Below are 70828 nucleotides of genomic sequence, written 5' to 3' on the forward strand. Positions count from 1 at the left end.
ATCATGGAAGGGCTTGAAGCGGAGTAATGACATAACCTGGTTTGCATTTCAATAAAAGTTCTCTGCCTGGGGTAGAGAATAGATTGTCAGAAGGCAGGCATGGATCCTGGGGCGTCAGGAGGTTAGAGCAGTCATGCAGGTCAGCAATGAGGTTGGCCTTGGCTGAGGAGGGGGTGAAGTTGGAGAGGGAGATGAGGGGACCGCTGGGTGACTGGCTGTGAAAGGTGGGACAGACAGAGAGATCGAAGATGACTCCTTGGTTGCTGGCAGACAGTAGGATCATTTACTGAGAGACATGGAGGAGAAGCAGCGGGTTTGGGGAGGAAGATCATCACTGCTCTTCTGGATTTTTGGAATTTGACAAATCTCTGAGAAAGTCCCCAGGGAAATGCCGTGTAGGGGACTGGACTGGTGCTGAAGTGCAGCCGGGAGTAATGTGTTGGGAACCGCCCTGCCTGGTTTCAGAAGCTGTAACCCCCACCAAGGCTAAGGCTGAGGGAGCGACAGTAAGCCACTAGGAGACAAAGCTTACCTCCCTGGCAGGAGCACCGCTTCTGCTCTTTTTACTTCACCCTGCCTGGCCCCCAGTGCTTGGTCAGTTAGCCAATGACGGGTAAGATTCCCCAAGGGGGGAACGACCTAAGACAGGCACGATCACATGGGAGGCCCCAAGGAAGGACTTGGGGGGCTACAGCAAAAGGGGGTGATGGACCCTCCTCCCTCTGCTTTGACATAGCCTGAGTCCTCATCTACGAGAAAATCTCCTAATCTCTTGGCTGCCTTACTTCCCTTGCTCCACCTAGGCCTGAAACAATGACAGAGGGTGGTACAGCCCTGTGCTGGAAAGGGCGGGTTCCCAGGGTGATCAGGCCTAACAAAGAATATGTGAAATCCTGTGAAACCTGCTTTGTTTAGAGTGCTCTCAATTGAATGATAAGGGTCCAAGGAAGAAGTAAGTTTGTTCCTGAAAGTTTTACAGCTCTTTGACCCTGACTCAAAATAGGCCCTCAGAGTTCCTTGTTATCTATTGTTCGATCCTTACTTCCTGGCAATGAGTAATGAGCTTTACCTGAATTCCTGTGGAAACGAACCCAATCAAAGCCTGCTTGGGCAGGAGAATGAGGCGCTCTCCCCTGGGGAGGGTGGCCGAGGTGCTATCCCCTAGAGAGAGTGGCCGTTTTGTCCCTATTTCTCCATAGGACCTGGTTGTCTCTGTGTATGTTTTTCTCGTGTTTCGACGAGCCATCCACAACATTCTGCAGTCACTGCTGATCGGTGGCCATGTCAGGAATGTTCAAAGACACACACTTAGAAGTCGCCAGCGTAACGCTAGCACTCGCAGCCATGAGCACGCCTAGAACCTCCAAGGAAATGAGCAGAGACCGAGTCAGGGGTGGGGGTGAGGGTGAGGGACCGAACTGGCGGGAGGGGGAGGCTGCATCACAAGAAGCCAGATTGCCCTGTGGGATGTGGCAGACGAATCTGAGAAGCGGCGGCGTCCAGAGACGTGGGAAAAGACCCAGCAGGGGCGATGCCGAGGGAAGGGCGTGGCTGCCTGCAGGTCAAGTTCAAGTGTCTATGATCTTCCCCTTGGGAAAAATTCCATGATAGAATTGGAAAATATTTATCTAAAACAAAAAAACAGCTCTTTGGATAGCCAAAGGTTATATTTTGAAATGCAGTGTGAATCCTAGTTACACATAATAAACTTTTTTTTTAAATGACTTATGCAGCACCATAATAAAGAATTGAAAAAAAAAACACAAAATTCATTATCCAACAAGTCTGTTATCACAATGCCAGACGTTCGAGTGTTTTCAGATATCTTACTGTTTGGCACCCATGTCGTGGACCGAATGTGCAGATGTTCTGCAGTCTTTATTTGTTCCTTGAAACATTCCGATACTTAGTATCCTATGCAAAACAGCCTAAAGCTCTGGCAGCTCACCCATCCACCTTCTGCCTTTGTAACACAGACCCAGCCTCAGCACCCCGACCTGTCTGGTTTATGCACCCCTGGCCTCTTCCATCGGTCAGCACACCGCCTGCCAGTGTGCCCAGGCTCACAGATAAAATGTCACACCCGTGCTCCCGCCATGCAGCCAAATGCAGCTACATTTTGAGTCAGTAGCATAAGCCCTGCGACATCCTCCGATCTCGGGCTGAGCTTGTTTCCTAGGTGACCAAGCTGTGCGGCTTCGTTACTGTTGCAAAGCGCACAGCCAGACTCCCATCCCTACATATCCCGATTTCTATTCAATTCCATCCCCAGGAGAAAACTCAGGGGTGATGTGGCGTGGCACATTTAGACTCGTCCTTCTGTCGAGCATTAATAGGATCATGGCATCATCATCACGTCGGGGGAGACCTGTGGGGCTCCTGGAATCAATCCACCACCCTGCAGCAGGAAAACACTTAACCTAACCCCGAGCAACTGAGGCATCGCTGTGTTTGAAAGGCAGCTGCTGTCCCCTTCGGAAGAGAAGATTCTACAGCCTCCAACAACAAAAAGAAGGCCTCTCAGTGCTTAGCAACCTCTACCCTGGGACAGCCCCGGGGTGGTGGGGACAACCAGCACACGGCCACGCTGCTAGTCAAAGGCAGACTGGGAAGAACATGATCTAATTCCCTGGAGGTTGCGCAGATACAGTGCGCTGAACTCCGGAAACGGCTCTGGAAAAGTGAGAGTGTTACAGCCCAGCCAGCGCACGGTACACTGTTTCCCGCACTAAATTACTGGTGCCCGGGAGAGCGCAGGGGTCACCCGGGCCCGTCCCTGAGGGGCTGTGAGGGTTTAGCAGAGTCACTCCCTGGCCCCTTTTCCACGCCTCTTCCAGTAAGTAAATTTCCCAGTGGAGCGAGACAATTATTTGACCTTTCTCTGCTCTGTTACTTATACTGTTCTTTGCCCGAAAAGAACGCGTTCATTAAACCGTAAGTTGTTTTTTTTTTTAAGGAATAAACATCGTTTGAGGCTTTTGCTAGTTTCCTCCAAGGGGTTAGAAAAGGCATCCAATCGTTCACAGCCCGTGTGCTCAGCCACCCTTTCGGGAACATCCGGAGAGGACCCACTGCGTGCTGGGCTCGGTGTGAACTCAGGCACAGACGCACCTGTTGCCGTGACACCACGTGTGAAGCTGTATGTTAGTCGGTTACCACGGCAAACAGCATCCGCTGGTCTTCACGATGCTTATCCTTCAGAGGTGGAAGGAGGGAGTGATCACAGAACCACACGAATATAAAATGACCGCTTTGAGAAGGTCCTCCGGAGGCATGAAGAAGGGGTACACCTCGTCAAGGAGGCAGTGACGACTGAGGGGCAATGTGAGGACCAAGGAGCAGGCAACCAGGGCACGATGAGCCAGGAAGTGTGTTCCGGTGGGAGAAGCCGGCAGGAGCCCAGGCCCATGCCTGGGGAGAGAGCACAGCTGGCGCCGGAGGGACCGGAGAAGGCTGGCTCGATCGGAGCATGGACGGTGCAGAGAGACAGGCCAGGACTGCGGCCTGCGGTGCCGCACGGCTTGGTGTGATGCTGGTCTCCATCCTGAGAGCCACAGAAGCTACTGCAATCGCATTGGTGGCCGCAGGGACGACTAGAGCAGACTTGCCCCTCAGGGAGGGCACTCCAGCTGCGGTGGGGTGACTGGAGACCAGGGCAGGAGTGGGCGTGGGCAGCCATTCCAAAGACTTGTGCGTCCAGCTGCTAGCCAGGAGGAGAGGAAAGAAGGATCGAGCCGATGACAGTGCAGTGGGAGGCAAGAGGAGGATTCCAGGGCCTCCCTAGCGAGCAGAAATGACAGGGCCAGGACAAGTGGCTCAGGCAGAGAGAGCTTTGGAGGACGCTATCTGACCTCTGGCTCCATGCTGAGACAAAGGATGGTCTCCCTCATGGAGAGAATCGCCGCAGAGTGAGAACGGCGACCCTGCATTCAGCGGGCATAACTGCCACCGGAAGTGCCCTCGAGACGTCCCAGCAGAGCTGCCAAGAAGAGCAAGACCGACAGGCCGGGGCGCCCAGAAGGTGCCAGCGCTGGATGCTCTCCGGGAGCCACTGAGCACCGCAGAACGGTGGGCCAAGGGAGAGGGTGCAAAGGGGAGAAAGGGGGGAGCGTAGGAACAGACCTGGAGGACTCGAGTCGGTAAAGGTCACGGAGGAAGCTGCACACGGGAGACAGAGGCCAGAGTGGTGGGGAGAGAGCACGGAGCATCCGACCAGACAACCGAGGGAAGACACCGCTCCCAGAAGAAGGGGCGAGCCGGCGGTGCGCGAGGACGCTGCCGCCCACCTAGGACGGGAAGGAACCGGAGATGAGCACACACACGCGCAGCGCCGTCGGGACATCTGCCGGGGGGAGGGCGGGGAGCTGGTGCGGGGGAATGTGGGCCCACAAAGTTCCTTTCTCCTGTCCAACGTGAGAGAGATGAGCGTGTTTAACTGTTGACGGGAGAGACCCCAGGAGAGGGCCAAGAGAGAGCAGGGCAAGTAGGCTGCAGGGGCCAGGAGCCTCGCGCTTCCTGGTGAAGGTGCTCATTGTGCGCAGTGACCAGCTCAGGTTCCCAGACTATGCAGTAAAAACACAGCCACCTGTCCAGTGTCCAGGGCCAGCGGCATCGTGGCCAGGTCAGGGGACCCCAGGGACACTGCCGAGTGTTCCTTTTGTTGCCCCCCTGAGGACAGCCAGGACATACGGTCGGGACAGGGCCTGCTGGGTGACCCACAGAGCGTGGTAGTCTGAGCCAGAGGCTTTGCTCACCGGCCCCAGCCAGCCCCCTGACAGTGCTTCTCAGGCAGTGGCCCACGGGACAGTAACCCCACCGCACAGAAAAAGGGCTCTCGGACACAGTTCTGGATTAAAAAATAATAAAAAAAAAAAGCAGCCAGCAAACAGGGTGAGTACCCCCATAGTTATTACATGAAGGGTGCAGGAATTACTGGACAAAGAAGAACCCCCTCCACCTGACTCGGGGTCTGAGAAAAGGATCACATTGTTTCCAAACGGTCAGGTCACTGCCCTTTCGATCTGTGTGTCCCAAGTCCCTGGTGGTGTCCCCGGCACAGAGCAGCTGACGGATGAGCAGTGGACGGACAGGATGTGCCCCGAGAGTGGGGGGAGGGTGGGGCGGGCACTGAGGCCGGGGAGACAGTGGGGGTGGGGGCTGGCGTGGCCCCTCTTGTGAGTGGACGGTGCACGGGAAAGCCGGCACAGCCGTGCTCAAGGGCGAACGCCCTGGACGCAGCAGGTCTGTCCGGAGACCTTCAGGGACGGTCTGACCCTGAGATGCATAAACAGAAGTCTTTCTGAGGTTAAGAAAGGGTGGGGAGACAGGAGCAGGGGCGGAAAGGACTGGAGTGTGTAACCGTACATTTGCCTCTTGGAGTTTTGGAATTGCAGTCGGAGTGGCTGCAAAACGAAGGCAAGAACTGGGTGAGGATGGCTGGGAGCAAATGCCCAGGTCCTTGCTGGTCGTGAGGGGAGAGGAACAAGGTGCCTGTTACGTGGACAGGAGCAGGGGGAGGGGCGCGCTGGGGGGAGTGGGGGCGGGGAGTGGGAAGAGGAAAGGGACGCTGAACGGCGTAGACCTCGAAGGAGGAGGGCTTCTGCCAACCCGCTTCTGCCTGTCCGGTGAACTCCACTCACGCTTCGTGTCTCAACCTCTGTTTTCCACTCGGTTCCGTCCGTTCCCGCCCATCCCTCCTCTTTCGCCCCGCCCCACCGCGCCCACCCTACTCAGGCTCTGTCGCCGCCGCGCCTACACTGGCTCTGACCGCGTCTCCCATGTGTTTCTCAACTGCGTGGCAGACACACCTGCCGTAACATTAAGGCCAGTGTACTGAGGTCTGGGCTTCCCTTGCGGGGATCTCCCACTAATGACGGCCAGCGTCCGAGGGCAGGCAGGGTCTCCGTGTAACTTGGCCCAGATCCAGCAGGACACCCAGGTCAATGTCATTCTGAGGAGGGGAGGGGGGCATGGCATTCTCGCGCGCAGAGGGTCGAGAGCACCAGGACAGGAGGTGCAGACCCCAGGGTGCTCACGCCGAGAGGTGCAGGTCCGGAAGCTGACTGCAGAGCAAGATGACGGCACGCAGCGCTTCTCTCGTGCTGGCCGCTGTCTCGGCGCTCTCTGTAACAACTCCCTTGTCCTCACCAAGCCCTTAGAGTGCCAGTGATGCAAACCGGGGACTTCCTCTCCGAGAGGCCAGGGTCCCCAGCTAGTGACAGAAGAAGGGCTAGAACTCAGGCAGGCCCGCCGGCATCCAAATTCAGTCTCACCCATGATGCATGCCATCCTTCCTCCTCCACGAGAGCCTTCTCCCAAGGCAGTGTGGGGGGCTCAGTCGTGTGCCTCAAATTCACATGTCGAATCCCTGACCCCCAGTACCTCGGAGTGTAACTCCCGTGGAAGGTCAGTTCTTGCAGGAGGTAATTAAGATAAAAGGAGGCATTCAGGTGGGCCCCAATCCAGGATGGTTGGTGTCCTCATAAAAAGGGGAAATGTGGAAACACACAGAGACACGGGGATGCGTGCACACTGTGCACACCGCGCAGAGAGGAGGGGAGCGGCCTCAGGAGCAACCACACCTGTCGGCACCTCGATCTTGGACTTCCAGCCTAGAAGCTGCGAGGAAACGAAAGTCTAGGGTGTGCACCCCCCCGGCCTGTGACGTTTGTTACAGCAGCGCGAGCAGACTCGTACAGACAGTGAGCTGTGGAAGGCTGGTCGCTAGGCAGGAAAGGGTGAGCACGAGCAGGGGACCGACCCAGGGCCCAGCCTTTCCAAGTCGAGAGGAAGAACACGACGATAGGTAGGCGACCCGACCGCGATTCCCAGGCGGCACGGGTGTCCTCCAGCGGCCTAGAGGGCAGTGTGTCCCGGGTGTGGGGTTTCACCATACTCTTAAATTTCCACAGCGCTTTTCCAGAGGTCCTTCCCACCGCGTCTCATCTTTCCCCCACCCGCCGGCAGCTGCAGAGGCAGCTGACCCTGGGCACGTCTGCGCTGGGTCTCCGGAGCCCAGCCGTAAACCGCGGGCTGAGAGTTCCTGGACGCGCTCCAGGGCCGGACCACTATCTCGGGGCTCCCCCGCCGGAGCCCAGTCATTTATATTTTAATGAGATTATTTTCCAACTCAACAGTTTATCTTTAGTTTCATGTTCCCCCTGCCATCTGGTCCCCTTCTGCTTGCATGTAAGGCTAGTGGCTTTCTTTGTGTAAGTAGGTTTGTCAATAGTTGATCATTCTTCTTGTCCTGATCATAATATTTATTTTTCACATCAGACAAACTCTTCTGGAGACTTGGAAGAAAGAGGTTTTTGTGTTTTTTTTTTTTTTTTTTGTCACGTCTCCCTTTAACCTGGATCCCCACCCCCACCCCCCCGGGAAACATGTTTTTTTTTTTAAGCATTAAATAAAAATAAATGAACAAAACCTCCCAAGCTAACATATCTTCGAGTTCTAATTACTGCTGGATACCCTAAACGAGACTTCATTTAAAGAGCTGTTTCCCAGCAGGCCAGCCTTGCAGCAAATGGTCATGAAGGCTTAAACTCAGGCAGCGGAAGTGACCTTCCTCCCCTGTAACTTTAAACTCAACCTCAGGAAAATCCCATACCGAGGATATTTTTATTTTTCTTTGTTTCTCAGTCTCTAACCCTTGAAGTTCTTATCTTAAAGCGGCTTATCTTTGGTTGATCAAGATCCTGGGGTTCCCTCCCAGTTGCTTTGGCTTTCTTAATTACTAATCTTTTTCATCATCAAAATTGATGCTCTGTGTTCACCATCGGATTATCTTGAGATCCCCCCCGCCCCACCTCCAGGAAAGGGCTTTGATATTCTGAGCTCCCCCTAGTGGCCGATGGCACTGTGCACCTGTGGGGGGCGGGGCAGGGGGGACGGGACTGCTGGGACTTGAGGAGCCCTCTGGGGACGGTCAGTCTTGGTGGGAAGGCCAGGCCTGCCCAAGGGCCTGAAACACGACAAACTGACCTCACGGCCTCTGACCTGTCCCCCAGCGTGTCCCTGGCACCCAGCCACGGCCTGGCACGCTGAGCGCTCCATAAACGAGTGAATGAAGGGCCTTGTGTTCTAACACCAACACGTGCGATGACCTCAACAAAGACTGAAAAAAGCATTGTGGCCGAAATAGAAATGGTGTTGTTCAGACCTGTGCGAGAAAAAGTGATTAAAAAAATCACTGACGTTTGATATCCCTATGCTTCCGAGTTCCTGGAGAGCTTGAAGTGCTGGTGAGATTCTTATCACCGACCCCGTTTTAAGGATGATGGGGACCTCGAGGGTTTGGGATTTTGGTTTTTCGTTTTTGTTCTTTGTTTTCTGAGGATTTAAAGAGACCACGTATGTAAAGCTCCCACCCCAACAGGACAGGTGGTCAGAGCTTTGAACACAGCCCTTGGTCCACCGCTTCCCTCTAGGACACGATGGAGTCGGGTTAGAAGTCAGTGCCTGGACTCTCACCTTCCCGCACGGCTCCGTGTCCCTCCCACACGGTCCCCAGACTCTGAGGGAGCACCTTCAGGACCGTGGGCAGGGCACCCTGGGCAGAGAGTGGCGCTCCGCTGCCCGCATCTGCCAGGGGTGAGGGGAGGGGGCCTTGCACCCCCCATGGCTAACGTCACAGATGCTCAACAGCTGGCGGTAGCACCCGGGAACCGTGCCAGGTGTCGACAAGGGACCCTGCGGTGGTCACTGCAACATCCCAGTGCTGGTTCCCGGCCGGCAGCTGTGTTTCTGGAAGAAGTAACGCCAGCAGGGAGGCTCCTGAGGCCCCGTGACGGGTCCACGGTACGCCTGCTCCCGGGGACGCTGGTCACCCTTCGCTGATTTTCTTCTGGGTAATGAATGCATGGCCCGGTCGCCCTTGGACACGGCGCCAGTGATAAATATCACCTGTGTCCCTGTGGTCCAGGGGGCCTGGATCAACGCATCACTCTGAGACGTGGCCCAGGCTTTCTGGCTGCTCTGACCTTTGTCGGGATGTTTATAAGAAACTGAAACAGTTTAAGCGGACTCCCATTTTCCACAGTCCTCCTTCTAAGGGCCATGTGGATTTTGCTCTTTTTTTCTCTGACCTTTTTCTTAAATCCGTCTTCCTAGGGGGGGCACAGTCCCATCCCCATCAGCCCTCCAGGCAGACGAGACGAACAAACAGCATGGCATTGAGGACCAGCTGGCTCCTCCACGGGGCCTGTCATTGGTGTGGTCAGGGTTGACCTGCTGTCGGGTTAAACAGCTACCAAGTGAATTGATTCATGTTAAATCCTCATTAGCTCACAAAGTTTCTTTTGCCTGATTTGCGAGTTTTCTTTTAGAAATCAGTACATTGCAGTTGGTGGGGGGGGAGGGGGGGAATATCCCTTGACGAACTGGAACATCCTTACAGCTGATGAGTACAAATGAAGTAGAATGTACCCATTTCTCTTTTGTGTAAAAGGAATTCTATGCTTGGTAGGGAAATTCAGTTCAGGTGTTTGGGGTTGGCATATTTACATGTGTGTGGTTGGTTTGTTTTCTTGATGATGAGGCTGCATTTCTATTCTTTTGCTAACTGGTTTCTCTTTTGTGTAATGTAAGAGTCAGAAGGGAGTGATGTTTAGGTAGGTGAGTGGGAGGGAAGAAATACAGGGAAAGGAGAGGGAGAGAGGAAGGAAGATGCATTCCTCTTCACCGTATCACTTGTCACCCAGAGAGACGCAGCTCTGAAAGTCGAGGCTGGGACTTCATGGCAGTTGCCTGGGCCCAGTGCGTGGCCCTGTCAGGACTGATGCTAAGTATTTTACGCACGTAAACTCATTATATTCACGGCAGGCTGCAGGGCATGTAGAAATAGCCCGTCTTACAGATAAGTAACTGAAGTCTCAAGGAGTTAAATAACTTGCCTTGAACCAGAAGAAAGCAGAAGTGAGTGCCTTCCAGTGGCTTGGACAGGGCTGTCAGAATTAAACCCAAATTCATCTGATCCGTCCTGCCCTCAAGCTGCCCTCCCCCCGCTGCACCCACGGGCTGTGCGTCCCTCCACCAGGGACCACTCACTGCCCCGAGGCCTTGACGGTGGTCCTGGACAAACAGCCACTACCCCCTCACTGCTTCTTCAACTCCTGACTGAAGGTATCACCAATGGTCTTTAAATTATCTTTAAAGACATTTTGTTAAAAGCAAAAAGCAGAAGAATGCATGGCATGGATTATAAACTGGCAAGCTGGATGGTGGGAAGCCACTCGGATCCCGGCGAAGAAAGCTGGTAACGAATTCGGTGCTGGCAGTCCTGCGGAAACTACTGAGAAACACTTCGGTGTGCGAACGCCCCAGAGGTGAGAGAGATCCCGCCTTGCTTTCACAGGGCAGCCAGCTGTTTCTCCGCGCCGCTGGCCTGGCAGGGCTCGGGAACAGCGCGGCCTGGGAACCTCCAGGCTCGGGAACCTCGGGGCAATCCTCAGGACTCGGACTGACAGGCTGTGGGCCCCCGGGGAGAGGGGCGTTCCCATGCGCGCGCGCACACGCATACACTCACACGCACCGCACGCGGTTACAAAGCACAGACACAGGAACTCGGGACATACACAGACGTGTGCACCTACAGACACTTCTCCCGCCCACCAACACGGGCGCACGCGACCTCACACACCTCTCCCGCCGATGCACGCGCACTACACAGGCGCGCAACACGCGAGCTCACACTGCTCACCTGTCTACGCACGCACGCTCCCACGCCGCGCACACACCTTCTCGTGCACACCCACACCCTCTTGCACAGGCACCCACCGCGTGCACACGCTCACGCCCTGTGCACACACTCTCTTGCGCACGCACACATGCTGGCGCGCCCGCGCCCACACGCCGAGCGGCGAGGGGCGGGGCGGGGTGGGAGCGTCCGTCCGTGCCAGGCCACGCGTGGCCAGGAGAGGGCGCGGCGCAGGGACCGCGGGCGGCGCGGGAGTTGTTTGCCGGAGCGGAGACCCGGAGACGCTGGCGGGGACGCCTGCCAGCTCCCGCTGCCCGCGGCTGGGCGGCCCGGAGGGAGCGCGTCCCAGGTCCCACCGGCGCCGGCGGTCCGCGCGCGCCATGGACCGCAAGGCGGGCGGCGGCGGCGAGGAGGAGGAGGATGACTGCGTGGACTCGGGCGCCGAGACCGGAGGGTGAGCCGGACTGGGTGTGGGTGGGAGGCGCTCTCCGAGTTGCGCGGTGGTTCCTCTCCGGCCCGGACGGTCCTGGACCCGGCGGCGGAGCCGGAGCCCGAGCCGCAGCGGCTGAATGGGGCTGCCGGGGCGGCCGGACCCCCTGGCCCCCGGAGGAAGCCGGAGGGGCTGCGGGGAGCCCGCCCCCTCCCCGGCAGGCTGTGAGAGCAGAGTCGCGTGGTCCACGGCGGCCCCGGGCCGGACGGGCCCACTCCGGGGCGGGGGAGCGGAAAGACCGGAGGTCCAGAGACCGCCCCCCACCCCCCCAACATACACTCAGCCCCCCACCGGGGCCCGCGGGCCCTCCGTTATTACGAAGATGAGGTGGCGCCCCGGGCAAACGCAGCGCGCCCCGAGGTCATTGTTAGAGAGACGAGAGATGGTCGTGCACCTGTTTCGACCTCCCCCGAGGACTTTCTGCCCGTGGCTCCGGAGCCCCCTGGAGACCGGAGCGGGGGTCCGGGACGAGGGAAAGAGGGTAGGACCCCCGGCACCAAAAAGTCTTCCAGAAGTCGGCGAAGTTGGCATTTTTCACTTTAAGGTTTTACTGAGTTTGCTGAGACTCCCCTCCTCCCCGCCGAACGCCCTCTCCTCTCTGTGCACCTGCCCCACCCGGGACCGTTCGCCGTGGGTCCAGGGGGGACGAAGGCATGTTTAAAGAAATGCCCTTTTCACGTCAACGACCCGGTCCCGCCAGACCTTCGGAGACTAGCCAGCCCTCTCCCAGCCAAACCGGCGGCCCGGTTGTCTTGTGGGAGGTGAAAGTCAGTGTGAGAGCGTCCACCCAGCCACTATCTCTCGAGAACTTCCCGGTGCCGAGCCAGCGCCGCGTCCAGGATGTGTCCAGGATGCGGGTACTGACCCGGGAGGAAAGGGTGGGCGTCTTTTCCTATCCGGAGTAACCCCGGGGGCGGCCGGAGCTGCCGGGTCAGAAAGCCTTGATCCTGGAAGGGTGGGGAGGTTGCCACCCATCTCAGGGGCTGGCGGTCAGGACGAGAGCGGGAAGGGAGCCCAGCCTCGGAATGGACCCAGGGTTCCGACCCTGACCCCACGCAGGGCTCCCTGCTCAGCCCCTCCTCCCGCCCCCCCCCCCGCCCTTCCTGGCGGTGCCACTGCGGGAGCTCGCCCAAATCTGGACACTGCGCCCAGAGCATTTACCCCACAGTGGCCTCTCCGTGGCACCCAAACGTGTGAGCGTCTGTGGTTCCCCGCAGAACCCAGTGGCATTCCAAAGGGGTGCCTGAGCCCAAAAATGCTGAACCCCCTGGCTTTCCCCCCACACTTTGCGTATGTGGCATTTATCAACTTTAATCGAAGGTCCTTGGCTTCCCCACCCCCCACCCCCCTACCCCCGCCTTTAGGTCGATGGACCACAAATAAAAGAAAGCAACACAACTAACCAGCTCATTTTCAGCCAAGTCACATAAAGCACTGACTAGTCTGGTTGTTTGGGTTTTCTTCTAATTTGCAAAGCTCACCTAAAACAAATATGTTTTCCCAAGGCCTCTCTCTCGGGGAGAAATGGGTGGAAAGGAATCTGTGACCCCCCCCCCCCAATGCACTTGCCATCACCCCAGGGTCCCGAAAGAGCAGCACCCAGCTGCCAGGACTCCCGGGAGGGGCTTGCTGAACACGCTGGTCCAGGAGCTTCTGTCCTCTGCCTGCCGCGAAAGTGTGCAGTTATGACCCGACAGAATCGTTTAGAGAATTCTTACAGCCTCCGTGGCAGCCTTAAATGAAAGATGCAGGTACAGTGGCCTGCCTTTAAATGAAATAGTTTCTGTGGGTGCTTCCTGGTCAGGCATCTGCCACGTATCCCCAGATCCCTTGAAGTTGAGTTCAGCTACCGAAAAGCCCCTCCCAGGTTCCCTGCTTTTCCAGAGCTGGCCCCCTCCCACCCTCTCCAGCTTTCCTATAGCTGGCCTGTGGAGAGTGCATATAAAAAGCCAGAGAAAGCGCTCCGTACGTGTTGGCTGTCATTACTGTTAAAGCACAAGTCTGATCGCCCACGTCTCTCCCATTCAAACTCTCAGTGGCTCTGTCGTCTATAAAAGGCAAGGATCTCAGCGTGGTGCGCAAGCCCTGATGTTGTGGCGTCCCTCCCCCGCTGGCCTTGTTTCTTGGCAGGTCCACCCGTGGGCCCTGCCCTGGGCCACACCAGCAGGGGTGTCCGACGGCTCGCCTTTGCCGAACTGACCTCTTCGCCAGCCATGCCCTTCTCTGCCTTGCATGCCTGTCCGCCAGGCAAAACTCCAGTCTTCCTTGACGACTCAGCTCAGGCGATACCATTCGCTAAGGCAGGGACACGGAGTTTGGGGTCCATGAATTCCTTCCAGTGGCTTGCAAAATGATGTCCCTTGTGAGTTTTTATGAGAAGAGACGGATTTTTTTTTCATCAGATTCTCAAAGGAGCCTGTGATCCCCTTTAAACCAAGTCTGGGCAGGGTGGGAGAAGTTTCCTTTTCAATGCGCTGCGTTTGCGGTCTTGGGAGCTGTCCCAGGAGGGGTGGCGGCAGCGCGAAGGGCAGCACGACGACGCTGTGTTAGGGAACGGTCAGCCTGAGCACGGCCATTGCAGACGGGGGAGTGGAGTAGGTGACCTAGAGGCAGCCCAGCATTTGCTGTGCTGTTCTGAGCCTTCCCGTGTTTTGTGAGCACATTTAATCCTGCAGCAGCTCTGTGGAGTGGGCACGATTTAAGGCCAGCCTTGAACACATACATGTCAGGTAAAGGAAGTTAAGACATTAGAGGAGCCTGAGAAAAAGTTTGCATGGGATAAAGAAAAAAAAAAAAAAAAGGAACCATGTGCTATTCCAGAAGCCAGGGGAAGACAGGAGGCAGAGATCAACGGTGCTGCTGAGGCCAAGATGAGGAATGGGAAGTGTGGTCTTTTTAAAAGGAGATGAGGAATGGGAGGAAAGGTGGTGTTTGGCAGTGGAGTAGTGGAGGTGGGCTTACCGACCTCCTCTGCTTGGTTACGCTGTCCGAGTCAAATATTGTAAGGAAGTCCCTGGTTTCCTCTGTGACCAATGCACTGACACCTGCCCTGTCCGTCCAATCAGCACTTCTCCGTCATGACCAATCAGGATGCGCAATGTGGACCCATTGGGTCTGGCTGATTTGGAGAGTGCAGTAAGGGAAGGATTTCCCAAACAAAGGCAGTGACTGGGCAATAAATAAGCACAGAAAGGACTCTGTGAAAGGGAAAGGATAAAGATATCCTCATGGTCTATGACATCAGCTGTCTGAAAAGGTGGAGGCAGGTAGACTTCAGACCGCCATTCTGATCTGAAAAAAACTGGCTTTGGATAAGAGGGGGGACTTCTCCCCTCTTGCAATGAGCCGGAGAGAAGGGAATATGGGTTTCCATTTGGTAACAATGAGGCCTCCTTCCCCAGGAGAAGGGAGATTCGACGTAGTTGTTGGGCAGTACTGAGCGAGCACACAGGTGAGAGGAGTGGCCATGCACGTGTGGTGGCCCCGGTCGGTCACCTTGCTGTTTATTTCCCTGCAGCAGTGCTCCAGCCCCGAGGCCCAGGCACACAGAGAGGGATGGAAGGTGTTTGGAATCACCGAGGCTTGGGGGAGAGGGAGTATTTCTAGTGTAAACCAACGTCAGTTTTAGACTGTAATGAAGAATAACCAGCACTTATTTGAGCAAAAGGAGCTGTAGTGTGGCAGAAACAGATACAGGTAACAACTTAAACTGTGTTCCTCCGAGACAGAGGGGGAGCTGTCTTTCATAGTGGAAGTTCCTGCCTGTTCCCAATTAGGTCCTTATTTATTTATTTAGGTAAATGAGGTATCTGAATGTATGCACTTAGGATTGATCCAAATCATGCAGGCCCATTGGGTCCACATTGCGCATCCTGATTGGTCATGACGGAGAAGTGCTGATTGGACGGACAGGGCAGGTGTCAGTGCATTGGTCACAGAGGAAACCAGGGACTTCCTTACAATATTTGACTCAGACAGCGTAACCAAGCAGAGCGGTAGTTCAGTAAGCCCATCACTGAACCAAAGTGGGGCCGGGCTGCCTGCCGCCACCAAAAAGCGAACTCCAGAGGCAGAGGCTGGTGAGAGAGGAAAAGGGTGTTTATTTGAATATTGCATGATCTGGGAGAATGGCAGGCTCTTGTCTCAAAGCCCGTCTCCTCTGCAAAACCCAGACACAAACCCAACTGTCTTCAGTAAGAGTTCCTGTTCCCGTTTAAAGTACCGTCCTTGAGACCTGCGGGCAGCTGCTGGGCATCCATCCACGTAGCTTCGCTTGTTCCTGGCTGCTGTCTGGCTTCAGGCTGTTTCCTGGAACCGGTGTGTGGGGCTGGCACCATCATTGGCCGGTGCAGTCGCCAGGTGGGCCGGAGAGCATCCCTTCCTTCTGCTGGGTTTATATACTTTCGGGTGTGGGGTGGACCAGCTGCTTTCTCAGAATGCCTAATGAACTTCCCAGATTTCCACATGTTCTGGGTGGGTCCACCTTCCAACCCCCCTTTCCCCTCCGGCTAGACTGACTGACAGTCCTCTTTGGTCCAGCTCCTCCCCCTGCCGCCATTCTGATCTGGAAAAACTGGCGAGTCAGCTACCGGCGGTGGTAAAAAAATCTTTAAAAAAAAAACCAGAATCTCTTAAGGGAGGGACAGGCAATGCCGTAAACCCAAATGAAAGACAGAGAATACGTAAGACCATGTTCTATCTTCATATCTGGCCGGTAAGCCACTCTTTCAAACGCAACTATACCGGATGGATTACTTTCATTCAAAAGTTGGACCTGGCGCGAATGGACCTCCACTGCAGAGTCAGCTGTGCCCCAGCTTCCTAAAAGATAGGGTCTGTCAACAAAAGAACGCCCAGCCTAAGAGAAGCCTTCTAAGAGTTTATCTGAGCCACCTGATTGACAGTTGCCAGCAAGCACGCTCTCAACAGACTGAAGAAATGCTCAGGAGAATGGCGGTTTTGCAGCTTATTTTACGCACTGGAGTCCAAGGAGCGGACATAAGGAGGGCACGTGGAATCCACTGGGGGCAGATTAGGGGGCGGGGAAAGCTAAGCGGGGGCATCTCTGGGACTGGATAAGAAGGGGCGTGGGGAAACACGGGCTTCTCTTCACTGGCGGGCGCAGGACAGGGGACGGTCACAGCACGTGGAGAGGGAAGTCGGGGAACGGGATGACAGTGTGGCCCCGCTCTGGCGGCTGTGCCTTCCAGGGGTCCGGAGGGGAAAATCACTCTGACCTTTGAAAGGCGTGTGCTCTTAGATGCACAAGAACAACAGGCAATTTCAGAGGTAAAGACTGACCTTTGTGGAGGAAGCTGCAGGCCTAGGACGGGACTCCCCTCCGTGACTTGCTGTGAGTTAGGGATTTTTATGTCCGGCCCATCCTGTGTGGTCACTTTCGGTCTCTGGGTCTGTAAGGCTGCCCCCGGGGCCTCCACTGAGCTTGTCAGGTTTGGCTCGCGGCTCCCTGTTCACCCACGTGTCACCCTGTGCCCTTTATCTTTGTATGACCTCCCTCTGCTACGCCGCCGTGATTTAAGAAGTAACAAACAATTCGCAAGTGTAGAGTTTATAAACGGGAGGTGGATGGGAGACAGTAGGGGGAAGGCATTGTAAAACGGGATGAGGTTAAAGAAGATAAAAGGAGAAATCTTGCACAGAAGACAAGCCGGTCTGTTGGGGACACCTCGTTACCCTTGTGTTCGAGGCAGAGCTGGTCAACTCTAAGTTGACCGTGGCACCTAGTTCTGTGTATGGAGTTAGCAGACAAAGTCCGTGATGCTTCGAGCTGACGTTTCACAGGCGTGCCAAGATCAGTTTCACTGAAAACGCCAAAATCAATCCTTATGCCAAGATTTTCCTGGAACACAGAATTTAGGAAGGTATTTGCTATATACACAGGGCTGCTGCCAGTGGTAAACTCTCTTCAGTGCAGGTCTTTTTATAGATTGTGTGATCCCTGTATGTACGATTATAATTAAAACACAGTCAAGGGCCTGCACTTCACCTTCTGTTCGTCATTGGCCCAGGCACTGAATAAATGTACTGTCTGGAAATCTGGCCACTGTGTGTATCAGGTGGGAGAAAATATATCATCTGAGTATTATTCTGCACATCCGTATTGCATGCCCATGACATTTTCATCCTGGAATTCATGAATCACCTTTCGTGCTCTATTCTGGCAGAGTTGAGGGTCTTATGCAGAGACATCTGGGTAAATTCTTAGGCTAAGAGACCATCACCAGGTTCCCAAGACAGGTACCTCATTGCTGTTCCCTCCTCCATCAAAAAAAGCTGTGAAGGATGTACCCCACCCAAGACTGGACTTACTTGAACCCACAAAGTTGTTCTAAGTTTTACAGTTTTTTACTGGCTGTACTTCCAGTAAATAAATGTTGTGGGTTATTTGGACTGTATTTTGAGAGCTACAAAAGGGTGCATACCTTGTTCCAGTCCCTGCTCCCCCTCATGATAATTTTTCTAAGGAAAAGAAAGTAAGTATCAAGCTGTACTGGTAAATATCTCATCACCGCATGCTTTGCAAAAGTGAACAAACGGGAACAATCGTATAGCCAGCAAAAGGGAAACGGTTGAATACATTACAGTGAATCACTTTCTCTAAAATTTTAATGACAGGCACCAGGCAGCAACCTGCTATGATAGTGTCTAGTCACAGGGGTGTCAAACTCATTTTCACGGCGGGGGGGGGCGCACATCAGCCTCATGGTTGCCTTCAAAGGGCCGGCCCAGTGTAATTTCAACTCCTTAACAGTTATGGAGTAGTTACATTTACACAGTCCTAAAATTATTTCGGCCCTTTGAAGGCCACCGTGAGGCTGATGTGGCGCCCAGTGAAAATGAGTTTGACGCCCCTGATCTAGTGACGAGAGAAGTTTAAAATTGTACCCCCACCTCTGCAGCAACTGTATACAAATTGATAAACAGGAGCAGAGGCTGGGAAGCCACCAGAGCATGGAAGTGAGACTATGTTGATTTCCGCTGTGTTGATGGTGGACGGGGTGGAGGATGAGGTGGAGGAGGAGGGGGTGATGGAGGAGATGGCAGAGCGGGCCAGGGGCCATCAGTGATGGAAAGAGGGGTTTGTGCTGTATAGTTTCAGGCTTGAACTCCATCCAGAGGGAGACGGAGAGAGCTTAGTACTTGGCAGCGTTTGGCTGCTGCCATGGGAAGGGAACTGGAGCAGGGAGAGAGGGACAGACAGGCCTGACCCGGCGGCACCTTCAGCCCCGAGAAACAGGGGCGCTTGCTGGCAGGAGCACCTGTCCTAAAATGCTACTGTGGCTCTTTAAAGTACTACATTTCAAATGTAAATTTCCAATGTACATTTCACTCTAAGTACATTTCCATCTGAATACAGATTTTCACAATGTATGCACGTGTGAAACCCATCTGCCTCGGGAGTATTTGGAAAATCCTAGCTGGAAATACTAGCCAATTTTTCATAGTGAGGTCAACAGCCCTATGGCAGATTCTTGTTGAACATTCCACTGGAATGGCCGTGAAGTGTCTTTCAAGTCTGGCCGTCTTAAGACGATCGTGCGGCACTGGAACTGTTTTGCCGTTGCCTCCACTGCACTGGATGTGTGTTGGGAGTCAGTGCATTCATAGAGGGCTCTGCTTCTAAGCGTTTGTCCTCAAGCTTCCGTACGTCCTGCCTGGTTGCGGGAAGCACGCAGCGCGCAAGCGCCAGCGCCGGAGTAGTTACAGATCCTGGGCTTCGGAACGCGCTTGGCGCTCGGCTGTCGTTCCTGGTTCACGTCCCTTAGCCGGCGTGTCGCCGGGCCCCGCCAGTTCCCCTGCGTTCTAGTTTCTTCTTCGCCACCACCCTGCCCCCAGGGTGCGAGCCCCTGTTATCCCTCACCTCCCGTTCTCCCTACAAGCAGCGTCACTGCGGTTTCCTAGTCAGTAATGTAAAAAAAACTGGGTTAGAGCTAGGACGCTGCAGTGGGTCATGTAGGAAGGGACATGCAAGTGTTACCACGTGTGCTTGTTCCAGTTTAGAGTTCAGTGGTTCTGTGGCTACTGAAGTATTTCACGGGACAAGAGAAAACCACATGCCATTTTTCTTGGATTTTCTCCCTCTACCGATAAATCAGTCCGTCATTTTGTGTGAGAGATGTCGTTTATTTTAACTAGTAAGAGGCCTGTGTTTTATGCTTTTGAAAAGAAATGTGCTTTTCCCATACGCTAAGAAACTCAGCGAAGTGAAAATGGGATGATTCCAGAAAGGCACTAGGAGACTAGTAAATAAAAAGAGTGCCGATCTATAAAATTAAACATAATTAACTGCTGATTTGCATAACTATGTCCCCTAACTACCACCTTTGCAGATTAAATAAATCCCTATGTGCCTGAGAGATTAATTTCCAACTGGGAACAACTTTGAGACCCTGTGGGGGCAGAAAACGAATAGCTTCCACACCAAAAATGTTGCCAGGGAGGGGAGGCTGAGCAGCCACACAAGCAGGGCGGCAGCTTAGCAGACCCTTGGCCACGTGCCCATCCGCACGGAGACTGAGTGCCAGCAGCTGATTTCTTAGCACAGAAACCGGTGGCTAATTGCACCCTGGGCCTAACCCTGCCTTCTCCCTCTCCCAATCACGGCCTGCATCCTGTTACTCTGCCGTCCAGCAGCACTTGTTCTTAGGTGGAACTGACCTCTGTCGGACGTCACGTGCCTTTGCGTTTCCTGGAGCCCGCCCAGACCTTGACCGTGGAGGCCCTCACTGCCAGGGTCCTGGCTCACGCCCACAAGGGCCCGCCACGCCTACGCACAGAAACATTGGTTCGTGATGCCGCGATCACATTGGAAGGGTGATCATTTGCAGTGGTTTCAACTTCCGGGGAGTCGTGACCTTTTTGAGAATCTGTGGAAGACTTTGAAACTTCTCCCCAGGAACATGAGTGCCCATTGAAAACTTTGCCAGCAAATTTGGATGGCCCAGGACCTGTTGGATTTCCAGTCTGGGAGAGTCACAGAGTCCGTATAATGGGCCCCTGACTTCTTTCTTTCTTTTTTCTTCTTATTACGGTCGACATTCAACGTTATTTTCGTTTCAGGTGTACAGCATAGCGGTTAGACATTTATATAATTTACGAAGTGATCCCCTGTTAAGCCCAGCACCACCTGGCACCATACATGAGCATCACCACAACATTATTGACTCCAGTCTCTATATGGTACTTTACAGCCCTGTGACCTTCTTGTAACTGCCGGTTTGTGCTTCTGAACCCCTTCCCCTTTCTCACCCAGCCCCCTCCCCCGCCTCTGATCTGGCAACGCTCAGTTTGTGCTCCCGGTCTCTGAGTCTGTTTCTGTTTCGTTTGTTCACTGATTTTGTTCTTTAGATTCCACATATGAGTGGACTCATGTGGTATTTGTCTTTCTCAGTCTGACTTACTTCACTTAACATAATACCCTCTAGGTCCATCCGTGTCGCTGCGAACGGTACGATTTCTTACTTTTTTATAGCCAAGTACCATTCCACGGTGTGTACCCACTGCATCTTCTTGATTCCCCTCACGTGTTGGTGAGCATTTGGGTTGCTTTCATATATTGGCTGTTGCCATTAGCACTGCAGTGAACACAGGGATGCAGACATCTTTTCAAATGAGTGTTTTTGATTTCTGGGAGCTTGTATCCAGAAGTGGAATTGCTGGGTCAAAGGCAGCTCTAGTTTTAACTTTTGGAGAAAATGCCATACTGTTTTCCACACTGGCCGCCCCAGGCTGCACTGCCGCCGGCAGTGCACGAGGGTTCCCCTTTCTCCATGCCCTCGCGAGCACTTGTGTGTTGATTTATGGATGACGGCCGTTCTGACAGGTGTGAGGTGACGTCTCCTTGTGGTTTTAATTTGCATTGCTCTGATGCTTAGTTGAGCGTGTTTTCGTATGTCTATGGGCCATCTGTGTGTCCTCTGTGGAGACATGTCTGTTCAGGTCCTTTGCCCACTTTTTAATTGTGTTTTTTTCAGTGTTGAGTTGTATGAGTTCTTTATAAGTTTTGGAAATCAGCCCCTGATTGGATGTATCGTAGGTGAATACCTCTTTTTAATAAGCTGCTTTTTTGTTTTGTTGATGGTTTGCTTGGTTATGCAAAAACTTTTCAGTTTGACTTAGTCTCATTTGTTTATTTTGTTTCCCTTACCTGAGGCTATATCAGAAAAAAACATTGGTAAGAGAAATGTCAGAGAACTTTCTTCTACGGGTTTCATGGTTTTGAGTCTTGCATTTAAATCTTTCATCAATTTTGAGTTCATTCCTGTGTGGAGTAGAAGGTGGTCTAATTTCATTTTTTGCATATATTTATCCAGTTTTCTCAACACCATTTATTGAATAGATTGTCTTTGCCCCATTGTATGTTACTGCCTCCCTTATTATATGTTAGTTGCCATACAGGCATGGGTTTATTACTAGACACACTATTCCGATCCGTTGATATATATGTTTGTTTTTATGCCAGTATCATGCTGCTTTGATTGCTGTGGATAATGGAGGTCTTTTGTGTTTCCATGTAAATTTTAGAATTACGTGTTCTAGTTCTGTGCAAAATGCCATTGGTATTTTGAGAGGGACTGCATTGAATCTATAGATCGCTTTGGGTAATATGGGTATATTAACCATGGTAATTCTTCCTACCCATGAACATGGTATATGCTTCCACTTATTTGTAGCTTCTTCAATTTCTTTTTTTCAGTGACATAATTTTCTGACTACAGGTCTTTCACCTCCTTGGTTAAATTTATTTCTAGGAATTTTGTGGGGGGGTGCAATTGTAAATGGGATTGTTTTCTTAGTTTCCTTTCTGAGCCTTCATTATTGGCATATAAATGTGCAACTGATTTCTGGGTATTTATTTTGTATCCTGCTATTTTACTGAATTCATTTATTCTATTATTTTTGGTAGAATTTTTAGGGTTCTCTATGTACAGTATCATGTCATCAGCAAATAATAAGTTTGCTTCTTCCTTCCCAATCTGGATGACTTTTATTTCTTGTTTTAGTCTGATTGCTGTGGCTAGGACTTCGAATACCATGTTGAATAAAAGTGGTGAAAGTGGGCATTCTTATCTCCTTCCTGATCTTAAAGAAAACGATTTTAGCTTTTCCCTGTTGAGAATGATGTAAGCTGTGGACTTGCATATATGGCCTTTATTATATTGAGGTATGTTCCCTCTGTTCCCACTCTCAGTTTTTATCATAAACAGGTCATACTGTTTATGATAATCATGTGATTATATAATCACATGATATAATCATGTGATTTTTATCCTTCATTTTGTTTACGTGGTTATTCATGGTAATTCATTTGCTGATATCGAACCAACCTTGCATCTCAGGAATAAATCCCACTTGATCATGTTGTATGATCTATTTAATGCATTGCTGAATTTAGTTTGCTAATATCTTGTTGTGGATTTTTGCATCTATGTTTATCAGGGATATTGGCCTGTAATTTTCTTCCTTGGTAACATCTTTATCTGGTTTTGGAATCAGAGTAATGCTGGCCTCCCATAATGATCTTGGGAGCTTCCCTCCTCTCAAATTTTTTTGAGTAGTTTGGAAATAAGAGTTACTACTTTTTCTTTAAATGTTTGGTAAAATCAGTCTGTGAAGCCATCTGGTCTAGGACTTTTGTTTATTGGGAGTTTTTTTTTTTTGAATCATCATTTGATATCATTGGTGGTAATGGATCTGTTCAGATTTTCTGATTTTTCTTGATTCAGTCTTGGAAAAATGTATGTTTCTAGGAATTTATCCAATTCTTCCAGATTGTCCAATGTGTTGGTATATAATTGTTTATAGTGTTTTCTTTCAATCCTTTGTATTTCTCTGGTGTCAGTTGTTATTTCTTCTCTTAAATTTCTGAATGCATTTATTTGGATCTTCTCTCTTTTTATCTTGATGAGTCTGGTTAAAGGTTTATCGATCTTGTTTATCTTTTTAAAAAACCAGCTCTTGGCTTTATGGATTTTTTCTGCTGGGTTTTTTTTTAGACTGTATTTTGTTCATTTCTGCCCTGAATTTAATATTTTCTTCTTTTGACTCCCTTTGAGCTTTGTTTGTTGTTACTTTTTTCTAGTTCCTTTAGGTGTAAGGTTAAATTATTTATTTGATAGACTTTTTTTGGTCCTTGAGGTAGGCCTGTAATGCTATGAATTTCCCCCTTGGGACTGCTTTAGCTGCTTCTCATAAATTTGAAGTCATTTTGTTTCTATTTTCATTTGTTTCAAGATAGCTTTTGTTTTCTTCCTTGATCTCGTTGTTAACCCATTTTTTGTTCAGTAATGTGTCATTTAGTCTCCATGTGTTTGTGTGTTTTTCAGCTTTTTTCTTAGAATTGATTTCTAGTTTCATAACATTGTGGTCAGAGAAGATGCCTGATATTATTTCAGCCTTCTTATATTTATTGAGACTGGTTTTGTGACCTAACACATGGTCTATCCTGGAAGATGTTTCATGTACACTTAAAATGTTCCACATAAAAGAACGGATATTCTGTGGCTTTAAGGTGAAATGCCCTGAAGATATTAACTAAATCTATCTGGTCTAGTGTGTCATTTAAAGCCACTGTTTCCTTTTTGATTTTATGTCTGGAAGACTGATCCATTGATGTCAATGGGCTGTTAAAATCTTCTGCTGTGATTCTGTTACCGTCAGCCTCTCCCTTTCTGTTTGTTAATATTCACTTCATACATTTAGGTGCTCCTACGTTGGGTGTGTAAATATTTATTAGGGTTATATCCTCTTGTTGAAGTGATCCCTTCATCGTTATTTAATGTTCTTCTTTGTCTCTTATTATAGTCTTTGTTTTAAAGTCTATTTTTTCTGATATAAGTATTATATTCTATGTATTATATTCTATATTATATTTATTCTATATAATTATGCTTTTCCTTTTCTTCTTTTTCTTAAAGGAATCCCTTTAACATTTCTTGTAATACTGGTTTGATGGCAATGAGCTCCTGTAGCTTTTTCTTGTCTGGGAAGTTCTTTTTCTCCCCTTCAGTTTTAAGCGATAGCCTTGCCGGATAGAGTAGTCTTGGTTGTAAGGTCCTTGCTTTTCATCACTTTGAATATTTCATGCCAATCCCTTCTGAATCCCTTCCCATTTCATGCCTGAAATGTTTCTGTTGAGAAATCAGCAACATTCTATGGGAGATTTCTTCTAGGTGACTGATCGTCTTTCTCTTGCTGCTTTTAAGATTCTCTGTTTGTTTTTAATCTTTGGCATTTTCATAATGTTGCATCTTTGTATGGACCTCTTTGTGTTCATCTTGCTTGGGACTTTCTGCACTTGTGGACTTCTGTGTCTTTTTTTCTTTTTGGCTAGGTTAAGGAAATTTTCACTTATATTTTTAAAAAAATAGTTCTCAATTTCTTGCTCTCTCTTTTCCATTTGCTACCCCTATGATGCAAATGTTGTTACACTTGATGTTGTCCCAGAGGCCCCTTAAACTATTCTTATTTTTTAAAATTCTTTTTTTTTTTTTGCTGTTATAATTGGGTGTTTTCTGCTACCTTTTCTTCCCAATCACTGATTTGATCCTCTGTTTCATCTGATGTGCTGTTGATTTTTTCTAGTGTATTCTCCATTTCACTTATTGCATTCCTCATTGCTGACTATTCATTTTTTTTTAAGTTTCTATTTCCTTTTTTAGGCTTACTACATCTTTGTGAAGTTCTGAGTTCATGAGTTCTTCCGCTAGGTTTTCTAAGCACCCTTATAATCAGTGATTTGAACTCCGTGTCTGGTAGTTGCTTGCCTCCATTTTGTTTAGTTCTTTTCCCGACGTTTTGCCCAGTTCTTTCCTTGGGGACATGTTTCTTTGTTTCCTTATTTAGGCTGCTTCTCTGTGATTGTTTCTATGTATTAGGGAGCTCTGCTATGTCTCCCCAACTTGGCAGGGTGACCTTATGTAGTAGGCGTTCTGTGGGGACCAATGATGCAGTCTTCCCCATCACCTGAGCCAAGTGCTCTTGGAGTATTGATTACATGGGTTGTGGGTTCCTTCCCCTTGTAGTTGAGACTTGATTGCTTGTGGTGTGTTAGCGGGTGAGTTCGGCCCTCAGGCTGCTGGCTGGCTGTGAGGACTGGCCATGGCCACAGCATACGAGCTGCTGTGTGGAGGCTGACTCCATGGAACAGCATTTGCCGCAATGGGGTCTGGTGCCTGCTGAGACCTCTCTTTGGGTGTGTTGCTTGGGAAGCTAATCGGGTGGTACTCTGTTGTTTTCTGCAGCTGGCCTGCCACCTGTGTGTTGTTTCTGGGGCCTTTTGGGAGGGACTCTGGTGCAGGTCAATGTCAGATGCTGCCTGTGATGTGTCAGGGCCACCTGTTATGAGCTATGACGTGATCGACAATTGGTCTCGGCCTGGGCTGGGCCTGGGCTCATGTGGTAGGGGCCACCAGATCTGAGGCTGGCTGCCACCAGTTCTGGGCCAGGGGCAGGTGATCAAAAGACTCCACGCACCCCAAGACCTGCCTCCACTTTCCAGACTCCTGTAAGGCCCAGCTGCTGAAAGAGCTCCAAGCAGCATGTAAGTTGGGTGAGGCACGGTTTCGGGGAGTCAGCAGCGTGGAGAGGGAGGCATTCACCAGGTTAATACAGGTTCAGATTTGGTTGAAGCGCTGGACCAAGCCTCTCAGCAAAAGACTCACGGGGTACACCAAGGTCTGATGCCTCCCACTCGCGCAGCCCGTAGACCCCAGTGGTTGGTGTGGGATCTCAAGGAGTCATCAGTGCGGAGCCAGTGGCGTTTACCAGGCCGATGGAGGTTCAGACTTGGTCATGTGGGGTATGGACTTCGCACAGGGACAGTGGACATCATCCCACCAGCCCTCGCCCTGAAGCCACACAGCTCAGTTCTTCCCTGAATGTTTCTGGTGCACTTGGAGCTTGATGGAATTCCTTGAGAGTTTTCTAAGAAAGATTGCGTGCGAGCCCAGGCTGGCTGGCACTGAGAGAGCCTGGGGCCATGTACAGGTTGGACAGGGCCACGTCTCAGGGAGTCATCAGGGTGGAGCTAGCAGAGGTCACCTGGCTACTGTAGATTCAGATCAGGTTGTGAGCAGGAAGGGCTCAACCCAGGGACGGTCTCGGTCATCCCTCCAGGCCTCACCCTCCACCACAGAACTCGGTTTCTCCCTGTATGTCTCTGGGACTCCCCAGGCTGCCGTCCCTTCACAGAGCCCAAGGTGAGTGCCCCGCAAATGAGTGAATTTGTGTGTTGGCCCTTTAAGAGGATGCCTGGGTTTCCACCAGCCTTCCTTCTCATCCAGAGGGATGGCATCCCTGCTGATTCTCACAGCCAGATGTTATGGGAGCTACTCTCCTGGCAGGGGTGTTCCAGGCTGGGGACCTGGTGTGCAGCTGAGACTCCTCACTCCTAAGGGGGGGGGATCTCTAAGCCGAGATTTCCCCTTGGATTCTCAGCCACCACATGTGGGTATCACAGGGCCAGCCCCTTTTGCGTCTGTATCCCTCCTTCCCGTCTTTCTGTGACTTCTTCTTTATATCCTTAGCTTTAGGTTTACTGTTCAGCTCTTCTTCAGGTAGTTATCTAAACTGATTGTGCTATAATTTGGTTGTGATTCGATGTGGTTGTGGGAGGAGGTGAGTGCATGGCCACCTGCTCCACCATCTTGATCGGAACCCCAAGGACTCCTGATTTTGAAAGGGCCTTGGGAGTCCTGTGTTCAAATTCAGGCACAACTGTAGTTTACACAAGCCATGCTTAACACAGTAGTTTTTAATTCGTGGCATTTCTTTGCCAGTTAAATGCTACTCACCACTGACTTTAAAATCCTAGCTTGGAGAAACTGTTTGGAGCAAGGAAAAAAGTGTTTAATCCTACTAACGCGAAGGTTTTGTGTTTCAGGTCCGACTACAGCCACATGTCCTCCACGAGCAGTAAGTATGTCCTGTTTAAATGTCCTTCCCCACCGTCGTCACAGTCTCCCAGGGGCCGGTCCCATCGGTGCACATAGAGAAGGCCATCGATGTGACCTGCGCTTTAATAGTAAGACTCGCCGGAGGTATCCTCGCCACAGACTGTGAGGCAGTCCAGCTCTGGGAGGCTCTCCCCAGAGGCCTTGACTGCACCTTGATGGCAGGACGACTAGCCATGCTCCTGCTTCCCCTGTGCAAATCCAGCCTGGAGGGACCCACTCAGGCTTTCTTAGCGCAAATGCTCTAAAATACCTTCTCTAAAGAATCGGGGGTAACCCATGCCTTCAACAAACGTTTACCAAGTGCCTGCTGCCTGAAGGCTAAGAGCTCGGAGCACGTGAATTGGACCCATGGAGTGGCCCCAACTCATCTCTGGGGCACACTTCCTCAGATGTCATGGGTAATGATTATATGTGGTTAACGATTGGGAGTGTGTCCGCAAACACACTCTGAGCAGAGAAAAAGGTGCCTCTGTATTGAATATTAAATTACAGGTGTGGGTCTATTCATGGGAAATTTGCCCTTCTCGCTAGGAACAATTTACAGCAATTAAGATCATTGTATATAAATGACCAAAGTCATTCACCTGATTGAACACTTACTTTAAAATAACACGCAAAAAAAAGTCTTACGGTAAAGCCCTGATTTTTTGAATCGGGATAAAACAATGCAGTATTTACTATCCCACTATCCTGTTAAACTCTTCATTCTAAATAGCTCCCAGTTGGAAAGACACTTAATTGGGTTATTCTGTCTGCTGATGTTCTGGGTTAGCTTTTCTTTGCAATAAGAGACTGCGCACAAAAAGCTGTATATCTGAAATCGTAGTTTAGTGTCAAAGCGTATTTAGTTATGAGCATAACTACAAGGAGCAATTTCTGGTTATTTCAGCCAACTGCAAACTCAGTATTGCCCCTTAGCTATTAAGAACCATTAGTAGTAATGAGAATAATGCCCTAGTGCTTTGCACTCACTCCCTGACGCTTTCGCGTTCCTCGAATCAGCGAATGCTCTCTTGAACTCTCTCTCTCTCTCGGCCGCCATTTTTGTTCCACTCAGTGTTACCCACAGGCTATATTTTTTTAGAGAGCAATTTGTATAAAACACTTAGCAGAAGGCTTCGCTCAATTGGTAGCTCTCGTATCAGTCCTCTGAGTCACAACAAAACACCTCTCTTGTCAGGAAAACAGGTAATTTGGTTTGGGGTGTTTTCCTCTCCATTATTTTAATTGCAGTCTCTGGATTGGAATTTCTTTTCATGCAACTGGGATCGGTAGCCTTTTATGGCTCTTTCTTTTCTCTTTAAATAGTTGGTGATGTCTGCCTCACTCTTCCATGCCGGGCCCTCTTGGCAAGTGAGAATATGTTTCATATTTCAGTTAGGAAATGTATGTGGCTACAAATAATAGAGGAAAAATAAAGACTTGAACAAGTAGGGTTCGTTTTTCTCTAACATTTAAAAAGAAGTCCAGGGGAGGCAGTGCAGGTGTGGTATAAAAACTCCTTCAGTCGTTCTGCTGCACCGTCTTTGACTTTTGGATTCCATCCCCAGGGTTGCCTCTGGGTCACAAAAGGGCTGCCTCTAGCATAGCCATCACATCCTTGTTCTGGGCAGGAAGAAGGGATGAGTGGACACAGGTGGGCCCCTGGCTGTCGTTGTCCATTGTCCAGTATGTTGTTGCCTGGCCTGTGTTTCCTTCCAGCCAGGAACGTAAATCCTGGCCACACCCATACGTAAGCAGTCAATGAAAGATGATAGAGTGGACCCTTCCTGATAAGAAAAAACAATTGTTTTAAGTCTAGAGTCTTAAATCTATCCTTTAAAACATTAGTTCAACAGCACCGCAGTAATAAAAAAGTATCTTTCAAATAGATCTGAAACACAGCATTTCTGCACAAACGATGTCATCTCTCTCGAGGACTGAGTGGGGGGGAAGCCAATGTGTGCAGTGTCCATCCTGAAGGATTCAAGGCCAGGGCCGCTCTGCCCTCACAGCCGACTCGGTCTGTCAGGCATCTACATGTCCGAGACCTACTTGGGGATTGATTCAGTTGGTGGTAAATGATTACGGCCGTTGCCTCGGAAACGTCTTATCACACCCGCACTGCACATGGGTTTGCTCAGTGCAGTTCAGCTGCCTGACTTTGTTTCACACGTCTGTCTGCTTGCTTGTTGTCGCCCTCCCCCACTCCGCTGTAAGTTTCAGGAAGTCGGAGATTCTGTCATTCACCACCGTGTCCTCCGGGGCCCAGCACACAGTAGGTGCACAATACACATGCCTTGATCAGATCGACAATTGCACCTGAATGAATTCTAGAACGGGATATCGAAGCTTGTTCAATCCTGAGCCTTGGCGAGGCCTCTCCTTTGGAATGAGAGATTTGGACCCTCAATTAGATACACTGGCTGCTGGGGGGGCACACCGGTTTGCTGGTTCTTGGCGGGCAAGACCGGACAGTGGAGCGTGGTGTTGTAGGCAGGCTGGTGTGAAGCTCGGGGGTGCAGAGACTGACCATGAGGGGTGCGGTGCAGGCGGCACTGAGGTGGCCCAGCATCAGGGAGGCAAGGGGCAGAAGGACCTTTGTCTGTCCCACTGGTCTCAAGCTTCGGATGTCCACACAGGTCAGGGATGACCGGGAACTGCCCAGGAATGCCGGTCAGCCCACCCCAGAAGAAGCTCCCACCCACATGGCCCCAAGGGAGCTATGTCACATGGCCACAGCCCAACCCAGCAAACCCAGCAGCCTGAGGTTTGGGCCAGGAAACCAACAGGATGACCTCAAGGACAGTGGAGACTTGAGAGGAGAGGAAGGTCCCTGGCGAGAAGGGAGACCCCGAACGACCTTTGACTGGTCAGTTCACAGTTCACCTGCAGAACGGGGAGAGCAGCTTTATCATACTGTTGTTTTAAATATTTCAATGAGATGCTTTATGTAAAGCTCTTTAGACAGTGTCTGGAAGATAATAAGAGCTTAATACATGGTGGTTGTTGTCTAAATTATTTTCTGTTAAACTGGAGACCAAAAAAAAGGGGATATATAGGAGAGATGAAACATCAGGAAAAAATACAGCAAGTAGGTGGATAGTGCCATTTCTGCCTCAGAAAGGGCCTGGCCATGTGCAGTCCTTAAAGCTGATTTTGCTTTGCATTATGAAAGGGAAAAATCTAGTTCTCTAGAATCCCACGGGGAAGACTCCTCCTTGGCCTCTGGGGAAGCACAAACTGATCGGGAGGCGCTTTCAGCGGCGTGGGGACAGCTCCCGTCCTGCGCCAGCCCGGGGAGCTCTGTCTGTGCAGGGTTCGTGTTCGAGCTGCGTCTCACCCGCCCGGAACAGGTGTTGCACGGGGGGGGCCTTCGGGAAGACGTGTAACAGATACGATAAAGGCAGAGCCTGTCCCCGCCCCCCACCCCAGCGGCTCTGCTCCTCCAGGGAGGCAGAGCGGCTTTTCCTGGCAATTAATTATTCACGTTTTCTCTCCTCCTCAAATACTGGGTTTTCTGTCCAGCTCCACCACGGAGGCAGATTTTTTCCTCTGGAAGGTGTGTAACCCTAGCACCCCAATGACGGTGCGGCCCTTCGAGCCTGTTTATTGTAGACTCGTGTGCAGTGGGCACATGCTGGCTGTGGCTAGGGCAACTAACGCTGCCACTCACCCTCCCTCCCGTTTTCGGGGTGGGAGTTGGGCCACCGACATCTCCCTGATTCTTGCAGTGCCCAGGGAGGGAGCGCTGGAGCCGGGCCAGCTGGCCGTGCCCAGAGCTGCCCAGGCGAGCTGGTGCTGAGCGGGTGCTCGGGCCTGTCGGCCCCACCCCCTGCTCCGAGGCTGGGCATGTTGCCCTCTAGCAAAGCTGTGAACACTCACTCAGCCGTGCAGGCTCACTGTGGCCTTTGTTGCTGCTCTCTGGGAAACCTCTGTGCGGCCGACAGAAGTGGCCCGACGCTGAGCCCCCTTGGAGCGCTGTCTCGGAGACTCAGAGGCTCCTTGCACGCAGGCTGCCCCCACTGCCTGCAGGCTTTCCCTGTGGTGCACTGACACCTTCACTTCACTGCTACACCCACCTGCGTGCTGGCCTGTTGCACTGTCCTGCAGGCGGTGCTCAGGTGTAAAGACCTGGGGACGCGGTTTCCGAGATACTGTTCCTCAGAGACCCAGGACCAGGAGAAGGACATGTATATGGGCGCCGGAGACAGGAAGCTACTGGCTGGCCGCCGAGAAGCCGGCCAGTTAGAAGGAGGCAGGAGAGCCATGGAGAGAGGGGGGACAGTAGCAGTGTGGTCAGAGGCAGCTGGAGAGCGACAGCTGCTCATTCTGCTGTGACACCCACACAGCCGAGAGCGTGAGCGCACACGGGTGTGATTGCACGCACAAAGTTGTGCACTGGGTGACGGGGGCAGGTTGCTTCACCACTTTATCCCTCAAGTTCCTGCTCTCTAAAACGGAGACAATAATAGCAGACCCCCTTCCAGGGTGGCTCTGCGGGATCTAATGAGTTCTTACACGTGAACACCAAGGAAGCACCAGCCTGCCCCCAGTGCACGCCACACAAGTGTTAGTGAACAGTGTCCCTGCAGGTACGAGGCCACTCCTGTACCCTGAGTTGGGGCGGGATCCCCACAGGGTGGGGCCTGCCGGCTCAACCGCCTCCTCTCCCAGACACTGCCTCTGCAACAAGTGTTCTCCCACCACCCACCCACCTCACCGGAACCGTCTGTAATCTTCTCAGGTACATTTCATCCAGAACGTGCGCAAGGCCTTTCTGCCCCCTCTCCTCTCCCACGAGCATCCATTCCTGTTTGGTAAAGTCACGTGTCCCCGCTGTGGGAGACCAGGGCACCGTGGAAAAGCGAAGTCTGAATTTTAGGTGATTATGGTATCTTCTCCTCTCTCCACTGGAGTTCCTGGCTGACGGAGGCTCTCAGTGGTTGGTTGGCATTTCACCGCGCTTGTGTCTCCTGCACTTCTGCCGCTAGGGGTGCCAGTAATGCTCCCCGAGACAGCAAGTGGCCAGGGGAGCAGAAAGAGCAAGCAAAGAAAAAGAACAGAATAATTCACGAGTTCGGGTTGCCTTTCAAGCCACCATGATGAGTTTCCCCCGATTCAGATGAATGTGGGGGCGCACGTTTATGAGACAGCTGCATAAAGGCGGGGGTGTGGTCCAAAGGTAACTGGCCCGTCTGTAAATTCAGCCCATCGCCTGAGCGACACGCAGGTCCCCTGGCCAACAGGACTTTCCTCCTACAAGTCGTTCAGACACCTCTGGCCAAAGCGTGCCTTCTTGTCTTTCCCGCAGACTTGCCCTTCTTCCGATATTTATTATCTCGGTGAGGCGTCAACGTCAGGCCAGTCGCTCAAGCTGGAAGTATCAAGGTGTACTCCCCTCCTGCTTTTCCTGCCCCCCCCCCCACACACAGGCCACGTGGCTGTCGGGCGAGCCTCCTACATAGCTCCCGCATCCAGGCCTCTTCCGTACACCCAGTGACTCTGCCCATATCTGTACTATTGCGGTGTGACAACCACCCCCAAACAGCGGCTTAAAACGGCAATCATTCGTTATTTCCCGTGTGCTGTGGGTCAGCTGGTGCAGACCGAGCTTTGCTGGGTGGCTTGTACCACGTGTCTGTGGGTGTCTGAGGTCGGCACCCAAACCGACCTCAGTCTTAAATGTTAGACTTGAAACCGTAAAAATTCTGGAACTAATATAGGCAGTAAAATCTGACGCTTCTCATAGCAGTTTATATTCTCATATATCCCCTCAAGCAAGGAAAACAAAAGAAGAAACAAGCAAATGGGGCCACATCAAACTACAGAGTTTTTGCTCAGTGAAGAAAACCATCAACGAAATGATAAGACAACCCACTGAGTGGGAGAACATATTTGCTGTTGCAACTTAGAAGGGTTACTATCCAGGATTTATACAGAAGTTGTAAAACTCCACACCAAAATAAGCAAACAATCAAATTAAGAAATGGGCAAAGGACCTGGACAGACACTTCTCCGGAGGACATGCAGGTGGCCGACAGGCATATGAAAAGATGCTCAACATCACTAATCATCAGAGAAGTGAAAATCATAACCACAGTGAGGTATCGCCTCACACCTGTCAGAGTGGCCGTCATCAATAAGTCAACAAACGACAAGTGCTGGCGAGGACGTGGAGAAAGGGGAACCCTCGTGCACTGTTGGCGGGAATGCAGACTGGTGCAGTCCCTGTGGAAAACAGTATGGAGATATCTCAAAAAATTAAAAATGGAACTGCCATTTGACCCAGGGATTCCACTTCTAGGAATTTATCCAAAAAAAAACCCCAAGTCACTAATTCAAGAGAATGTTTGCACCCTTATGTTCTTTGCAACGCTACTTACAATAGCCAAGATTTGGAAGCAGCCCAAGTGTCCATTAGTAAATGAGTGGATAAAACAGCTCTGGTGCATTTACACAATGGAATACTACTTGACAGTAAAAAAGAAAATTTTACCCTTTGAGACAGCCTTGGTGGACTTGGAGAACATTAGGCTAAGTGAAACAAGCCAGTCAGAGGAAGACAAGTAGCATATCATTTCACTCATATGCAGAATCTAACGAACAAACTGAACTAATACGCAAAATAGAGACGGACTCATAGGCAGAGAGCAGGCTGACGGCTCTGAGGGGATTGGGGGGATTGTGGGGGCTGGAAGCACTGAGCAAAACAGAAAAGAGAGAGAACTCCTGGACATGGGCGGCAGCGCGGTGATTGCAGAGGGGAGGGGGGCTGGTGGAAGTGGCAGAGGGCATGGGGTGATAGATGGCAATGGAAAAAATATAAATGAAATAATATTGTTACAAATGAAAAGAAGAAAAGAAAGTATGCCATTCAAGTTCTATCAATAAAACAGCTGATTTGAAAAGCATCTCATAGTATTAAAGGAGGGTGTTGAAATATAACTTCAGTGTCTTACAAATGAGCTTTATACTATGATTTCACAAAACACTGGCCTTGACCATGGCCCAGTACCAGTATGACTGTGCGTATTCCTAGCGGGGCGGGGGGTGGGGGGGGGCAGTGTATGTGCCGCCAAGGGGATGCTCGATAAATATGCGCCTGAGCAAAGCATTCTCCTTATATCATTTCTGTAGAGTTTGGTAGAGCACAGCAAAACTTCATCACACTCCTCACTCACCCGTGAGAAGAAAATAAAATAAATAAATGAGTGAATAAAAAGATTTCCTGACTGCCCTTGGGTAAGTCATAAAGCTTATATAAATGCAAATAGAGCACATCTTTCCAAAGAGCGAGACTTTTACCAGGTTACTTGATAAAATATGCTGAATATTTATGAATTATAAATATGCTGGTGTGGCCAGCAAACCGTTCATCCCATTGAAAAGTGTCGCCCTGTTAAACAGTTGGCTTCTCACTTGGAACTGAAGCTTCTCAATGCCCTGCCCGAGGACACAGGCAGGGTCACCGGCCCATTTAGGCTGCACGGGCTTCTGGGTGGACATGGCCAGAGGAGAGGCCCGAAGGTGGCAGGTCACAGGCAGCAATGGTGGGGACCTGAGACCCCCGCCCCCAACCATGCCCCCAGTAAGCCAGGAAACTCGAACTCTGTGCCTGTCCCTGAACTGTCCTTCCCTGTGTGTCCAGCAACGAGGTGACCAGGACACTGTTGGCAGGTGCCCCGGACAGCTGGGGTTTGATCCATCAATCAGAGTGTGTGCCTAGCACAGCACTCAGCACAGGGCAGGAACAAAGGGTTCCGTAAATATGCGTTAGACGAATGAAAAAATAAACCGATGAAATAAGCAAACCAAAGGTGTGTGGGGACACAGAAACATTTGTGGGGTCAGGCGCTGCAATTACTCGGGGAAATAATATTGAACGCTGTGCACTGGATGCTGCGGCATCTTCTCCGTGGGGCCTGTTACCCCTCCCGGGTCAACGGAGACTCGACTTTCTGCTGCCTGATAGAAAATACGTTCAACCTGCTGAAGAGCAGCAGCCGGGTTTTCCTGGGCCGGCCCAGGTGGGAGCCATTCCCTGTGACGGCTGGCTCTTCAGCCGCGGCTGCTGGGGCCCTGCAGCCGGAGCTTTTGCGCAGGAACTTGGTTGGGATCAGAACATCATAACGATCGTGGAGCCAGTTCAGTTAGAATGTAGCTTCTCTTCCTGCCGAGGCTTTGCATGTCATCTCGGGACACCTGAATGACCCGGTCACCATTTGGGGTTTTTTTGTTTGTTTTTCTTTGCCCCCAGGTGAGCTTTCTGTGGAGGAGGCTCAGGACCCTTTCCTGGTGAGCATCCACATAATCGCAGACCCCGGGGAATCCCGGCCCCTGCAGGAGGCCATCGACAAGGTCTTGGCCTGGATCCACCCCGACCTGCAGCTGTTCCGGGTCTCCGAACGCAGGGCGGCCCGGCGCCGGCGGAGGGCCCCGCGGGGGACGCAGCCCGCGCTGGCCGTGCTTCTGTTCCTGCAGGAGGACTTCGGCGAAGAGCGCATCCTGCGGCTGCACCGCGCGCTGCGGCGGCCGCCCTGGCGCCACCACCACACGGAGCGCGTGCCCGGCAGGCTCCTGCCCTACCTGCCCGGCAGCCAGGACTTCTTCACGCTGGCGCCCGGGACGCCGCTGTGGGCCGTCCGGCCCGTGCACTACGGCCGGGAGATCGTGCGCTTCACCGTCTACTGCCGCCACGACCACTACGCCGACAGCCTCCAGTTCTACGAGCTGGTCCTCAGGCGCAGCCCCAGCCAACGGAAGAAGGACTTCTGCATCTTCCCCATCTTCTCCAACCTGGAGGTGGACATCCAGTTCTCGCTCAAGAGGCTGCCCTGCGATCAGAGCCCGGCGCCCACGGACTGCGCCGTGCTGGAGTTCCGCGTCAGGGACCTGGGCGAGCTGGTGCCCCTGCTGCCCAACCCCTGCAGCCCCATCAGTGAGGGCCGCTGGCAGACGGAGGACCACGACGGGAACCGGATCCTCCTGCAGGTACCCTGGGCGGGGGCGGGGGGGGGGGGGGCATCGGTCTGTCTGTGTCTGTCTCCTTGTCTGTTCGCGGGGAAAGGGGAAAAGTGGGTTGGCTCTGCTAGAACCCCGAGTGAGTACCTGTTATAGAGCCACGAGGCCAGAAAAAGGAGGGACCCGCGGCCTCAGGCTGGGTCAAGGCGTCCATGGGGTACCTAAACCGCAGAGCAGGGCGCCTTCCATCTGTTCTTTCCACTGTAGGATCGTGGCCACGTGCCTTAGGCAAGCGACTGCCAGCCTCACCCCCTCTCCCCACCTCTTCGCCCACCTGTGCCGGGGCACCCCTAAATGCGTGTGGCTCCTGGAGATTACAGAGGCACTTATATCCCCGGGGCGGTTGCTGTGAAAGATTCCGGAACGTATCCCTGACGCTTAGGGAGCTTTACCAATGTGTTTCCCCGCCCCCCACAAAGGAACTTCAGGGAAACGCATCTATGAAAATTGGGGGAAATATTCCACTCCGCAGAGAAGAGATCTGTTTTCTCCTTCACTCTGGTGTCGCTTGACCTTCCGCCCTTCCCCGGCGGGGCCGTGAGTTGTTGGAATCCAGTGACTACGTGCAAAGTGACTTCCTCGTAAACGCTTTAAGGAGAAGGTGACGGCTCTGGACCTTCTGGTCTCATTAGGCTTAGGGAAAGGTCAGTGGCCATGTTCTAAGGAAATTTCCAGTGAATTTCCTTCCCCTGTTAATATTTTTATAGGAGAAATAAAACCAAACTACCCCCGATTTTTTTGCAAATTAGAATTAAAAAAAAAATCTCTCCCCCACTCCCACCGTACCAGAGCACATTGGTACGTTTTCTTCCATTGTTTTTGTCACATGACATGTGTCAGTTTCCTGTTAATTTTTTTTCACTTTTTCTTCCTCATTTATCCCCAAAAATGTACAAAAGGAAACTTGCTAAATGGGCTCCAGACCTTTTGATTGGTTTTCTCTTTCCCCACCACCCACCTTTCCCCTCCCAAATGGAAGGTCAAAGGTTACTTTGACTTTAAGGAACTTTTCGCCTGATTCTCAGCTTTCATGCTGAGCAAGCGAGGCCCAGGACCCTCCGGAACCTTGAGGAAAGGGCTTCTGTCTCCTCCTTCGCACTCAGGTGCAGCTTGGCCCCCCAGAGGGTCTGGGTTCCCCTCGTTTGGACTTCTGTCACCTTAAGGAAATCACGTGCTTCCCACGGAGGCCTGGAAGGGCGCAGGTGTGACGGTCCAGTTCACATGTAGCAGTGCACCTGTCAGAGTGCCCGCTCACCGCAGGCTCTCAGCAAACACCTGCTCTTAAAAAACATAGCCCCCCACTGCAGACACCAGCTGGCCTCTCGTCTAGAACCATCCCCCCACCACAGGGGAGTGGAGGGGGCTCCTGGCCCCTCTGTGGCCCCTGCTGGGGTCAGTGGTCACCAGCAAGTCCCAGGCCCGAGGCAGGGGCCCTCGCCCTACTCTCTGGGCAACCCCCGGCTGCCACCCCTCCCTCTGCTGTGTGGACCCTGAAAAGACAGGGAAGGTGTGAAGGACCTCAGCCAAGGAGAGGGGCAGGCAGCAGCGGGAGGCAGAGCCTGGGCAAACCCCAGGCCTGTCGCACAGGGACCTCTGCCCGCTTGCCGCTGACAGCTGTTGGCTCCTGTGCCGCCATGCCACCCCGGCTCCCGGGAGACCCGGGGTGACTCCGCCTGCCAGCAGGTCAGGCAGAGACTGCGCTCTCCGGGGTCACTGTCCCTCGGAGGAAGAAAATGGCTGGACTTGCTAGTCCTGCTCCAAGCAGAAAGGACCCGAATGGTCCCCAGCCTCTTTGCCCCCCACCCCGCCCTCTGGACCTCCCTGCAGCCCTGAAGAAGGGAGCGTACCCCGCTAGATACGAGGGCATTGTGTAGCCCCGGCTGAAGTGACTGCAAGGAACACAGTGAGACGCCGTGTGGGGTCCCACAGCGGGGCTCTCCTGCGGCCAAGGAGACTTCTCTGAGTGGGCTAAAGACTCAGCGACTTGTAAGTGGGGGCGGGGTGGGGGGGCCGGTTCCGACAGACATTCTGCCGGAGCCTGCAAATACCTCTCCTCTGCTTAGGGCAGGAGGCAAGTCAACAGCCTCTCCCGGGTCGACGTATTGAGAATGTTATGTAAGAAGGCTATTTCGTTTTATTTTTATTTCTTCAACATTTTCTGGTTTGGCATTTTTTGAGTTATATACTGCCTTATTTCTAAAAACATTTTAAGTGAATATATATTTCAGGATACCTGTCCTGACCGAGAGATCAGGAAGCATGTAGACAGGGGTAGAGAGAAAGGAACTGGGGGTGGAGGGCTGAGCTTCCTGGAAGCCAAAGCAGAAAGAGAAACTGGCGTTCATTGTTTGGGAGGGGAAAAAGTCCAGGTCTGAAAACACAGACATCTCTGGGGGAAAAATGGTAATGGAAAAATACAATAAAAATAACAAAGTAAAGTAGGATAGAATAGAATTGAATTGAATCTGCTGTGTTTCAAGGAATTTGGTCTGTTAAAACAAGAGGTCAACGTGTACTTCCAATTTTAAATGGAGTGTAGAATTGACTGATATCCACTGTTTTAGGTTGAGGAGTATATGGGTAAGCTTTAGTAAATTTTTAACATGGAAACATTTAAGAGGATTCAGTCTTTGCCATGTTGAATGGATTATATTTACAAAAGTTATTTAAGTACTTTAAAAGTTTTGTTTATCAGACCCCTGAATTAACTTAAAAAAAGAAAATCAATAGTTTATTAAAGGAAATTAGTTAATTAAGCTGAAAGAGCCCTTTTACAAATGTGTTCATTGCTAACATTTTGCTAGATTTGTTAGCAATGAGATTGGAGTGTTGAACTTAGTAAATTTAAGAAAGAAATGGGCTAGATGTTGGTAACTTTAATTAATTGGATATTAATTTTTCAAGAGTAGCTTTTGGCTATTTTTCTGTGCACAAAAGCAGGTCAGAAAACCCACGTTGGTATTCCGGAATTGTAACTGAGTGACGGCTAATGGAAGGTCCATTTAACCCCACCCAGAGCTAGTCCGAGTGTGAGTCAGACCTGGTTGGTAAGACAGTGGCAGGCCCGAGGACCCGGCTACAGGGCTGGGCGAGTCCGGGCCGTGCGTGAGGCAGTCTAGGGGTTCACTCTCGCCGGCGGCATTCCGAGACAGGGCCTCTTTACCCAGGGCTCCCCCGGGTCCCGCAGAATGGGGGGTCTGGTCCACGTCCTCAGTGGTCTTCTGCACGTCCAGGGTGGACCCTGTGCCCATCTCGGTCCTTTGGCCCTGGCGCCACAGCACGTCCCAGTACTTTGCAATTCTCCCGGCCAACGGCCAACTGACGACGTGCCGCATTGTCGCCCCCTCTGAAAACGCAGGCCTGAAATGGCTCCTCCTGGAGAATGTACACCTCGCCTCCAATCTTGTCTGCAGTGAAGGTGCTTCGTTAATGGACATATTCGTTGCATAGCTATCAAGTTGTCCCATCTTTAGGTCCTTCTGTTTCTGCATCTATGTCCTTTTTTAAAAAAAAAGATGTTACTTATTTTATTTTTAGACAGACGGGAAGGGAAGGAGAGAGAGAGGGAGAGAAACATCAGTGTGTGGTTGCCTTTCATGCACCCCCTGCCAGGGACTTGGCCCACCACCCAGGCATGTGCCCTGACTGGGAATCGAACCACCAACCCTTTAGTTCTCTGGTTGGCACTCAGTCCACTGAGCCACACCAGCCAGGGATGCATCTGTGTCTTGAATAGTCAGCACTTCAAAGACAGGATTTTTTTTTAATTTAAAGATTTTATTTATTTATTTATTTTTAGAGAGGGAAGGGAGGAAGAAAGAGAGAGAAACATCAATGTGCGGTTGCTGGGGGTCATGGCCTGCAACCCAGGTATGTGCCCTGGCTGGGAATCGAACCTGCAACACTTTGGTTCGCAGCCCGCGCTCAATCCACTGAGCTATGCCAGCCAGGGCCAGGATTTTTTTTAAATTTAATATTTTTGCTTTATTTTCAACCACCCAAGAAAGGCCACACCTGAGAGCACCGACAGCTGGAGAGCTCTCTGGCCAGGAGAGCACCTGAGGATATGAGGAGAAATGATAGTGAGTTCTTTACATACGCCTGGCATGCTCCTTATTAACCCACCAAACCTGGAGGTGCTGTCCTCAATTCCCTGCTGAGCAGAAGCATTGTGACGACAAGAATAACCTGGACAGCTAGCATTTCTCCCCAGTGAGGCAGATTCACGGTCAAGATTAGACCCGTCTTTGGTCTTCAGTGTCTGCAGTGACGATGACGTCCGAGCACCCCCAAAGAGGTCTGGACGGAGATTCTGTTCAGCCCGGGTCTTTGTTCTGCAGGGCAGCGAGTTGATCCCCTCTGATGGAGGCAGACTTGTTCCTGGCACAAGCGTTGCAAACATAGTCAATAGTTCTCTGTTTTAAACGAGGAGGCAGACAATGCTGTAAGAGGAGCCTTCTGGAGGCCATAGCGCTGGTTAAAACTGATGAGAATTCAAGGCCACAAAGCAAGTTTTATTATTAAAATAGATTTGCAGATAAGAAAAAAAAAAAGTAAAAGATTGTTGAGAGGGGAACTCGGCGGTGGAAACTCCGTCTTCAGAATTTCCATGATCCATATCATTTTCCAGACAAAGGTTAATTGAGAGCACAACTTCAGTGTACTTTGGCCAAAATAACTGTATGGAGCAAGGGGGCGGGGGGAGTGAATGCTAATCTAATTAACACAGCGGGGGGCCAGAGTCAGACTCAGAGAAAAGCGCACCCGTGGGCTCGCCCCGCCTCTCCCCCCAGTCTGCTCAGTGTAGGCTGGACCAGGCTCAGTGGTCGGAGTGGGTTTCCACGGCGTCTTCAGAATCTCAGATTCCGGGATCTGAGCGATGGCAAGAGTTTGTTTGCATCACAGAGAGTAAGACGTTTTGTATCGTGTTTTTTCTTTTTTTCTCTTGCTCAAAACTTTATTGTTGTTGTTGTATGTTTTCCCTCTGCCATTTAGACCCCTTATGCCCCCTCCCCCACCCCACAATCACCACACTGTTGTCTGTGTTCATGATTCTTTCTTTCTTTTTTCATTTTTGCTTAATCCCTCAAGCCCCCCTCAAGCCCCTCCAGAGCTGTCGGCCTGCCCTCTGTCTGTGAGTCTCTCTCTATTTTACTTGTTAATTCAATTTGTTCATTAGATTCCACACATGAATGAAATCATAGGGTACTTGTCTTTCCCGAACTGGCTTACTTCACTCAGCGTAACGTTCTCCAGGTCCATCCATGCTGCCGCAAAGGGTAAAATTTTTTTTTTTTTTTTTACAGCCAAGTAGCATTCCCTTGTATAAATATACTATCGCTGTTTTATCCACCCGTCCACTGAAGGACAAGGGCTGCTCCCCCAACCTGGCTACTGTAAATAACACTGCAGTGAGCGCAGGGGTACTTACGTTTTTCTGATTGGTGTTCCAGGGTGCTTAGGATACATTCCCAGAAGTGAGATCACTGGGCCATGAGGCAGTTGCATTTTTAATTTTCATTTGGATGGGAGGGGGGTAACTCCATAATGCTTTCCACAGTGGCTGCACCAATCTGAAGCATGTCTAGTCATGAAAAGATATACTCCCTAGCCATTCAGAATACCAATAGCACTAAAAAGTAGCACTAAAGTAGCACTAAAGAGGTAGCACTAAAAAGAGGTCCATGCCCCGGGCACAAGAGGAAGGATGCTAGGCACGAGAGGAAATCCGGACGTTGGCCTGAGACAGCTCCCCCCAAAACAGCGCCCGCCCCACACTGCCAGCCCAGGAACGCCGTCGCCTGGGATGCCTTTCCCCGGATGCCTGGGATGGACCCTGACACTGTTTCACTTGCTCTGGAGCGGGCTGTTGTTTCAGAGCTTCCCAGGTGATTCTTAGGGGCAGGCAGGATCGCAAAACACTGGCCTACTCCGTACAGTAAATTCTGCTCCGGTGTCTGCTCCTCGCAGCAGGATTCTATGGCAGCCTGGTCTGGAGGACCCGGCCAGGGTCTGTTGCGGCAAATGCAGGCACTCACTGACCCTGCACTCACTGGTCCTGAGACGGCGTGGCGCTGACGCGGAGGGCATCCTGGGGGGACCACCGTGCTGACCGGCAGTAGCGTCAGGTTGGCCAGGCCCACCGGAGGGTTTGGAAGATGTTTAGTCGACCTGACCCCTTGGTGTTGCTTCATCGTAGGTGTGGCTCCTTTTCTGATGGGCGGAGCTAGCTCGGCCTTTTGATAACCCACTTTTGTTTATTTATGTCAGACAGTGGAGACCGGGCCCCACTTATCCCTGAATTAATGGTAGGAAGTAGGTTTTGAAAAACACAGAAGGTGCTAAGGACCTCACACTTGGAGTTCAGAGAAGCACCAGCTGGGAAAGCAGCCATGTCCCTCTTCCGGGCGGGCAGGGTGGCCCAGTCCAGCAGAACCAGAACCCCATCCACACCTCCCTCCGCGTGAGGGGGCTGGGGGCGTGTCGGGTCCGTAGCAGATCTTTGAGAGAACACATCCCTTCTGCTCCCTCCGCAGCTGAGGGAAGAGTTTGAAAAGGATTGGCATTAATTCTTCTTTAAATGTTTAGTACAGTTCACCAAAGTAAATCATCTGGTCCTGGGCTTGGGGGGGGGGGGGTGCTTGATTACTTATTTAATCTCCTTACTCATTATTGGTCTGTTGATTTTTAATTTCTTCATGATTTGGTCTTGGTAGGTTATGGTTCTAAAAATTTAGTTTTTTTCCTATGTTATCCAGTTGATTGGCATATAATTGTTCATAAGAGTCTCATATTTCTTTGTATCTCTGTGCTCTCAGCTGTAATCTTTCATTTCTGATTTTATTTGAGTCCTCACTCTGTGAATCTGGCTAAAGGTTTGTCAATTGTGTTTGTCTTTTCAAAAACCAGCTCTTAGTTTTATTGATCTTTTGTTCCTAGTCTCTCATTCATTTCTGCTCCGATCTTTGTTATTTTCTTCCTTCTAAATTTGGACCTAGTTTTTCCTTTTTCTAGTTCATTGAAATACAAATTGAGATCATGTATTTGAGCTGTTTATTGCCAGAACTGCTTTTACTATACCCCACAGATTTTTATATGTTGTGCTTTTATTTTCATTCCTTTCAAGATATTTTTGGTACCTTTTGACTTCTACTTTGACCCACTGCTATTTCATGAGGGTATTATTTAATCTTCACATATCTGTGAATTTTCTAGCTTTCCTCCTGTTACTGATTCTGACTTTTATACTCTTGTGGTTGGAATACATGCTTGGTGTAATTTCACTCTTCTGAGCTTTGCTGAGACATGTTCTGTGACCTCTCGTGTGATCTGTCCTGGGGAGTGTTCTGTGCGCACCTGAGAAGACCGTGTGTTCTGCTGCCATTGGATGGAGTGCTCAGCATGTGTCTGTTAGGTTTGCTCGGTCTGAAGTGTCCTTGAAACCTATTTCCTTACTGATTGTCTCTCTGGATGAGCTGCACATTGTTGAAAATAGCATAGTTGAGCCCCCTACTATAATTGCATTGCCGTCTATTTTCTTCAGATCTGTTAATAATTGTTTAATATTTTAGGTGCTCCAATGTTGGGTGCATAGACGTTTACACTTACATTCTCCTGATGAATTGACCTCTTTATTAGTGTATAATGATCCTCTCTGTCTCTTGTTACGGTTTGACTTCACATCTGTTTTGTCTGATAGAACTACCCTTGCTCTCTTTGCTTCCCATGTGCTGTAAATATCTTTTACCCTCCATTCACGTGACCAGCCTGTGAGTGTCCCTGACGATTTAGTCTTTTGTAGTTAACGTGTTTTATCTATTCAGCCAGTCTGTGTTCTTTTTATTGAAGAATGTAGTCTATTTACATTTAACATAATTAGTAATAGCTGAGGACTTACTATCACCATTTTGTTCACTGCTTTCCGATTGTTTCTTCTTTAGTTCCTTCTTTTTTTGCCAAAATTCTTTGGAGTTGATTTTTTTTGTAGTGGTTTGCTTTGATTTTTTTTCTTTATCATTTTTGAATCTATGATAGGTTTCTGCTCAGTGCTTACCAACAGGCTTTTATGTCTTATAGTTATAACTAAATGCATAAGAAAGTTGTACCCATCCACTTGTCTCTCCCCGCAATTTATGTTATATCCCAAATTATATCTTTTTGTATTATGTTCATTAACATATTACAGCTATTATTTTCCACATTCTTGTCTCTTGAGCCACGTGCAAGATGTTAAAGAGATTTTCACACCACCACTGCAGTATTAGAGCACTTTAAATTTAACTGTATATTCACCTTTACCCATGTATTTTACATTTTAATACATTTTTGTGCTGCTAGTAAGCAACTTTTTGTTTCAGCTTAAAGTCCTCCCTTTAGCATGTCTCAGAGGGCAGGCCTAGTGGTGATCAGTCCCCCCAGCTTCTGCCTGGGTGCATCCCGCTCCTTCCTTTCTGAAGGGCAGCTCTGCTGGGCAAAGTCTTGTTGGGGGAGGTTTCCTTCTCTGAGCACTCTGAATGTCTCCCCCGCTCTGCTGGCCTGCGGGGTGACTGCTGGGCAGTCTGCTCACAGCCTCGTCTGGGTTCTTTTGTATGTGATGACCCTGTTCTCTCTTGCGGCTCTCAAGATTCTCTTGGTGCTTTTGAGTTTTGAGAGATTGATTGTGATGTATGGCAGTGAAGATCTCTTTCAGTTGAACCTGTTTGGGTTTTTTTTTTTATCTCCCTAAACCTGGGTGGCCATATCTGTCCTCAGATTTGGGACATTTTCAGCCATTTTTTCTTTAAATTTCATTTCTCTCCTTCTTTTCTCCTTCTGAGACTCCCCAAATAAGGATATTGGTTTGTTTTACCATGTTCCACTGTTCACACAGGGCTTCCTCATTCCTTTTCACTCTAATTTCAGAAATAGCGTTCTTGTTTAAGTTGCTGCTAATTATTTGTCAGCTGCTTCTAAAATACACTCTTTGAACTATTTCTCTTTTCAAAAGCCTTAAATCAGTGATACTTAACCAACTCCTGATGATCCTTCATTCATATAAACAAGACTCCGGCCTACCCCTGTGTTTCACAGTCAGTGGCAGGGTGCTTCATAAATTATGCTGAAAATAAACATTCAGGGGACATGCAGGACTCATACATGAAAGTCAAGTCTCACTGGTAAGGGTAAATATATAGTAAAATCCAGAATAACCTAATGTCATGAAGGGGAAGTGTTAATCACTTATAATGTTAACATGGAAGTTAAAAGATAAAAATAGTAAAAATAACTACAGCTATAAGTTTGTTAGTAGATGCACAAGGTAAAAAGATGTAAATTGTGACCTCAGCACTAAAGGACATGGGGAAGAGTAAACATGCAGTGCTTTATCATGTGTTCAAATGTCTTAACAACTTAAAATAGACTGTTTAAAATGTAAGTTATTTTTGTAAGCCTCATGGCCACCCAAAGCAAAGGCCTATATAAACAAAGGAAAACAGACAGGAATCGAAGCATGCCCCTGTCCACCAAAGGCCATCCTCATCTACCCAACACCAGCAGGAGTCCCCGGTTTGGGGTGTGGTGGAGGGGAGACAGCCCGCATTCGGTGCAAACAGCTTAGCTGCAAAACAGCGTGGCTGTGGAACAGGCCAGCTGTAGGACAGCTCAGTTGCGATACAGTTTGGCTGGAAGAGCGTGGCTATGAGTCAGCTCAATAGTGATGCAGGTCAATTGTGACATCCCATGGCTATGGAGCATACAGCTGGAGGCGAGGGGGCCCTGGCGTTACAGCTCCGCTCCGGTGCAGAGAGACGGCTCCAGCTGCAGTGTTAGAGCTCAGATGATGTCGCAGCTCCAGCCAGTGTCGCAGCTCCAGCCGGGGAAATGCAGTCTCTGATGGAAACTGAGAAGTACGCTCCTCTGAGACAGAGGGAGAGCTGGCTTACACGGAGAAGAGAGCCTTTCCCAAGTCCCTGACTTGGGTGTACACTCGCCTGCAGATGAGGACTCCAAAGCTTCACAAAAGCACGGTCCAAAATGCAGGGTCCTGATTGGTCGGTGAAGATTCAAATGAGGATACAGCTGCAGAGTCCCAGTTGGGACTTCAGCCCATGGACTCCTTTTCCAGCCTAGGAGGTTCCTTCATAGGGGTCGGCTCAAAGGTCAGGGACACAGTGCAGGGCGGCAGGCAGGCAGGCAGCACGGTGCGGTTTGCCCCTGAGGTGCAGAGAGCGTGCAGTACGACATGACTATCATATATTAGGCCACAAAACAGGTCCTAATAAATTTACGAAGACTGAAATCAGATCAAGCATCTTTTCCAACCGCCATAGTATGAAACCAGACACCAGTTACAAGAAGAAAACTGAAAGATTCACAAGTACATGGAGATTAAACAACACGCTACTGAACAGTCCATCAATGGGGTCAGAGAAGAAATCAAAACAGAAACTTTAAGAAATACCCTGAGACTATCGAAAATAGGAATGTGACCTAACAGAATTTATGGGAGACAGCAAAACCAGGTCTAAGAGAGAAGTTCATGGCAATAAATGCCTACCTCGAGAAACAAGAAAGATCTCAGTTAAACAACCTAACCCTAACTTTACACCCCAAGAAACTAGAGAAAAAAGAACCAATGAACGAAAATTTAGTAGAAAGATAAAGATTAGAGCAGACATAAATGCAGTGGAGACCCAAAAAAGACAATAAAAAAGATCAGTAGAAGTAAGAGCAGATTCTTTGGAACATAAACAACATTGACAAAGCTTTAGGTAGCCCTAGCAAGAAAAAGAGAGGACTCAAATAGAACCAGAACTGAAAGAGGGGATGCTGAGATGGTTATCACAAAGATACAATGGATATAGCGAATATGCCAACACACTGGAAACCTAGAAGAAATGGATCAGTTCCTAGAAACACCCAACCTGCCAAGACTGAAATCATGAAGAAATAGAAAATCTAAACAGACCATTTACTAGTAAGGAAATTGAATCAGGAATCAAAAACCTCCCAACAAACAAAAGTCTGGGACCAGAGGACCTCACTGGTGGATTCTACCAAACATTTAAGGAAGAACTGCTGCTAGTCTTTCTCAAACTCGACCAAAAAATAGAAGAGGGGGGAGCACTTCCTTTCTCAGCTTACCCTCCAGCACTACCCTGTTGCCAAAACCAGACAAGGGCACCACAAGAAAAGAAAATGTCAAGTCAATATTCCAGATTAACCCAGATGTAAAAATCTTCAAGAAAATAATAGCAGTAAGAATTCAATAACTCACCATAATCAAGTGGGTTTTATTCCTGAGATATATGGACGGTTCAACATTCACAAGTCAATCAGTGTTATATACTACATCACCAAAATAAAGGATGAAAATTATACAGTCATCTGAATAGATGCAAAACAAACTTTTGACAGGATTCAACATGGATATAGAGGGAATGTATGTTAGTATCTCAAGCCCACATGCGACAACCCCACAGCTAACTCATACTCCACGGTGAGAAACTGCAAGTTCTTCCCCTAAGATCAGAAAAAAGACAAGGATTTCAACTCTCACCACTTAGCCAGAGCCATTAGGCAAGAAAAAGAAATAAAAGGCATCCAGTGTGAAAGAAGTATAGCATTACTATTTGCAGGTGACATGATATATAGTGAAAATTCTACTCCATGTTAAAAAATTGTTACAATGAACAAATTTGGTAAAGTTGCAGATTATAAAATCAATATATAAAAATCTGTTGTGTTTCTACACCCTGAAAAAAACTATCAAAAAGACAAGAAAAATAATCCCTTTATAATTACATCAAAAGAATAAAAAATACCGAGGAATAAATGTAAACAAATTGAAATGCTTGTATGTACACTGAAAAATACAAGACTTTGATGAAAGAAATTGAAGAAAACACAAGTGAATGGAAAGGTATTCCATTCTCATGAATTGGAATAATAAATATAAAAATGCCTACACAATCCCAAGCAATCTACAGATTTAGTGCAGTGTCTATCAAAATCCCAATGATATGTTTCAGAGAAATAGAATAAACCATTCTAAAATTCATACAGAACAATCAAAGACTCCAAATAGTCAAAGCAATGTTGAGAAAAGAACAAAGTTGGAAGCACCATGCCTCCTGATTTCAAACTATGGTACAAAGCTGTAGTAATCAAAACACTATGGTATTGGCATAAGAACAGACACATCAATCAATGGAACAGAATAGAAAGCCCAGAAATAAACCCATGCATATATGGTCAGCTAATTTACAACACATGAGGCAACACTATTGAAGGAGCCTCTTCAATAAAGGTTTTGTGAAAATGGGCCACCACTTACAAAAAATTAAACTGGACCACTATCTTACATCACATACATAAACTAACTCAAAATGGATTCAAGACTTGAACATAAGACCTGAAACAATAAAATTTCTAGAAGAAAACATAGGTGGTATGTTCCTTGAGATCAATTTTGGGGATGGTTGCTTTTGGATTTGACACCAAAAGCTCAAGCAACAAATGAAAGAACAAGTGGGGATACACTGAACTAAAAACCTTCTGCACGTCAAAGGTAACCATCAACAATTCATGTCACTCAACAGCAAAAAACCCTTTTATTTAAAAATGAGCAAAGAAGCTGAATAGACATTTTTCCACCGAAGACATTCACGCGGCCCACAGGCACATGAAATCGTGCTCAGTCATCAGTCGTCAGGGGTAAGCAAACCTGGACCACAGTGGCAGACTCCTCACGCCTGTTAGAACGGCTGGTATAAGACAGGAAGTAGCGAGTGTTGTCAAGGGTGTGGGGAAAACTAACCCATACGCACTGTTGGTGGCAATGTGAACTGGTGCAGCCACTGTGGAAAACAGTGTGGAACTTTCTTTAAAAATTAAAAATTGCCCTGGCTGACATAGCTCAGTGGATTGAGCGCGGGCTGTGAACCAAAGTGTTGCAGGTTCGATTCCCAGTCAGGGCACATGCCTGGGTTGCAGGCCATGACCCCCAGCAACCGCACATTGATGTTTCTCTCTCTCTCTCTCTTTCTCCTTCCCTTCCCTCTCTAAAAATAAATAAATGAAATCTTTTTAAAAAATTAAAAATAGAACTGCTGTATTATCCAAAAATTCCACTTTGGGGTGTTAATCTAAAGGAGACGAAAACACGAACTGAAAAAGATACTTGCACCTTTCGTGTTCATTCCAGCATTATTTACAATAGCCAAGATGTGGAAGCAACCAACAAGTTCATCAATAGATGAGTGGGTGAAGAAAACGTGGGACATACATGGAGTGGTATTTTATTCATGCATAAAAAAGAAGGAAATCCTGCCATTTGTGACAACGTGAGGACCTTGAGGGCATTATGCTAGGTGAAATAAGGCAAATACAATATCTGCTCACTTACATGTGGAATTAAAAAAAAAACCCAAACCCCTAACTCATAGATACAGAGAACGGGTTGGTGGCTGCCAGGGGCGGGGGATGAAGGTGGCCAAAACCTACCAACTTCCCGTTATAAAATAATAAGTCCTGGGTATGTAATGCACAGCGCGGTGACTATGATTAATAAAGCTGCATTGCATGTTAAAGTTGCTAAGCAGATTGAAAATTCTCGTAAGAAAATATTTTAACTATGTATGGTGAGGGGTTAACGAGCCTTATGGTGGTGATCGTTTCAAAACATATACAAATATCAGATGATGTTGTACACCTGACACTAATACAATGTCACATGTCTACTAGAGTTTAAGTAAGTCTTTTTAAGTTAAAATCTTTAGAAATATTTTTAAAGACAGTGTAGGTCCAGAAAAGCTAATCAGAAGACAGCGAAAGGACCAGCAAAATGGGATGTTTGTGTGTAAAACAGAAAGCCGATTTCTCCCGTGGGCCTGCTGCCCAGGTTGCTCCAGGCCGCCCCTTAGCGTAGGCCCCGGGTGAAAAGGCCCGTCGCCGGCTCTTCACACACTGGACAAGGCCACACTGGCGGCTTCTGTCAAGGACAGAACAAGAGGAAACGACCTTCCTCAAAAAGAGGGGGCGTGAAGGTGAGAGGGAACTGGCCCTGAGTGACCTCGAGACACCGCGAATGACCTGTGGTGGCCCCCCAAGGCTGCTGGGGCAGGGGCAGAGCCACCTTCACGAGGGATTCTCTCCCCGTGCCAGGAATGAGCCCGCTGGCACCCAGCAACTTGAAAAAGATGCTTCGTCTCAGACCTCCTAACCTCCCTCCCCAGCCGCGAACTGCCTGCACTTGAAGTTGCATGAGAAGCCCATGTTCTATTGCTGCATTTCAGGGGTTATTGGCAGAGGGGGGAGAAGGAGGTGCAGGGACATAAGCAGATCTCCCTGGCTGGTTGCCTTTAGCAGATTTATTTATGTAGTGCTCTCCCTTCCTTAGAAAAAGTTCCATAAATAGCAAGGAAGGGGACGACTGGATTGCAGCGAGCCAGCTAGCCTGCACCGCTTCACGGAGGAAGAAGGGAAGCCACTCCGAGGCCCACTGCTGCTGTCCTCGGAGAAGCTCTGGAGGGCGGCCCCGGACGGCCAGTACCCAGGGGCGCAGGGAGGCTTCCTGGGAGGAGGGCGCAGGGTGTCGTTTCCTGCTGGAAGGGTCCCCTGGGGGAGGGTTTCCCCAAAACACCTACCACCAGTCCTTTGCGGTATCCGGTTAGTCTTCCTGGACAGGTCAGACAAGCAGACGGGAGAGGCTGGAAGCCGCCACCACGGGACTGGCGCGGCGAGAAGGGCCCGTCCTTGGCCTGTGCAAGTTGTCCTCCCGCCGCAGGGTGGAGCTGGAGAGCACGGGCCGGGCCCCGCGCAGGCCGCCTCTGCCCCTGCGCATGCTGCCTGGCTCCTCCCCCGAACCATCAGCTGCCCTCCTTGGAGCCCCAGCATGCCCCACCCAGTGCTGCTCACGTGCTCTCGGAGGCCCCCTTTACCGCACTTACACGCTGCAGTGTTAATTGGGGGGCTAAGACCATTTCTGATTTAAAATGATCCGTGTCTCGCCCTCTGAACCTTTTTCGCATCAAAGAGCGCACAGAAGATTGTAATGATCATACTTATGCGGTGCAAGAGGCGGCTCGTTCAAAAGATGACTGTCTCAGCACGCCTCTGACAACGCATTCAGAGCTCAAACACACCAGTGTGAGAAGCTCCGCGGAAAAGACCAGCCCTTGGTGTTGGTGGAGAGAATGGGCCAGTCTGTTTACAGGATTAAGAGATATCTAGAATTAGGCAAAAGAAGATCTTGGAAATCAGAGAAAGGAAGGGTCGTGTAGAAGCAGCAGAACTAAGACTGAACAGGGCCCGGGGCAGAAGGAGAAGGTGGCGGTGGGGGGGGGGGGGTTCCTCCAGCACGGGACTCGGTTCCCAACTCGCCCCTTCACCCCTGCTTTGCCCGCCCTGGACTGCCCAGTGAAGTCCCGCTGCTTGCTGCCCCCTGGGAGTCCCCCGCTGCCCCCTCAGCCTCTGCATTGGCCTCTCTCTCCACCATGCCACCACCTGGAGGACAGCTGCCCATCTCGAAGGCTCACGGGGGACCCCTTCCACTGGAGTGTCCTGTCCACTCCCTCTGGGCGCCGGTGTCTTCTGCCTCGCAGCCCTATCGTTGTGCCTGTCCTCACCGTTTCTTGTCTGAGTGACTTCGTTTTTCTTCTGTCCTTTCAATGAAACCTGAGTTTCACGTGGTCACAGACTGAGGCTTCCTCATTGCAGTTTCCTCGCCTTCCTCTGCAACAGGTACTCAGTACACGCACGTGACATTGAACGGAATGTCCCAAGTGGCTGTGGGGACATCGGGCTTCTGAACAGGGAGATGGTGTGGGGGGCGGGGCGGGGGAGTCTCAGCCTGTGTATGGTAAACTGAGTCAGAACACTTTTTTATACCCGGGATCCATAAATCAGACTGGTGACCCTATTCCAAAGAGAGCCAGACCCACTATCCCCAAGTTATTGAACTGAAACTTGGAGATGGCAGGTTGCCCTGCAGGCCTGGGCTTGGCGCCGGACCCGAGGAAGGACCCGAGAGGAGCAGACCCCGGGGGGACAGAGGGCCCCAGCTTCACTCAACAGAAGGGGCCCCCTGCTGAGCCTCAGGGGGGGCGGGGAGAGAGGAGGACAGGGGTGAGGCGTTCAGGGTGCCCCTGCCAGTCCGCACCCCCCAGGGGCATCCCAGGGGTCAGTCCCAAGTCACAGCTTGCTTCCAGGGGTGCAGCCTCTGAAAGGCTTCCTGGGAGCAAGTAAATAAACGCTGATCTCCTGACGGCCCCTCACTCACTGGAGATTTACCACCCCGAGCCCCAGCCGGGGGGCAGCGCTGTGGGGGGCCCTGTGGTCACACGGCGTTGGAGTCGAGTCCGGTCAACCCGATCCGAGACTGTCCCGCAGGCCTGCGGTCCGCAGCGCTCCCATCCTCTCCCAGTAACTCTCCCGACAGTGGGGCTGTGGTCGGAGGGAAAGACTTTTCACACTTTTTGCATTTAAGGGTAATTCTTATCCCCTCTCAGCGGGCCCTCTCTCCTGTGGCTCTCTGTGGAGCCACTCCCATGTGGACTTGGAGAGCGGTTCACCATTGTGACAAGGGACTGCGTCTCCCCCTAGGCCCTCCTTGGTAACACCCCAGGCTCTGCTGCCTCTGCCTGTCTTTGCTTTAGAGTTTGGAGAGTGGATGTATTGCCATGACATTGCTGGAAGTTTCCAAGTTCCCAGGTGACTAGCGGCATGTGCCCTCTTCCCCTACAGGCGCAGAGGACGCACAGGAAGTGCCCTAAGCCCAGCGGAGCCCGCCACCCCTCCGAGCAGGAGCCTGCCTGCGCGCCTTCCCCGAGCTCCTCCACGCTGAGCAGGCCCCCTGGCGGCGGCCGGCGGCCCTTCCAGGACAGCCCATCTCTGGGGCCCAGCCAGCCAGTTCTGCCTGCGCCGCACCAGCAGGAACTGGCCGGACGAGCCGGCAGCGCCCCCGGCAAGTCCGTGTTTCAGAGGAGCAAGTCCTTGTTCTGTTTGCCCACAGAGGACCCATCCACAGCCCGCGCGGATGTCCCGCGGAGTCGGTCAGGCACAGGTGTCCCAGGGCACTGGGCACCAGAGTGGAGACACGGCCACCTCCTCTCCATCGACGACTTAGAGGGGTCCCAGGAGACGGACGTGGACACGGGCCTGCAGCTGTCTTCCTCGGACCTGTCCGTGGTCTCTGCCTACTCTGCACCCAGCCGGTTCTGCGGCGCCTGGGAAACGCCCGTCCCCTCCGAGGGAGGCGGCGGCCACTGCTCAGAGCACAAAGGTGCCAGAGCAGGACCGCTGCCCACTGGGAGTGGGGTGACCACGGAGACCCCCTGGGCTTCCCTCCCTCTCTTCACCAAAGGGCCTTCGCGCTCCCTGGCGACAGGGGTTGCTGCTCCCCCAGCTTCTGGCGCCGCCTCACTCACAGGGTCGGCCTCAGAGCGCCCTGGAGGTGTTCGCAACACCCAGCGGACTGGCAGAGACTATGCCCCGCCCCCAGCACTGGCTGGACCCGGGGACAGTGACACAGAGGAATTTTACATCTGAACACCCTCTACTCTGGTTCTTTCTCAGACACAGCTCGGCTTCCCCAGGTCTGTCTGGAGCCTAATTCTCTGATTCATCGGGCCGTTAGCACCCCTGCCATGCCCCCCCTTCTAGGGACTGGGTGGGAAGATGCTGGCATTTTTATGCAAATAAATCCTCAAGCTTAAGTCGTAAAATATATTTTTAGAATACTCAATACCACTTGAGAGATGGTGTAGTGCGTTTATACAATTCAAGGGCTTCATACAATTATTTGCAATGAAAAGAAAACCTAGTCAGCCAGAGCTGATTTGGCAGTTTTTCACGCCGCGAGGGGGGAACAGTTAAAGCCAAAATGTCGAACGTGGGAAAGACACTGACTGCGTGAGAAATTAATGCACAGTAACACACTGTACAGCAGGCTGGGTCTGGCAGCCAGACCCACGTGACCAGCGCACGGCGACCCCTAGGAGTTCCCAGGCAGTGCGCGCAGCGGAAAGGGCGGCTCGCTAAAGCAGCTGGAAACACAGATCAGCCTCCAGTCGTAGCTCAGGCCTCGCAACATCTGCAAATCCGGGTTTACACTGAAGTGGCTCATGTGCTTTATAAGCATTTAGCACGAGTAGAGAGTTCTCCTGGTGCATTTAAATAACGTTTTGAGTCCCCAAAACTGGATGGGCGTTCACCTGCTCGCAACACACGCACCATAATGAGTGCGGACCCAGAGAAGATCCCTCCGCCACCTGCTTGTACTGGGCTCACTGAGGAGTGGTCGCTCACTGAGATTCCAGAATGATGCGGGATTTAGACAGCATGGAGAGGTGGTCTTAGGGTTCTTCAGTTTTAAAACCTGCAATCGAAGGGCTGTGTATGTTTCATCGATATAAGTGGCAGGAGCCACATTTGATACTGCTTTCTCCAGTAAACAGGCGTGGCCACCCTGCCTTTTTCACTTTTCAAGACTGTGTAACATTGTAACCAGCGTTTTGGTGGCAATAAATGTCCCTTCTGCGAACGGGATGCTGGGCACGAGATGCTCCCTGCACACACACCACCGGGGTGCTGGCCTTGCACCAGTGCGCAGGCGCAGGCGCCGTCCCTGAAGCCCGAGCTTCCTCCCAGCCTGGGGCCTTCCGGCCCGTAGCCTGCCTCAGTCACAGTGTGAGTGGCGGTTCAGCCTCGCCTCTCCCCGACTCCAGCAGGGTGTGTAACAGTCCCACCCTCCGCAATGCCCACGGCAGCCTGCGGGGGCAATACCCAGCCATCCCGGTGGCTGTTACCTCTGGGGAAGAGTGTGTATTTGCCTTGCTCGTTTCAGATCCGGTGCTCCTTGTTGCTCCTTGGTGCTCTTTGATGCTCCTTGGTGCTCCTTGCCCATATTACTCACAGCCCATCTGCACCTCTCAGGAAGTGCCCACCCAGCCCAGGCACAGCCTCGGAACCCTCCCCGCACGGCCCTCCAGGGAGCCGTTTCCAAGCCTCGGACTCACACCGAAGCCTCCGTCTTGGCCAGCCCTGCCAATGAAAGCCTTAGATCTTGCCCCAAACACCCTGGATTCCAAATTACAATAGTCCAGTCCAGTTTAAATAAATAAAAACATGCAATTCCAGAGGTGAGCAAACTTTTTCTGTAAAGGGCTAGATAATAAATATCGAAGCTTTGCCACCCTGATGGTCTCTATGGTAACTACTCAACGCTGTCATGATCACAGGAGAGCAGCCGTGGACAATAGTAAAGGAGTGGGAGTGGCTGAGTTCCAATAAAACTTTATTTACAAGAGCAGGAGGAGGGCCTGATTGGGCTCAAGAGTTGCAGTGTGCCAATGCTCCGGCTAGATCGAGGCTGGTTTAAGACTCCAGCCACAGTCCGAGACAGAGAATCCAGGTCTGCGGCCCCTGCCCCTGTGGTGCATGAGGCCAAGACGGCTGTGGGCTCCTCAGGTCGTGCCAGTGACTCCAGACCCCGCAGGGAGGGGCTTCCTTCTGCCAAGAGGACCCCTGGAAGGCCACTAGCTGCCCACCTCCTGCCCAGAAACGGACTCACCATCAGTGACTGTGAGGAACAGCAAGAGGCCCACGTGAGAGAGGAGGAAAGAAATAACGTGGGGACGATAGCTCGGCCTCCAAGGGCCAGGAGTGGGGGGCATGCACGGGAGCAGCAAAACTCCACGAGGCAGAAACGAGCGGACCAGCTGCCGAGGGATGGCCCCTCCCATCGTCACTCTCAATCAGCGGCTTAGTTCAGTGTCCTGGGGTGGACCCCTAGAGCTGCCTTACAGCCCACCTCCGGGCGCACCTAGAACTGCTCTCTGGTCCCACCCTTCTTCAGAGGCCCACCCTCAGCTGACCCCGAAGGACGTCAGCAGCACCCAGCAGAAGCAGAAAACGCAAGGTGCCCCGTAACCCAGAGGGAAGGGAAGCCCAGCACACACCGCAGTGGGGGCCCTGCCCTGCCCTGCCCTCCGGTGCCACGGTCGGAAACGGCAGCCACTGTGTGGAGAAGGAACCGCGGGACGGACACATTCCTTCCATTTCCGGTCACACACCAGCCTCTCCCTCGTCCGGGGGTGGGGGGGGGGGGCTCCTGACCCCCACGGGCGGATCTGACTCTGGGGTCGCCGGTGTTGGGACGGACGCTGGCACCCTGTCGGTGCTCAATAAATGTGTTCAACTTAAAAACATGGCAGTTGCCTCAAATTCTCTGTCTCCTGGATTCGGCCCCGTGACACAGCCCATCTAGATTTGAGCCCTGATTTTTCATCATTTATCGGAACCCAGGCTCCTCTCCTTGGCCTCGCACGTGCCCCGGCTGGCCCTAGGGCTCCCCCTAGCGGGAGCCTTTGTGTAGTTCACAGCCCACCCCTTACTCGCCTCTTTTCCACAAAAGGTCCCGCAACATCACTGCTCACGGCTCCACCGCGGCGCCTAAACACCACCTAGTATCTGCTTTCAAGATCACACATTTTTTCAGGGCAGTCCCTGGCTGACCTGTGGCCCCTGGGTCACCCATGGAGGTGCAGTGGGGCCCCCAAAGAGGCTTCTGTGATGCCGAGAGGGCTGGTGTGCGGCTGCACCGATGGGCTGTGGCGCCGCGTGCTTCTGCGGCCCAGGGGCCCAGCGGCAGAGGACGGCCACACGGGAGCCTGTTGGGCTGGACTGTCTAGGACGTTCCAGGTGGGAACAAATGTTTACCGGTATCAGGAGGACATCTGAGTTCATGGCTGATGTCCTCAGCCACAAGTAAATGGGAGAAATGCCGGTATCACCCTATTGCCCTACCGGGCTTTCCGTAGATGAGGCGATTCTCCCATCCATCAGCTAAGAGGTGCCCAAGTAGACTGGCAATTCCTGGAAGAGATTCCTTTTATTTTTTAAGATTTTATTTATTTGCCCTAGCTGGCGTAGCTCAGTGGATTGAGCGCGGGCTGCAAACCAAAGTGCCACAGGTTCGATTCCCAGTCAGGGCATATGCCTGTGTTGTAGGCCATGACCCCCAGCAACCGCACATTGATGTTTCTCTCTCTCTTTCTCCCTCCCTTCCCTCTCTAAAAATAAATAAATAAAATATTTGAAAAAAAAAGATTTTATTTATTTGTTTCTGGAGAGAGAGGAAGGGAGGGGGTGGGGAGAGAAACATCAGTTTGTGAGAGATGCATGGATCAGTTGCCTCTCACACGCCCCCAACCGAGGACCTGGCCCAAAACCCAGACATATGCCCTAACTGGGAATCGAACCAGTGCCTGGAAGAGATTCTTAAAGGCAAATTAACTGCAGAGTCTCTGCCTCCTGAGCCCACTGGACAGTATCAATGGCCGGTTCTGGCAGAGATCCCAGGACTGAATTTCGGGGCTGGTGGGGGTGGGGGAGGAAGAGCTGAGTCTGTCTCCTACCGCCTCTCCGCCCGAGACCCTGGCTCCCTGGGCCTGCCTGGGACTTCAATGCCTCCCTCTGATTCGTAGGGATCCTGGTCTAATCCTCTGTTAATCCGGTTGATAGACACTGCAGAGGCCTGAGAAAACCACAAGAGCAATCAGCCTGGATAAAGATGGATCCCACGAGGAAACACCTTTCATCATGATGATGACAGATGGACTCACAGGGGGTCAAGGACCAGAGTGGGAAGATTTTCATATAATTACTGACGGCTTCTACCGACGGCGTTTTTCTAACCTTGGGCACAGAGGCCTGAATACAAATGACTGTAAATGACATAATTTATCCAAGTGAAGGACAGAGGCAAAAATGAATGGGATGTCAGCACAGCTGGGTCTTTTTAACAGTCCGTTTCCTATTTTAAAAGCGTGATATTGTCCAGTTATGTGGCCACTGTTAGGAGCAATATACTCATTTCAGACAGAAGTCACCAGCAAGAACATTTGGTGAAGCTGAAGAGGCCCCTTCCCCAGACCCCTGGGACGCCCTCCCTAAGCTCCCCACCCCCTCTTGAAACATTGATCTTCTATGCGGCTCATCTGGAAGACGCTGGCTAGATACACCCCTTAGGTCAGCTTTGCCCAGTCCCCAGTGCGTTGTGGACGGAAGCCGTTCAGAACGTGGGATGGCGATGGGAAAGCTTTGGCGCCACCTGGTGGCCGCCGTGCCCCGGAGGGCCAGCAGCTGCCCTTCTTCATTGAAAAAGACTACCTGGATGAAACGGAAGACTTCCGTTTATTATTCTGCCGCTAATTGTTTCTGCAAGGTTTCCAGGCAACTGAAACTGCAATGACACGAGAAAATGCAAGTAGAAGTAGAAAATCGGGGCTAAGAAAAAAGTTTATAAATATGTCAAGCACAAAGGGAAAAGGTAACTGCTATGCATGAATTTCCTAGGAGCCAAAGCTCAGTCCTTTTCATCTGTGAGTAGAGAATCTAGTCCCTGGGACTAGGGCAATCTCTGCCCATCGTCCAGAGATTTGCTTTTAACCTTCATTAGACACGCATACTCTGAGTCCCACTAGGTGTCAGGCAGGGGGCCGAGGGCCTAGGATTGAATGGGAGAAACATAATCTTTCCCTCACTAACCTATAATCACCACTGCTGTTTACCACTTACGTGTAGACTTTATAATATCCCGGATGGACCCAAGGGAATTAACCCCGGCTACAGTTACCTGTGGGGTCTCAGGTTCTGGCCCCTAACAGGTCTGCCTTCCGATGCTGACTCCACCACTCACTCTGTGAACTTAAGGGTAAGTTATTTCACTTCCCTGAGCTCTGTCTTATCGTGTGTAAAATGTGGACAATATTTGAGGGTCATTACAAGAATTAAATTATATAATCTGTGCAAAAGTTCCCACACTGCCTGCCCTGGAGCAGGTGGGTCATCAGGGCTGACATCTCATTCTGCCCTCGGGCTCAGGCACGGCCCTGGGCTCCTCCCAGTGCTCGGTGCTCAGTGGGCAGGGGAGTGCAGGCGGTGCCGCCTCTCAGCCGTCTGTCTGGACAGAATCCCACCTGACAGGACATCCCCGTTCCAGCATCCCACCCTCGGTCTCCCCGGCCTTTCTCCTTCCTCCACGTCAAGGTACCGGCAGCAAAGCCAGGCCTGGGTGCCTCTGACGGCTCAGTGCTGCTCCTCCCAGCTCTCCGGCTCTGAGCGGCCCTTCCCTAGCCACTCCCCCTCCCCACGCACCCCTCAAACCTAGGTGGCCTGCTCCAGGCCTTCACGTAGCCCACCTCTTCCCTGCACCCTCTCCTCTGGCTTTCTGATCCGCCTGCCCCACCTGGAGCCCAGGCTGCCTCTGTAGCATCCGTACCTCTTCCCCTCCGGCCTTCTGTTGCCCCCTCACCAGGTGGAGTTGCAGGTGGAAAGTATCTTTCCACCTGCAGCTGTCAGACAGGCACTGTGCTGAGTAACTCCCCCTCACATCGCCCCTCCACAGCTACTGGACAACTCTCATCTGCTCTTAAAGGTTTCAGCTGTCCCGACCTGTCTCAGCTTTGCAAATGCCCCCTGCACTGCCTGGGTTGGCACTACTCTCAGCAGCGAGCCACGCCCGCTATGCAGCCAGGGCCAGGCCGTCTATTACCCCTTCCGACTCCCTGCTCATCATGGAAGATGTGCCCGCCTCCACTGAGGTAAGTCCTCATTGCAGGAACAAGTACAATGGATTTACTGCCAGGCCCTCTGCCCTTGGAAATGCTCTGACAACTGAAAATGCAACCCGACAAACAACAGAGGACACTGATTGGTGCAGCCCAGAGACTGGCCGTGCTGTTTCCCCTGCAAGAGTTATGTTCCGCTTCCTGCAGAATGAGCCTCCTGGGCCCAATGCCAGTAAATCACCCCACGCCAGGGACTCTGCATTCTCCTCGGCCACAGAGCCAGCTCGGTGGCAGCCCAGGCCTGTGTCCATCACCTGAGCTGGCTCTGCAGAACTGTAGTGACCCCTGTGCTCCTCTGGTCCGTGTCAGAGCCCCCAGCCCTGCCCCAGGCTTTCCAGGAGTGCTTGATCCCATCAGTTTTGTCCTTGCTGGATGCAGTGAACTGGCTGCACCGGTGGAGATGGGCGCTCCTGGACACCTGGCAGCAGGGTCGTGGTTGTGACCCAACCACACGTGACCACCCCTGGGGATCTCCGCCTGGTCACATTTCTGTTCTGGGTCCAACCCAGGCTTTGCCTCAGATTTGCTAAGCACTGAGCTTTTGATTGGGTGCCCCACCTACTGAGGGACATCTCGGTTGTTTCCAGTTGAACAAGCCTGCCGTGGAAATCAGTGTTTAGGTTTTTGTGTGGGTGGACACGTGTTTTTGACTTGTTGGACAAACACCATGATGCAGGAATCCTGGTCTGTGACCCATCACTTTTCTACTTTGCCTATTGCCCTTCTTTCTACCTGCAACTCGGGGGCGGTGCCTGGAGAAGAGTAGCCATCCTTCAGCTCCGAGCAGAGGTGCTCCCTGTGAAGGCACCAGGGCGCACAGCAGCTCTGTGCAGTAGCTGTACCAGCAACGGACCACCCGCATCAGACTTTTTGTTACATGAGAAAGGATATCCCGTTTTGGTCACACTGCTATCTCAGCCCCGCTCAGCCCCAACCAGTCCACAAAGAAGCCTTCTCCATGTTTCTGAAACCACCTGGAATTGGCAGTTTATGGACAAGACTTTGTTCCTGAAATATTTTTAGCCTGGAAACAATGTAGTATGTTTTGTTTTGTTTTGTTTTTCTTGATTGAAATTCCATCCAAATCTGGAATCTTTTACTTTGTTTAAAATACGTTTCCCCACCCCAGTGAATCTCAAAGAACAGAGAAGCGCGTTGCCGGTTTTCATGGTGGGGAGAGGAGAACTAGAGTTCTCTCCTCCCTCATTGAATAACCAGTTGTGGGTGTGAAAACACCATCTGCAATTCGGTACCTGCTGGGCAAAAGACGCGCATTCTGAGCAGAGAATCCATTTGCCTTTATGAGAGGTTTTTTCCCCTTTTTCCTGTGGAAGTCCTATGATCAAGACAATTAGTCTCTTTGAAGGATTCTGTTCTGCAGGAGAACCAATTCTCCGCACAGCTGCTCCTCCTTCGGAATGGCCTAAGCAACGGAGGGAGGGCGAACCTGTCACTTCTGCAGTCTGCTCCCGGGACCAGAGCCAGCTTGGCCGAAGCGGGAATCCCACCTGCCCGCCTCCCACCTGTCCGCCCCCACCTCAGAGGGCTGGGCACGGTCCGCACTGGGAGCTGAGCCCCCTCTCCCGGCCAGGCAGGGCGGAGGGATCCCGCTGGAGACCAGACAACGCCTCGAACCCCGTCAGCTCTGCTCTGGGGTCGAGAGGCCACCGCGGCTCAATCCAAGGGGAGGAAAGGGCTCAAGGCCAACGGGACCGTGGGGGGAAGGACGCTTTAGGACCCCGGCCCCTGCAGTGTGTTGAGCGCCTCTTGATTGAAACGGGCCCTCTTCAGCGTCTGTTGGTCGTGTGGAGGTAGGCAGTTTGATGGAGGAGATGCCCTTTATGAAATGTAGACAGGAGACAGCTTATTCTCCTAACATGCCATTATGCTTTGCCAAATTCCACTCCTCCACTGGGGGTGGGCTCCCCTGGGTGGGGACCTCTCCGTGCCATGTCACAGCTTTTCAGTCGCCGCCTGTCATGAACCTGGTCTCGTTGTGGTTACTCAGCCCAAGCGCTGTCCGCTGTTTGAGCTCCGTCTCCTGTTTGACTCACGCCGTTCCCCAGCCCACACGCAAGGCTCCCAGCCCCGGGGACTTGGGGTCAGGGTGTGCCGGAGGGGTCAGACACCCGAACACCCATCTCGGCTTAGAAGGGAGGGGGAAGCACTGCTTTGTAACGTTTGCCGATTCGTGGGGTGTGAAGCCTCCCACCGGGTGTATTTCAAGCCACTACAGTGGTGTCACGGGGTCACACCAGGGCAGCACTGCGCCGAGTGGGCTGCGGCTGGTGCTCCTCTCCCCTTTTCTGGGCTCGCTCTTGGGGCATCGGGTCAGGGAGGAAGGCAAGAGGACCGAGGGACACCTACAACCTTAGCAATTACAAGGGGGTAGCAATGAGGCCACTCTCCCCTTCTTATTGGCCGTCATCACCACCCATCTAACTCACAGCCCCCAAGCCCTGCCGGCAGAGAACACACCCCCGGGCAGCGCCCCCCACCACTCCGTGACCCCGCGGCCTGGATGTCTGGAGCTGGTGACATCACGCCATCAGACGGGCCCTTCGCCCCACTCTGCAGCCGGGCAGACCTGCAGGCCCCTCTAGTTCAGGCCCCTCCTGGGCCCGAGCACAGGGGCAGACAACATGTCCAGATGGCCTAGAGTGGGGACCTTAGGGAGGTCCCAGCAGCTCCCGCCAGGACTCCTCCCACCTTTTACACGGGCCGGACCTGGCGAGCAGACGTCATCGTGGGAGAGCAGACATCGGCCCGGGGACAGGCTGCCTCTCCCGTGCACCTCCCCGCCCCGTCCCGCCCCGCCTCCCCAGCCCCACCCCGTACTGCCCCGGAAAGGTGGGCTCTCACCCCACCCCTTCAGCCTCCTGTACCGCGCGTTCTCAGCGAGCCCAGTGGGAGCCGGCTTGCCAGGGAGCCAGCCGCTTTCAGAACTCAGAGCACTAAGTCCTTGGAGCTGCTTTCTCTGTCTCGGCCACAGTCACACTTTTGAGAAAAAACAAAGCATGCCGTAGGGGACATGTGAAGTGTTAATGACATTGGTAACACGCTGTATAGCGAACATGAGGTTTTGGGGGTCCTTCTGTGGTCTTTGAATCAGGAAACAGATACCACCGCTGGGGAGGGGTCTCCAGAGACTTTCTGAGAAGCACCCACATGGAGGGAATCCGTTTACAGCTCTCAGCTGTCCTCGCCATCTTCCTGCAAGTGACCTGCCGAGCGTGCTGGTTGGCGAGGTGTGACAGGGACCCCCTTCCCCTCTGGCCCTTCTCCTGGTTTCCCGAGAGAATGGGAGCGTCTCACCGGGCCGACCCTCACTGATTTTTAGTGCAGATCACCCTGCACCGTCGACCACACGACTCAGACGGGTCCAAAGAACCGATCGAACTTGCAGCTATCAAATGTCTCTCAGTTCCATCAACTTGTTTTTGGGAACAAGGTCAGTCAACACCTACATTTACAAACAAACAATCAGAATGCAGCTGGAGCCAAAGCCTATCCCATTCCAGCAATAAACACTATTTTTCGCTGTCTGTGTTTTAACAGCATTATGAAACATATTGTCAATAACAGTCAACTTTGCTTTATTTCATAATTTATCAGAAGTTGTACTATATGTTGTTTTGGTCCATTGCGTTCTGACCAATAAATCATAACTAACAATTTAAATGTTTGGAGCGGGCCTCACGGCTACAAGAAATAATTTTTGCCGGTTTACACTCATGGATGCTTTGTGCTCGAGGGAAGCATGTGAGGCTCCTGGAGCACACACCTAGCTGCCCACCTGCTCCCCCTGCGGATCGTAAGTAGCTCCTCTACCACAGACTAACTTTCCCAGCCAGCATGGGCTAAGGCATAGGCATGTGATTTGGTCTGGCCAGAGTGACCGAGGGAAGTCTGCTGAGGGTTCTGGGGAAGATTTTCCTCCTGCTAAAGAGAAAAAGAAGAGCTCCTTTTCCCTTCCTGCCCTTGGATAGGTGAGAGGATGTGAAACTCGGAGCCACGGCAGCCATGTTATGACTATGAGGAAGAGCCAAGAGAACCGAAGCAAAGCTGGAGCCCTGACACCTCTGAGACTCTAAACACCTCCCTCCAGATTTCTGATTCTGACAGAAGACCAAAACCTGAACCTTTCCATTTTTTTAAAGCCAGGAATTCTATTTTTTTTCAGGCAAAACAAATCCTAATACGCTAACGGTGTGGGATTTTAGGGACCTGGGGAGCCAGAAGAAGATCTAACTTTAAGAGACTGAGCAGCAGACTGGCCTCTCTTTCACGGCCACGTGGAGCCTGGACTGGAGGAGGAGAGAGTGTCAGCAGGGACCGGCGGCGGTGACGGGCCATCATAAGCCCTCCCTCTGCGCACAGAGCTTTCCCTGATGCGCAGTGCGCTCTCCACCAGGGGCTGGGCTACCACTCATCGCGCTTTTACTCACAGGGACACAGCGAAATCGGTGCCAGCAAACCTCCTGTCTTCGGACTACCCCCAGGTGTATGGTTAAGGAGTTTCTTGAGACTGGGCATCGATTTCCTTAAAATGAGCCAGTTCTTTTAAGAGCAGAACAGGCGATGTAAGACTCTGAAAGGTACACGTTTGAAATAGTCCTCGCGTCACTGAGTCATCACTGTGAGCACTAACTGAACGGCGTTCAGACTGAAGGGGCCCCCGGATGTGGAGAAGGCGTCGGAAAGAGAGGGCCTAAGGCAGGGTCAGCGCCCACAAACAGCAACAGGAGGGGACACTGAGAGCATCCAATGGCACCTTGAATCGCTCCCACACCGCGGTGACATTTTTAAAAAACGCCGGGAGAAGGCACAACGTAAGTTCAGGAAAGCCGGACTCCGCAAACATAACTGAGTGCAGAAGTGGGGCCCGTGGGGATCCGAGGGGCTACGGCCGCAAACCCGTTCCTCCTCAGGGTCTGACTCACCAGGCGCTCGCTGGCATCGAGGTCAACGGTCATCTCCCTGAAGCTTTAAAAAAATTTTAAAGAATGAGAAACCTGGGCAGGAAATCCAGGCAGGGCCATGACAACTTGCTAAAGAGCTGGCACGTTGAGTTCTGTGTTCCCAGCTGCAAGACGTCACAAAGAGCAGCCCTCTCCGGGGGCACCTGCGCCTCCTCCGACCCCCCACGCCCCACCCCCAGGCACCGTCCCCTGCTCCGCTCCCCTGAGCTCCAACGGCCCCTGTTTTGCCTCCGTAACTTGTTTTCTGAGCCCACGTCTTCCAGGGCTCCCTTCTCCCACCTCCGTGACTTGAGAAACAACAAGCAAACAAAATCGTGAGCGCACCGAGGGAGCACTGCAAGAGAGCCTGTGAGTCACGTGTAGCAGCAGAACGATGCCTGCTTCCAGCCCAAGTCCGTGGGCCTTGGCGAAGCACTAAGTCCAAGTTCTACGTAGCAGGGGCATCCAACCTCGTAGCGTCTCTGGGCCACACTGGAAGACGAAGAGTTGTCTTGGGCCGCACATTAAATACACTGAGACACGTAATCACAAAAGAAATCTCCTAACATTTTAAGTACATTCACAGTTTCGTGTTGGGCTGCAGTCACAGCCATCCCGGGCTGCAGGCGGCCCGTGGGCCGCAGGTCGGACACCCCTAACTTAACAGAGGAAGCAATCCCGGAGCTGCTGAGCCCACTGTGATACCTATTTACACCCGAGGGAGCGGGAGCATGAAGTGGTTTCCGCCCCTTGAGAGGCTGCAGTTGCGCCAGCGTTTCGTACGTGACAAAGTCATCACGCAAACGCTGCAGGGGGCGGGCACACACATCACCTACATACCGATGCGTGTTAAGGCTCCCCAAGTGCACCGAGGAATTTCCTCCACCGAGAGGCCTCTGTGAGGTATCATACATAACGGAGCTTTGTCAATGCTAAAGCCCAATACGCATGTAACTAGCAGGTAGTATCTTATTTGCCCCCCCACTTTTTTTTTAATTAAGAAAGGCAGTATATCCAGCATAGGGCCTCGGTGCCCATCAGAGGCACCGTGCAAAGAAGGGACAGATAGACGCAGCAGCAGGAGCCACACCCACACAGCAAGGATCCTGAGACCCTGATGGAAACCACGGCTTTGGGCCATTTTGAGAAATAAGAATCTTAAAACTACCTGAAGAAGCTACGATGTGTTCCTTTTTTGTGCCCGACAAACCAAAGGAAATGTTAGTAAGGTTTTCCTCGCTTCTCTGTTTACTAAGGTGTTCCCTTCACGCCGAAGTTTACAGGAACAATGGACAAAGCATTCCGCATTGTGTCAACTCTCGAAGACAGAACGGGCAAACGGGACAATCCGAGATAATCAGGGGTGACAACTACTATTATTGTTTCTTTCCGTGTACGGCACAGGCGCCCCCCGCTACCACCACCAACACTGGGAAACAAAAGAAAAGAGAAGAGAGAAAAAAAAAGTCTAGAAAACTTGCGATAAATCATGTGAAGCACACTGTCACCGGACTGTCTCGGAAGTGACAGAGATATTTAGATGAAAAATAGTGCAGGTTCCAAGCACTGTCACAGACCGTCTTTTGCACAAAAACAATTACAATAAATATCTCCAGTAGCCGAAAAGATCACGCCGGCCAGTCGTCCATTCACGTCAAGCGATACGGAATGCCCATCGAGTGCGGGTGTAACCAAGACTCCAAACCATCCCTTAGCGTTTGCCGTGACAGCATTTGGCCTCCAAACTCAACTTGGCCGTGGCACGCTCTGTTTGCAAGGACTCCACAAAGACGGCTGCCTCGGGGGGCCGACGGAAGCCACCTCGCCCCTTCCTGCAGCCTGACCACACACACACACACACACACACACACACGGCCAGATCGCTGACCAACCAGAGCATCTGGCCTCCTTGGCCAGATGGGGTTGCTGACCTGCTGCCAGGCCCTCGACTTTCATACGTTTGAATTCTGTCCACCTCTATCTAACCCTCTTACACCATCCCCAGAGATTTCTACTTTCCTTCCCAAGCCCGATTTGGCCTTCAGATCACACGTGGAGCTGGTGCCTGCAGTTCCAAGCCTCGGCCCTTGTGCGACAGTTGGACGTGCTGTCGTGCTCCGCCTGGATCTCAGACGGATTACTGGGAAGTTAGGGTTTAACTGGACGTTGATATTGGGGACATTAGGAACGACCATCACCAATATTGGTGCTGGGGACTTTTCTCCAGCACCACTGCCCCTGTCCACCCTAGCTGTTCAAAGGATCCTGTCCTCTGTTCAAGAGCCCTGACCCGTGTCCTGGGCCATTAGAAAAGGAGTGGCCACATATGGAAGTCCAGATAGGATCTGCATCTGGGGGCCAGTGTGGGCATCATGTCCGCATGGCTCCCTGGGGTCCCCAATGCACCAGGGTTCACCGCCACCTGACGCTGACCACCTCCGCTTCTCCTCACACGGTTCCCTCCGGCTCGGTCCCCTCCACCCAGACCCCACAGACTCCCCCTGAATGTGTGACACCTGCGGCAGGCAGAAAGTTGGCCCCCAGTAGCGCCCTAATCCCGCAACCCTCTGAATCCATTACGTCACCTGTGCAGCGGAACTGAGGTCATAGATGACACAAAGGTTGTAAGTCAACTGGTCTTACTGGGGTGGGCCCAGGGCAGTCTCAATAGTCCTTACAAGTGAACAAAAAAGGGCAGAAAAAGAGATTTGATGACAAAAGAGGGTCAGAGATATGCTACCTTTGCTGGCTTTGAAGAGGAAGGAGCCATAAGTCAAAAATGGGGAAGCATCTAGAAGCCGGAGAAAGAGGAGAACAGCTTTGCCCCCAGAAAGGGATGCAGCCCCGCCAGCATCTCACGCTTAGCCCGGGGACACCCCTTTTAGACTTCTGAATTACAGAACTGAGAAGATAATAAGTATACGCCTTTACCAAGCCACTAAACTGTGGCTATTTGTTACAGCGGCAACAGGGAACTAATACACTATTGTTCTGCCATTTCTTCCCCTTTTCTCTCCTGCGGTGATGACCCTTCTGAGCAGTGTGCGTGCTTCTCACCGTAGGAATGGCGAGAGAGGCAGGGGAGGGGGCACAGCAAGTAACACTTGAAGGGATTCTTTTGGCTCTCTAGTTACATCAAGTACATGCATCGTACGTTTTATACCCTTGGACGATTTGACGTGCCAACACTGGTGAATGGATACTCACTTTGAAACACGGCTTCATCAAATGCTCACTCGATCTGATGCACAAGCAGTCTGTGTGACTCACCAATGCTCTGTCCTGATATGAAATCTTAATCAAAGAAAGAGATGTGTACTTCTTTAAGTTGATAAAACAGTTCACTCACTATCTCTCAGCCCAGGGGCCAGCTTAATGAGGAAATGCCAGAAGCATTCTTACAAAGGTCAGACACAAGACGCCGAGATCTACCACCTCGATTATTTACTTCTTGTTCTGGGGTACCAGCCAATGCGACCAACCAGTAGAAGAACATTGGAGGTATAATAGTTAGAACGCAGAAGATAACATTATGATTATTTTCAGATTATAAGGTTGTTCCCATGAAGAAAACTAAGAGAACCAGAACTATCCTAAATAAAAGGAATTCAGGGGTTCAAGTCCAAGATGGCAATGCAGGAGGCACCCACACTCGCCCCCTCCCAGGGACCACCCAGCCGCTTCTGGCTCTCTTTCACAGGCAACCGTTCAGTGTGTTGCCGTAGACGCGGTGTGTCCGGTTTCCCTGATATCTGTGCTATTCGGCGATCTGTAGTCTGTTGTCATTCCTTTCCTCGTTCTCTGTGCCTAATGCTTTCAATGTTTTCTATCCTTTTTCTAAAGAAGGCCCCAAATGACGTAAGCTTCAGACCCCAGAAACCTTGAATGCAAGATCAATTTAAAATTTGAATTTGCCAATGGGCAAAGTTAGAACCAGCAGCACGGAGTGAGTCCTATTTTTATACCAAGGCCTCCGCCATCCCCAGCAGGCGAGGAAGTTGAGCCAGTGAAAGCGCTGGAAGCAAAGCCCAGGTCTCTAAACCCCCCATTCCCTGTCTTGCTAACCTTCGTCTCTTCAGGGCATGGAAAACCAAAATAGGCTTTTCACCAAAATCTTCTCCCAGCCCGGCCTGTTTATCCTCCAGTGCGCTGCTCATTTCATGTCTTAAAAGCGAGAATTAATTAGAAGACTTAACTCCCCCAGTGATAGGATCTTCGCGTGGTGACACCCTGCGCAGTCTCGTCTGTAGGACGTGGCATTGGCCCAGCAGGTGCCCCGCACCCCGAGTCCCAGACTTCTGTGCTGCTTTGCATGTGGGCACAGGGGAGCCTTCCCCACCCACTGGCTAGGAAAAGAGTCAATAGGCCTACGAGTGAAATGGGGAAAAAAAATGGTAAAGACCATGAAATCCAACGCCATTAAAAATCTCCAACATTTAGAAAATGAGCTGAAGTGCTTAACACGTACAAATATAAAAATATTGCTGAATTGTTCCTCGAGCACAATAAAATTACCGATGTGTGAAGGGAAAAAAAGGGGGGTGATCATTCCCTCCAGTCGCCGTTTTGATCAATGTGTGACTTGAAACAGTTTCTGAACAACAGGTGTCGAACAGAGCTCCGCCCCCTTGTCGTACAGGGTGCGGTGACTGTCGCAGGGGGCCTTCTCAGAGCGGCCCAGCCCCTGGGGGTGCCTGCCTCATCCCTTCCCCAGCTCCTTTCCCTCTGGACATCCTGACGCTGCTTAACCCGACCCAGTGTTGTCCCCCTCGCCTACATCACAGTCTCTCTCAAGGACAGAGGCAAAGGGTCTCCTCTGGGTGGGCCCTCCCCACCTCCCCTCCCCGGTCTCTCGGTCCAAAGGGCCACGGGAAGAGGGGCCCACGTCAAAATGAACCCCTCCCCCCACCCCTCAGGCTCGCAGCCTGCCCCGAGGAGCTGCCCCAGTGCCCGCCCGCCTTTCCTGGGCTGCTGGGGACCTGCGGCTTCTCCTCTGCCACTCCGTGGCTTCCGGCGGGGACTCCTTAGAAAGTGCACATTGCACCTTCCTCCTGCAAGGAGCTCACTCAGGAAAGGCTTGGCATTACATTGAAGTTGGACTGGAAAATATTCCAGGAGGGATAGGTCCACACGCTTGACCTCACGGCGAAGTGCCGTTCTCCAGGCAGACCACGGTAAATAGCAATTTCTGTAAGACATTGGAGCTCTAAAGGGCTACATGGACAAATATAAATTCTGGTTTTCAGTTTTAGCTTTAGCTTTTGAGAACCATAAACTTTTCATTCTTGCCTGGCGCCTTTTGGCTTTCAGAGCGCTGACCCCAGCTCACTCCCCTGGGTGAGGCGGGTTGGCTGGTGTCTGTCTTGGCTGATGTAAAGAACGGGAGGGGGTGCCGAACCAGCCGGTCGCAGCTGAGAGTGACAGCTGCGAACCTCCAGGGTGCCGACACACCAGTACCCTGCACTTACCCAATCTGCGCTTTTCCTGGGGGCTGTCATTACAGCAAAATGAGGCGAAGTCAGTGAATGAAAAGCTCCAAGGTGGCTGGCTACAAGACCGTGGAATTAGCAGCGATGGGAAGTCACGTGCAGGACGTGACGGCAGGGTCTGATGGGAGGGGAAGGTGGCCACCGACACCCAGTGGCCTTACTGCTACGGCCACTACATACACTACTGCGTGTTACATCATCCATACTTTATGTGTGCATATACAGTACACCCACACATTTAAACGCACCCTGTGCCGCAGCCACTCCGTATACTACCGCATCGGCACTGTAAGCAGGGCGCACGCGCGTGTGAGCATTCACACCCCACAGCCGCCACTGCAGCTGCCCCCTGCTCTGCTGCCTGCCCTGCCCCGTCCAGGGTCCGGCACCCCGCCCCCCACCACTCTGCCCCTGTCTGCACCTTCATTATACCCTGCTGTCACTCACCGCCCAGCCTTCCCACAGGCCCCTCCCACCTAAGAATCTCTTCTTCTCCCAAGACATCCCTCACCTATGAACTTGTGCTTGAAGAAGGCGGTCCCCTTGAATTAGGTCAAGTCTCTCTCCACAAGCTATTCTTCTCCTGCACGGCAGCAG

At 51.4% G+C, this 70828-nt stretch overlaps 1 protein-coding gene across 2 annotated transcripts; it reads left to right on the forward strand.

Annotated features, from left to right (window-relative positions):
• Positions 1–10971: 10971 nt before the first annotated feature.
• FAM124A (family with sequence similarity 124 member A) lies at positions 10972–56110 on the forward strand. 2 transcript variants are annotated; one of them, XM_045839134.1, is made up of 4 exons: positions 10972–11153; positions 27094–27125; positions 35406–36139; positions 52895–56110. In XM_045839134.1, the coding sequence occupies exons 1-4, from the start codon at positions 11080–11082 to the stop codon at positions 53696–53698; spliced, it is 1644 nt and encodes a 547-aa protein (XP_045695090.1). In that variant the 5' UTR covers positions 10972–11079; the 3' UTR covers positions 53699–56110. The 2 variants fall into 2 exon arrangements, with proteins under 2 accessions (XP_045695090.1, XP_045695091.1); XM_045839135.1 differs by lacking the exon at positions 27094–27125 and having other exon boundaries at positions 10995–11153.
• The last annotated feature ends 14718 nt before the right edge of the window (positions 56111–70828 follow it).

The sequence above is a fragment of the Phyllostomus hastatus genome, unplaced genomic scaffold (genome assembly GCF_019186645.2).
Source record: "Phyllostomus hastatus isolate PE091 unplaced genomic scaffold, TTU_PhHast_1.1 phas_contig_29, whole genome shotgun sequence".
Taxonomy (NCBI): domain Eukaryota; kingdom Metazoa; phylum Chordata; class Mammalia; order Chiroptera; family Phyllostomidae; genus Phyllostomus; species Phyllostomus hastatus.

Bases quoted from the DNA above. Each gene is read 5' to 3' on its own strand.
- FAM124A (XM_045839134.1), top strand. From the start codon at position 11,080: ATGGACCGCAAGGCGGGCGGCGGCGGCGAGGAGGAGGAGGATGACTGC. The intron at 11,154-27,093 runs GTGAGCCGGACT...TTTGTGTTTCAG, and splicing joins TCGGGCGCCGAGACCGGAGG to GTCCGACTACAGCCACATGT. The intron at 36,140-52,894 runs GTACCCTGGGCG...CTTCCCCTACAG, and splicing joins GGAACCGGATCCTCCTGCAG to GCGCAGAGGACGCACAGGAA.